At 39.8% G+C, this 72089-nt stretch overlaps 2 protein-coding genes across 2 annotated transcripts; both read right to left on the bottom strand.

Moving 5' to 3' along the window:
• Positions 1 to 42767: 42767 nt before the first annotated feature.
• On the bottom strand, positions 42768 to 62814 carry LOC145938737 (uncharacterized). Its single transcript, XM_083042489.1, has 9 exons — positions 62375 to 62814; positions 61985 to 62273; positions 56987 to 57101; positions 56302 to 56484; positions 56198 to 56207; positions 55852 to 55964; positions 51932 to 52114; positions 50247 to 50305; positions 42768 to 42806 (listed from the first exon to the last, which is right to left on the bottom strand). Exons 1-9 carry the CDS (start codon positions 62812 to 62814, stop codon positions 42768 to 42770), a joined length of 1431 nt encoding a protein of 476 aa, XP_082898615.1.
• Positions 62815 to 70834: 8020 nt separating this feature from the next.
• On the bottom strand, positions 70835 to 71975 carry LOC145938736 (uncharacterized). The gene is made up of 2 exons (XM_083042488.1): positions 71789 to 71975; positions 70835 to 71673 (listed from the first exon to the last, which is right to left on the bottom strand). Exons 1-2 carry the CDS (start codon positions 71973 to 71975, stop codon positions 70835 to 70837), a joined length of 1026 nt encoding a protein of 341 aa, XP_082898614.1.
• Positions 71976 to 72089: the final 114 nt, after the last annotated feature.

The raw sequence follows: 72089 nt of genomic DNA, 5'->3' as shown, positions 1-72089 counted from the left end.
TTTTGAAAAGCTTTGATTTCGACTGTTTTGTTGCGTTTTTGACAGAATTGAGTTGTTCTTCTCCTTTTTCAATATCAGATTGTACTTTAATATTCGGGTTTAGTTTGAAAGGTTCAATGTTGAAAGTATAATCCTTGGTGTTGTTGTCGGTGATTATTTCCCAATTTTCAGGGGTACTACAAATAGGATGACATTTGTAGTACGTGACGTCAGTATCAAGATTATTTTGCTCGACTAACCAAGATTTTAATTTGTACGCGTTGTGTAATGCACAATGAAAGTTGACGAAATTTCGAAATCCGTGATGATTACAATGTCGTCCGTATTCTGCCTCTAGCAATAGATTTTTGAATGCCGGCGATTCACCTTCCAAATTATTTATATTTCTAGAGTGTAGATTCTGTAGATATCGTGTTTTTTCGTTTCCTCTGACATAAATGCAACGTACGTGTCTTGTAATTTCGCGCATATGTGATGCAAAATATTTTAGATCAACGTCGCCGTTGAACCATTCGATGCCGTGATAATTTCTTGTGAGCCAATTATTTTCTCGTCTTACTCTTTCGGGTAATTCACCAAACGGATGCGGTGGCAATATTAGCCAATGACTAATGATTGCAGCGTTAATCGCAACAACGGCTACTTCCTTAGGAATGAACTCACCGTTAATATCACGAAAGCCTTGTATGTCGACGACTATATCCATAATGCGGAGGTGCTTTTTTTGCGAACCGACGACGTTCGTGTCTCGAATATAACTGAATTCTTTTTCATTACATGTTTCTTTTTCATTACATGTTTTTACAATGTACATACGTCAGTGATGATGATAATATTTTGAATGATGAGGAAAATACGTAAAAAATTTTTAACAGAGTATTATTTTGAGTGACGTAAAATCTAACCGGAAAAATCAACGATAACTTGACGTGACGAGTCAATTTCTATCACGTTATCAAATTCTGCGTAGACAATACAATTAATGGTTTCGGTGAGAGCTTTTTCGAATCGTACTTCTAAGCGTAAACTTCCGTGTCTCACGAGATTCCAATGTCCGGCGCAATTAGCTGACAAATCAGGCGTAAGATCAAAAGCGAAAAGTGTATATCCCTTGGAATAATCATCTCTACTTATGGAATTTCCTTCGTTTAAAAAATGGATACCCGTTCCCGAAAAAAGAGTTTGATAAGCTTCGACGTAAAGAGATTATTCCGACGTGAAAATTGGCTGTAACGGCCTACTAGGAATTTGAGTGCCGTCGACGTACAGCGAGAAGAAATTTATTCCGTAATTTTTGAAGTTAAACGGATTTAATTTTCTATCACCATTAAACGCTCTATTATTTACGAAACCGACAATTATACGTTTCGGTAGTTGCCCGAGTATTACGTTATCTAAAGATTCACCCACAACACCACTGTGAATCGTGAATGATTTGACTTCGACTCTCGTGAGCGGATACTTGGCTGTAACTTCACTCAGCATTCTAGCGTGTGCTAGTAATACTCCGGCGCTAATTTTTGTCCTTCTTATGAGCAAACTGGCATCGAGAATATGAATTTTTGAGGAGCCATTACTTTCCATAAGACAAAACGAATCTTTCGAGCGAACGAGTCTCAATCGTACTTCCACACCATTAATCAAGAATTTGTCTTGATTGAAAACATCGCAATGAAGATGTCCCATAAGATCTAGCGTTCGTCCGCCACGGATGTATTGTGCGCGTCTCACGAGAGCGGGATTGCCTGTTTTCGATTCCAACAATTCGTCCATACGATCGGGTGTATCCGCGTCCCATAAGCATGAAGTTAGATGGGAAGTTTTTGCGGGTGAAGAATAATTTAACAATGCTTCGATGTACGCGCGGTACGCGTAAGCGTTGTTTGGAGGTGACACGAGCTTTTGATTGAAGTATACGTCGATCTGATTGAAAATCGAATGAAGTAAATGATTTACGGGGCCTACGTTGCTTTCGCTGCTGGTGCTGCTGCTGCTTGTTCCTGCAGTTCCTCTCGTTGAAACGTCGAACGGGTCTACGCGTATACGAAGACTCAACATTGTGTGTGTGAGATCTAGATATTCTTCTCCGTGACCGGGGATGACGAATTCTATCGGTGAGTCGTCCGAGAGAGAGGTCACGGGCTTGTAATAAATCCATTGCGAACTTTCGATACTAGTTTGCGTAGGCGGTAAAGAAAAGAGATCGAATTCACTCTTTAAACACTCGCTCGAGTGTGTGTGAAGAAAAGACATACTTATTTTCTAGAATTTTTTGTTGTTGCTGAGTTTAGAATAATAATGTTTAAGAAAATATATCGGAGACGGTGCGTTTCTTGCCAATTTTCTGTCGTTTCGCTGATGTCTTGAGTCTTTTCACTGCTGTGTGTTTTTTCTTCTTTTTCTTGTTCTTCGTTAATTTTGTTCTTTTTTTACTGTCTTGATTTTCGACGAACTTTTCGTACTCGTACGTCGTCGTTTACGTCCTGTTGTTGTCGCTGATTTAACGATGTGTGCGTCAAGCCCCCCAAATGGAAACTGAGCTACATGCATTTTTGCATCCGATTTATATCCTGAACCTTTCATCAGACTACCTATTTTTTCTTTAGCTTTTCTTTTGAGATTGTCGCGTGATTCTTCAAAACGATGTTTTACCGCTACTTTAAACGGAGTATTATTTTCAACATCTTCGATTATATTAACACCGGCACGTAAAGCTTCTTTTCCTACCGCCCGTACACCCTTACTTAGATAAGGCAGCACGCGTCTGAATAATCCTCCGAGAAAACTTTCGATACCATGACCACATTGATAGGCTGATTCGACAAAAATTCGCGGAATTCCGCCGCCGCGACTACCCCCGTTCTGTAATTGCTCGTAATATTCCGAATAGTGCTCCATTAATAGGAATGAATTTGCTTTTTTCTCTTTTTATTTTTTTTCTATCGTAGCTGTTGAGTATTCTTATAATATTTAATCGACTCGCCTAAAGTGTAATGTCACCGTCAACGTTCCAAATTCAAATGGTATACTCTTTCCAAGTTGATCTCTTATATCTATTTCGATCGTGCGAAAACACGTTTGTTGCAATGCAATGTAATACATGTGCGAGAAATGCCTTACTTGACTGGATGCAAACGCGTAATTATTTCGTGCATCGAGTGCGACTACGCGAAGAAGTGGAGCTTGTACATCGCCTATAATATAAGGTTCGTAAATGTCACAATAGACAAAGAGCTTGTCGGGAATGACACACAACAAACTAGCTGGTTTATTGGATATGATCGGATAATTGCGCGAGAGCTTGTAAAATTGTAACGAATAAATTTCTTCATCATGAACCCATGAAGGCAGCATAAGGTCTATGATAACTGAACCACTTATGAGTTTATCGAGATTCTCTTTACTGTGTATACCTTTACTGATTTCATTATAAAATCTTGCCGGCAAAGAAGTTGCTATAGCAGAATCACTTTTCTGTTGATCAAGTTCCCTACTGGTATATCAAATCCGAGTATGCTGTGAATTTTTTCGGAAAAATTTACATAATGAACCATAGAACATTTCTTTTTTTCACAGGAAAGTTTCATGAAAGTTTTACCACCTTTGCTAGCATCGAATTGCCAAATTATATGCGATTCAACAGATTTGGCTGCGAAATTTAAGGCATCTATAATATCTTGCATATTCGAGTAAACTCCCGTCGGTAGTTGTGATTTCTCAGCCTTAATTACTGCTTCCTTCTCACTAATATCAATAAACCTGATTATTCCTTCCTCGTCTGATCGTATATGTAAAAAACTATATGGAAACTGAATCTCAGCGAGCGCTACTTCCCATCATCCATGTAACTCTATACGTTGAGGTAATTCAGTGGTAAAACACGTGGTTTTATTTTCCGGAAAGTAACTCATACTACTATTGCTCGGAAGAATCATGTAAAATTGCTCCTCCTTCATTTTGACTCAAAGATCTTAAACTCGATGCAGAAATCCAAGAATTGAATTTTGAAGGATAACCTTGCCAGCTAACTAACAATTGTTTATTGTTTCCGCGTCCCTTGCTTTTTATCACGTGGTCGATGATAAATTCTTCTCCTTGTAAGTCTTTATTGACCGGTGTTAATTCTTGTTCGTAAAAAATTCCGTCTATAATTTCGCCCTCTAAATCACTTAATTCGTATACGCAGGGTTTCCTCCATTCGATAACACGGTGAATTCGAAATATTTCTTCGCTTCACTTTGCCTCGTATCCTTTCTCAAAGGCTACTTTTGCTCTACTGACGCGTACGAGATCACCAGCATTATATTTAACTTTTTGTTTGCGTCCGCGATACTTTTTCTTCTTGTTGACGTCGTCGTCGATGTCATCACCGACAATTAATATTTTCACGCGCGATACGAGCATTTTCCCGCGTAACGACTGCAGGTTGCATTTTAATAGAAGAATGACGAGTATGATTGTAAGCATGAACGATATCTTGTAAAATATCAATGTAACGTCTCGTATTTTTATGTGTAAAATAACGCCACATCCGCTCCTTGAGTGTTCTATTAAATCGTTCTACAACAGCTGCTTTAATATCGGGATTGCGGGCTACACGAAAACGTATGCCTTTTTCTTTAAAGAATTTTTGTACAGAACTAGCTATAAATTCTTTACCTTTATCCGTCTGCAGGTATACAGGAATTCGTTTATTGTTTCTCAAAAGCACACGTTGAAAGGCTTTTGTCACGCAGATAGCTGTTTTGTCACGTAAGGGTTCTACCCAAACAAATTTACTAAGCACGCCAATAATTGTTAGCAGATAGGAATAACCATTATAACTCTTGAGATTACGAATATCGATTAAATCAGCCTCCCATAAATCGTCGATATTTGTCACGTTATAATGTAAACGCGGAAATTTTCGTCGTACTGGACGATGTAGCGTGTACGTATCTTGCGATTTAAGCCATTCAATGACGTCGTTACGCGTAAAATGTGGTTTAGCAGCTCTAGATAAATTCTCCGTCGCGGAATAGCTTGCGTAGTGCGAGGGATCGTAATACAATTTTTCGAGTTCCATTATTCGAGTTTGCTCCAATGAAATAAATCTTTCTTCCTTTTTGTCCGTGAATCCTCGTTACTTATTAATGTTTTACCGTCATCGCTATCGTCAGTGACGGATAAAAACACCGTGTCTTCTTCAGTTTCGTCTAACTTTCGTCTGTATGACTTTGAATGTGAGAGCGGAGTTTTCGGAGTTGAGCTCCCGTATGGCAACGTATTTTTAATACGCTGAGATTTACGTGCAAACGTAGTCAATAAATCGCGATTTCCTATGAGATTGGAAGGCGTATTTATGTCGCGATGTAATCTCGCAAACTGAATTCTCCCGGTTGCTTTCACCGTTTTTCTCTCGCGTACAGCGTCGTTTATAAGTTCGGTAATATTCGTCCCCGTTACAACTTCATTGTCTATAGTGACGAGACCGCGTTTATCCCAGCTAATCTTAGATGGCGGAATTTTAAGCAAATATTTTAATAGTGCGTGTGCTTTGACGCGATAAGTTTTAGGTACATTGTTGAGTATTTCTTTAAGCATTTCCGCTGTTTGAGCACGTTTCTTTCCAAAACTACTTTCGCTAATGTTTCCTTCATTGCTAATTGAAGTTCCCATTTCCGGGAGATCTTCGTTTAATAACGTCATATCGAGGTCTTCGTTCTGCTCGCCATCTCCGACATCGACGTTGCCTCGCGTACCATTGCGCGAATCGTTGCGAGATCGTTTCGCTTCCCGAACAAAGTGAAGATAACGTCGAAGTGTTTCCTTATACAATTTCCATTTTTCGCCTTCGTCGGTAGGAGTCGCGAGATTGAGAATACGCCACATCTCCGCGTCGAGACGCGATAAAGGAGTTCCCGGAGTTCGTACAGAGTTATTATTATTTCCATCTGATATCTCCATATTTTTTCCTTCGATTCGATAGATGTTATTTCCGGTTGCTGGTGATGCTGCATTCGTTGCATTTTTTCGAGATTTTCCGTAGAAATCAAAACCATTTTTTTTGCCTTCTCCATTATTTGATGTGTAATAGTTGTTTCTCACATTTGTTATTTCTTTTATAATTAGTATTTTTTGGAAAAAATATATAAAGTTGTATTTTTCTTTTTCACTCTCCGATAATCCGTGATAATATAGCACCGAGTATAGGTCCGATAAGATAGGGTAAAAATCCACCCCGTTGTATCAATAACTTTCTTTTAGCCTTCAAATTATCGCGTTTTACTGCGATACGCCGTAGGATTGCTTTATGTTTGGCTAAACGTTTCTTTTCGCTACTAGCAAGTGGAACGTTACCTTTGAGCGTGTTAAAAACGCACTCTTGAATACACTTTATGAGTTTATTGTCGGCGTTACGTAAGAATGTTGCTCTCTGATTTTTATTCAAATAACACAAAGCTTTTAAAAGACAAGCGTTTCTCTCACCAATGGAACGTCTAGCGATCTTTATTGCGCTGTCGGAAAAATTCTTCGACGTCGTCGAAGTCACTTTGATATTCTTACCACGTGTCACCATTATGACAAAATTGAGAGACTGACGAAATGCGAGCACAAATACCATTTTTATATTCCCCCTCCTCTACTACTCGATCTACGTGGTATGTAGACATAATGCAATTCGTCAACGGGAAAGATGCACGTGCGAAATCGATATTCGTCAGGAGTCGATTGTTTTAGATCAAGCAATAAATAGCCGTGAGGTCGCATAGTAGCATCGTAGTATGCTTCTTCTAGAAATTTCGGATCGTCGGGATATACTTGACGTGAGAGATGTCGAATTTGAGCCCTATCACGTGGATTTTTGAAAACTACTATGTAATTTGCGTTGAGAGATATGTCACGTTGTCCGCGACCTTGATGGAAAAGATTTTGCGAAATAAGTACAACACTGAGATTCTTATGATGACTTCCTTTGGTAAACAGATCTACGATAGCATCGCACGAAGACGATTCCCTCATAAGATCGTCAATTATCATCAATTTTGGAGATAGCGGATCATTTGAATAATCTTCCGGACGTGGTAATCCTTCGTGAAATTCGATTATATTTTTCTTCGTTTTTAGCAAAATATTATATTCAATCTTACGTGCTTCATTTTTTTCTACTTCTTTACTTTCACTAGTGTCACATTGCAGCCGATGATACGCATCCTGCCATTCGGCGTAATAAAATAAAATTCTTTCGAATCGAACATCGGACATGTCGGATAAATGTCTAAGAAAAGTTTTCACGAAAATTGTTTTCCCGCAACCCGTAGGTCCGCAGACGATCGACGTCCACGGATGTTTCCAGCGTACGTCCATTTCACGTAATGATTAATTTAGATGCTACTCACAAGTTGATAAATGAAAAAGTCATCGCATAACATGTTTAGTAACAATTATGTACGCGTGCGTATGTGTGAGTGAATGTGAGTAAAAACGTATATATGTATATATATATACATATATATGTATATACGCGTGTTGCATATCTTTTTTAAAAATATAAAGTGCTGACTGGACTTGGTCATAAGCTTATTCCGCGTTCCGGGGGGAGGCACACCCGCGGCGACCGCATGCTCGCGCTAGCGTTTTTCTACACGCGTACGAGCAAAGAGTACCGCGTCAGCTGGTTGACGCGGTACTCTTTGCTCGTACGCGTGTAGAAAAACGCTAGCGCGAGCATGCGGTCGCCGCGGGTGTGCCTCCCCCCGGAACGCGGAATAAGCTTATGACCAAGTCCAGTCAGCACTTTATATTTTTGACGCGGACGCTAGTAAGCGTTTCTGCGGAGGTAAACTGACACTAGCGTTTTCCCGAACACCGCTGCTGATAAGCTTACGTTCGCGGTGTTCGCTGAGCTACTCAATTTGTATCAAAAATGATAAGTTCCTGTACCGTTCGTGAATAAAAGTATAATTTACGTCACAATGTTTTACATTTTCAGTAAATCCGGGAGGAGAGAGTAAAGGGAGGGTAAAAGTAAATAGTCAGATTTAGGAAAGAAACAATTTTATGTAATATTGTTAATATAATTTTTGTCTATTTTACAAAATTAAGATTTGCGGTTTAGCAAAATTATACGGACAATTTCATTAAATCGAAGCGAAAGTATTTCTACAAATACAATGTTAAAGTATACATCTAAAAACGTTAAGTTATTTATTTGCAATTGTACACTACGTTCAATTTCCTGATAATTACCTTTGACGGTAAGTTTTATAATTTCGTAATCTATGTAAGACGTAGAAAGTTTTAATTCTATTTCGGTGATTAAATATTTCACAGTTTCATTAACAGTGTCGACTATAGAAACTAACTGCGATAAATGCACATCTACACATTTTAAAATTTTTTCCAGTCCGAGAAAAGTAGCTTTCTGCATCACAATTGCTACACTGTACGTTTTTTGTTTCTTCAACACAGGCTGCGACTCTTCTATTCCGTCATTCTCCGCAGAATGTCTGGCGTTTTCCTTGTACGTTAGCAGTATTGCCCTTGCTCCATAAGCGCTGGTAAAGTTGATAGAAATATTGTTGATAGTAATGGAACTTGGTCTTGTTTTTTGATTTTCATACAAGTACAGTCTCATTTCCTCCATATTGTTTTGAAATTGTCGCCAAGTATTGGTATCGAAGCAAATTCCGTCAGCACAATTTCCGGTTAATTTAACAATCAGAACAAAACATCTCTCGCTCACCGATTGTAATCCCACATGAATCTTCTTAGTGTAGGAAGAATTAAGTCCATACGTTGTTGATAGCAATAAATATTGATGTTCGTTTCTCCCATCGTTGTTGGCAATGACGCCGTTGTCGTTGTTAATATTCTTGTTAATATTGGACACAGTTTCCGTGGAATCAATTACTTTCTTCGAAGCTGCCATTGTTATCACTTTTCGTGTAAAATTCAGCGGAGAATAGTCACAACAGCAAGTCGAAATAGGGAATTTTCAAGAAGTTTTTTAACACAGCCGAAGCTAGGACTTTGAGAGAACGTCGACGACAGAATGAAATCCTAAGCTCCGTGCGCTCTTATATTGCTGCGGATTTCAGAAAGGAGGGAGAAAAATTTATTTACAAAACTAAATAACAGAAAAATTATAATTTTTTATGTTTAAATTTGTACGTTAAGGAGTGTAAGTGTGAGTGAGAGTGTGTATGCATGAAAGAGAGCGGGAAAGGTTCTAGAATCTTCAAGCAATTAAATTTGTTGCATGAAAAGAAATTTTTCAAACAATGAATCGAAAGTAATAATTTATAAAAATTTGTCAAGGGTAATAAATATTTGTACAAAGAAATAAGATAAGTTTAAAGCTGTAATTACGACAATATTGAATTGTAAAAATATAAAAGTAATTTTTGTATAAATGTGAATTTATTTGATAAATGTTTATTTTTTTATGACTTTTAAAATTTTTCTTTGAAAATAAAAGAAACACCTGGAGCAAAAAATTTATAAAAATTTAGTCATGGGTAATAAATATTTGTACAAAGAAATAAGACAACGTTAAAGCTGACGTTACGACAATATTGAAATGTAAAAAGTAAAAGTAATTTTTGTATATGAGAATTTTCTTGATAATTTACTTTTTTTGTGACTTTAAAAATTTTTCTTTGTAAATAAAAGAAATCCCTGTAGCAAAAAAAAAGAAATATAATATTGGGCAGTTATTTACGTTGTCTCGGTTTTAGGAAATATTTTTAATAGTGAAACTAACAAAGTTTTTCAAATAACAATTATTTTAAAAAGAAATAAACCAATAACAATAACAATAAACGCAAAAAAGAAACCAATATATAAAAAATTAAACAATTTACAAAAAATTAACGTGAAATGTTGACGCAGTGATAGTGTAAGAGGGAAAGTGTGAAATTGTGTGTTTCTAATTTTCAATTTCAAAATAATATTGAACAGTAATAAATTTTAAAGTATATAATATTGAACAATTAATAAAAGTAGATAATATTGAACAATTTATCCTGTGATAAATCTTCAACTAGAAAATATTTTCAATAGTACAACAAATAAAAAGTTTCTAAAAGAAATGAGATACACAGGAATGAAAAAATATTGAGAAACATTGACCTTTTTCTTCTAAAATATATGTTATACAGATGGAAAAATAATTTGTTAACGAAAATTTCTCCCTATTTCGTGGAGTAGGGAAAGAGTATAAGTTCTACGAAGCGAAAGAGAAAATGTTTTTCTGAGTTCGTCGTCGCGTTGAGCAACTTGTTTTTGACACGTTGTGACTCGTTTCAATTTTGGCAAAAATCAAAGTTAATTTTTGCTCAAAGTGTCGGGGATTAAAGCTACAGTGGCAAAGTGTGTGAATTTAACAGCAAATTTGATACCGGGGTTTAACAGCGAGCAATATTTATCCGAATTGTCGGATGAGTCAGCGGAGACAAATTACGCGATTTTTCAACGTTTCGCGTGTACTAGTACAAATACTGTACTAGCAATTTTATATAGATTGTTACATTTTAACGGAGATGAAAGATTATTACGTTTCGCGGGTGAAGTGATGGGAATGCGCGAAGCATTTGATCACGAGGAAGAAGATGTAGGAGGACATATTAGCTTCTTGCTATTGAATTATCGAAGATGTTTAGCAGGTAATTGAAATGTGTTTTTTAAAAAATACAATAAAACTACTCTCAGAACTTGTTAATTTTTCTAAATTTTTAAATCAATAATTTGTAGATAACAATATCCCCGCGAATGTTGCGCGTATAGTCCCTGCAATGGGCCGAAGACGTCGGGCAGAAGAAGAGCTCGAGGCACCACCTGCACGTAAGTTTGTATAAATACAATATTAATTTTAAAAAAATTTTACAATTTTATTACCAAGATAACATGATAAATTTTAGGGAGAGTACGATTAAACGAAAATACACGTGAGTCGATTCCGGTTATTACGCTATCATCAGGTAAGCTTCAATTTTAAGAAAATAACGCAAAAAGTGAAAATGTAAAAATTTTACGAAATATATATAATTATATCATTTTTAGATAGCGATATTGATGATGACGATAATAACGCAAGTATAGTCACCGTGAGCACAGCCGATCCTGAAATATTTTCACCCAGTAAGTTAATATTTTAAAATAAATTTAAACATTTCACATGAGGAAGTAAAATGTAAAAATTTATAAAAATATTAATATCTTCTTTATGATTTTATTAGCTTTCCCAATGATTGGTGGACTTATAAATAGAATACAAGAAGAAGAAGAAGAGCAGGAAGAAGAAGAGCAGGAAGAAGAAGAACAGGAAGAAGAAGATCAGGAAGAAGACGTGCAGGAAGAAGAAGTGCCAGAAGAAGAAGTGCAGGAAGAAGAAGTGCCAGAAGAAGAAGTGCAGGAAGAAGAAATGCAGGAAGAAGAAGAAGAGCAAGAAGAAGAGCAGGAAGAAGAAGAACAACATCACGTTACGTTGGATAATGATGACGACTACAGGGTGTATGTAGTGAATGAAGGTAACAATATTATCTTATTTCTCGTCATTTTATGCGCGAATTTAATATTTTAAAATTTTTAATTTTTAATTTTTAAATAAATGTAAATTGTTTAATTTTATTAGAAATCCGTTACACACCTTACTTTTCTCCGGAAGGCTAGAAACGAATTGAAAATTAAAAGGTGAGGAATACTCACGAGTAATACTAGACGTAGCAGACTTATGAAATATGACTTATTAAATTTGAGCATAAAAATAAGAATAATATAAAATATAAATTTCATTTTTAATTTAATTTTTTTTTTGCTTTTTTTTTTTCGTTTCATCAGTGCAGAGTGGTGGTGGCAGTCGAACATCTCATGCACAAGTGTCGCAGCTTCCTGATAACGAGGAAAGTGATGAGAGAGAGGAGAACGAGGAGGAAACCGACGTGGAAAATCATCTTAACACCACATCGGAGACTGAAGAAGCTGAAGAAGAGATGGAGAATCGACTCGTCAACACATCGGAGGCTCAAGAAGGCGAAGAAGAGCAGCTGGAGAATCAACAACAACAACAGGTCGGAGATTTCCATTATATAAATTTATTGTCGGAGAATACGCGACGTTTTAGAAATTTTAGTGTAATCGGAAGAGAAGCGAGTTTTGCGATACGTCCGTTATCTGAAGACGATGATATATATCGAGCGCTAGAAATCGCGTTCCGTGAAATTCACGCGTACGCTATACGAACGTGCGAACCTGCCCATTACGTAGGAATATCGTTCGATTCACCGAATTTGACGCATGGTCCTGCGGGTTTATCGTTTCGTCCGGTGCGTGACTTGACGAGCGAGGATATTTGGCGACTCGTACGTTCGGTAGCGCAGAGTGCAGGGGGACTCGATATCGCGCAACAATTCAATATACGCGTTTTTAATGTTACGGTTCCTTCGGGTCGCGGACGTGTAAAATTAACGCACGAAGATGTCGCGAAGCGCTCAATATTAACAATAAAAAATTCCGATAATTTGTGTTTCCCTCGTTCCATCGTGACAGCGCGTATTTACTGCGAACGTGGTAATTTACGCACTGGTAAATTTCATGAAAAATGGAATGCGGTAAGATATCTACATTCCTCGTTACAAAGAGAACTAGCGAAAGAATTAACGAAGAATGCTGGTGTCAAGATACCGGAAGAGGGATGCGGAATTCGAGAAATTGAGCGTTTTCAACAATATCTGATTACTGATAATATAGCGATCGTCGTATATAATTTTGCTACTTTCGGACGCGGAGAAAAACCGATGTACGACGGAACCGAAATACTCGCTTCTCTCGGACGCGAATCTTCCTTCCGATTAAATATTATGTATTATGAGCGTTTGAGACATTATAATCCTATTTTAAATTTAACAGCCGCCTCTGGTTGCAATAATTATTGTGTAGCATGTAATATAAAATATTGGAATAGAAACAATCACCGCTGCTCACATAAATGTCCGCAATGTTTCGCTATGCCCGCGTGTACTCAGTCCGACGTAGAAATTAAAAAGTGCGACGCATGTAATCGAACGTTTTTCGGAGAGACGTGCTTTGAGCGTCATCGTAATGAAAAATCGTATGATACTAAATCGAGTATTTGTAGTGTTATACGATTTTGCGTTGAGTGTGGATGTGTTGTTAAATTAAATTCGAAACACGAATGCGGTACTTTTTATTGTAAATTATGCCGTATCCAACAGCCTCGAAATCATTTATGTTATGTGTTACCTCTTCGCCGAGTCAATATTACCTCTTCTGTTCCTTCCTCGTCAACGTCATCGTTGCAGTCGACGTCGACAATGGGGAAGGAGACAACGGAGGAAATAATTAACATGGAGGAAGAAGCAGCGAACGAATTAGATAGCGAGGAATTTGAGAATGTACGTGTAAACGAACGCGAAAAGGGACGCGTTGCGTTCGTGTTTTACGATTTCGAGACGAGACAAGACGAAACACTCGAAGGCACGACAAGTGTAAAGAAACACGTTCCGACATTATGCGTCGCTCAACAAATTTGCGAATCATGTGCGGGAAAAAATAATATGTCCACGCGGTGTCGTTGGTGCGGTATGCGAGAGTTCGTTTTTCATCATGATCCGGTGAAACAATTTGTCGATTTTGCAACACGACCGACAAAATGTTTCAAGCGGATCATTTGTATTGCTCATAATGCGAAAGCATTCGATGCGCAATTTATTTTAGAACACATTGTAGTAAAGCGTAACGGATTAGAACCTAAAGTAATTTTAAACGGGACAAAAATAGTAGTTTTAACTGTAGGACATACGAAATTTATCGATAGTGTTAATTATGCCAATGCGATTATCCGAGTTACCAAAGGCTTTCGGGCTGAAGGATACAGCTGATAAAGGCATTTTTCCGCATTTATTTAACACTATTGAAAATCAATCGTACATCGGACCGTTACCCAACACAAGTTATTATTCGCCGGAGATAATGAAAACGGAAGAGCGTGAGCGTTTTTTTTCATGGTATAACGAGATAAAAGAAAAAAATTTCGTGTTCGATTTTCAACGAGAAATTATACGTTATTGTCGTACAGATGTCGATATTCTTCGACGGGCGTGCTTAGCATTTCGGAAAATTTTCTTAGATCGCGGTAATGTGTGTCCGTTTGAGGAATGCACGACTATTGCCTCGACGTGCATGACAGTTTTTCGAAAAAACTTCTTGCGCGAAAAGGAAATAGGCGTTATTCCTCACGGAGGCTATGGAAAAGCTAGTAATTATTCACGTAAAGCGCTGCAATGGCTGGTTTGGATGGAACGCGAACTCGGACGTCATATAATTCACGCGGGACGTGCACGCTCGATGGTACGCCCGTCGATGGATATTACGAAACGCATGTTGCAGGGAAGACACAGCGTTACGTGTTACAATTTCACGGCTGTTTTTGGCACGGATGTCCCTCTTGCTTTCCGCTGAATCGCGATAGAAAACTCTCGTCGGTAATAGAACGTGGAGATACATTAGTTTCACGATATGAACGAACTCTCGCTATCTCATGGCGACTTAGACAACGCGGCTACACTGTGGTGGAAAAATGGGAGTGCACGTTCGATAGGGAAATGCGCGACAAACGTGAAATGTATGAATATCTCGAGAATCATCAACTAATAGAAGCTTCGCCACTCAATCCTCGTGAATCCTTCTTCGGAGGTCGAACGGGCAATATCGCGACTCGGTACGAGGTTACGGGTACAGAGAAAATACGTTACGTAGACGTATGTTCTTTGTACCCTTATGTATTAAAGACGGGTGCTTTTCCGATCGGGCATCCAGACATTTATGTAGGCGAAGAATGTTCTGTTTTAATCGGGAAACCACCGAATTATAATTTTGACAAGGTCGAAGGTCTCGTACGTTGTAGAGTATTCCCACCATGTAATTTGTTTCATCCAGTACTCCCATATTTTACATAGAATTACGTAAGGCAATCGAAAAAGGTTATCTTGTGTCAGCAGTAAGCGAAATCTGGCAATATAAAGTTAATCAATTTGACCCCACAACACGACAGGGTGGATTATTCACAGAGTATATTAATACTTTCCTACAACTCAAACAAGAAGCCACTGGATGGCCACGCGAATGTGAAGAAAGCGATGACGCTAAAGAACGATACTTACGTGAGTATGAAAAGACCGAAGGTATCGTTCTTGATAAGCGAAACATCGCGCGGAATCCAGGGTTGCGTTCGGTTGCGAAATTGTGTTTAAATTCTTTTTGGGGTAAATTTGGGCAGCGGTCTAATTTACCTACTACCGAAGTTGTCAGAACACAACAACGTCTTGTGACATTGTTGACTAGTGCTGAACACGAAATAACCGATATATTGCCTGTAAACGATGATGTAATATATGTGGCAAATGCGACAAGAAGCAATCGTACCTTCTCCGTTAACTAATGTTGTGATTGCAGCATACACAACGGCACAAACACGTTTAAAATTATATAGTTATTTAGAAAAATTAGATAGACGGGTTCTTTATTATGATACAGATTCTTGTATTTATATTAGCAGCGGTGATCCAAATGAGTACGAACCGCGTACGGGAAATTTTCTTGGTGACATGACGGACGAACTCGAATCTTATGGTCAGGGAAGTTATATCGAAGCATTCGTGTCAGGTGGACCAAAATTTTACTCTTACATTGTTCGTACATCAGAAGACCGTACTCATGAAATATGTAAAGTTAAGAGTATAACCCTTAATCACGAAACTGCAAAGTGTATAAATTTTATTAGTATTAAAAATTTATTATTAGCGTCAGAGAGATTGCAACCAAACGAAGACAAAGAAAATAAAGAAGAAACAGCTGAAACTTCGATAAACCTATGTTTTAATGCAACTTCGTCGCACTGCGTTTCACGAAGTTATAACACGATGTGAAACGAAAGTTTGTAGCCCCGTATTGTTAAAACGTAGGTTTATCAATAGTCGTTGTTCACTACCATACGGTTATATGTCGCGGAATTAATTTTTCTTTTTTCTCGTCTCTCGATCATCTCAATTAAAACGAATTCACGTATTCTCCGACACGATAGAAAATAGTTTTTTTGTAAAACATTCTTAATATAAATGTAAATAAAATTTGCTTAAGAAAACAAAACCTTGTAAAAAAATTTTGTAATATTAAATGTATAATAAAATATTATAGTAATAATTAATTGTTATTAGCAAAATGTGTGTAATAACGTGAATAATAAATGTAAAATATTTTGTAAAATATAAGAATTTTAAATATATAACTATTTTACTTTCCTCTCTTACTATTCAACGTTCACAGATTTCGCTTTAAAAGAATTTCTTTCTTTTAGCCAAATTATTTGTAATAATCGAGTTATGTAAAAAATTAATTTGAATATTAAATTAATGTGAACTTTTTTCTCATTAAAATTATTTAGTATTTTCTTCCCATCATTTCCCTTTTTCCTTTTTACTGCGAAACACTCACGTTTTCTCTAAAAATTAAAGTAACATCATAATCAGTGCGATAATGTCTTTTCTTTATTCGATTCAGTCGTCCTAATGTTCGACTTTTCTCTCATTGTCACTAAAATTAATATTGTTACCTGGCACGCGAGCGGGGCCCGTCTCCCTAAACTTTAACCTGTGGTGGGACCGTGGTCGGGACCCCCGCTGGGTTAATGACCTGCGACGAGACGGCACCCCCCGCTGGGTTAATGACCTGAGACGAGACGGCCCCCCGCTGGTTTAGTGACGTCACCGGCGCCAGAGGGTGAGTGGTGGGGGTTTGTTTTGACGCACCATAGTGCATTACTTACTACTATCGTTGCTTAAAAAACAGAAATATTTCGAAACTTGTTATTACTGTTAATCGTAAAAATACATAATGTATAAAATAATTGTTTTCATAACAATTATTTTAGAATTTGATTTATAACATAATTTAATTTTTGCTTTTAATTAAATGTTTGTTTCTTTTTAAAAATTTGATGTTAAATTTTACATTTGTTTAAAATTTTTTAAGCATACATATATCACTAAGAATATAAAGGCTCGACATATATCACTAAGAATATAAAGGCTCGATATATATCAAATATAAATCGGTAATAGATAGGCTATTCGAGTTGTACGCGGATGTCGATGCGTCGATTCCAACGAAAATTAATTTTTCGTTGGAATTAACTAATTGTGCACGGGGCACACATTTTGCTTGGTACACCGCCAAGACTTTATTACGGAACAATCTCAATTCGAGATTTTTAATTCCAAAGATCCCCTCTAACCCCCCTACAGAATTATAGGCGAGAAAAATATAGATCCGAAAGTCGCTGAATCAAGAATCGTTATTTACAAATAGTTATTTATCAAGGCAGAGAAAAATATAGAGTCGAAGGGTCTGAATAGCTGAAATTTGTGGCGTTCGCAATCTGTAGCGCGTGCTTTAGTAAGGCCTCGTCGTGCCGAAGACCGTACCGGATCGTCTTCTTTATTTTTAATTTTCCTTCCGCCCGTTTCGGCGGCGGTTTGACGCGACGGGGCGGCGTCTTCTGCTCGCACTCCTCGTCCTCGTCCTCGTCGTCGGACGACTCCTGCGGCGTCCACTTGTCGTCCTCGTCATCGTCGTCGTTTTTCCTCGTCTTCTTCGTCGCCGCCGTCCTTTTACTCGGTGGTGCTGGTGGTGGCGGCGGCGGAGGCGGCGGCGTTATGTCCCTGGACGTGCCAGGGACAGGCTCCAATTGCTGCTTGTTCGGGCGACGAAGACGACGAGGATGGGCGACGACGACGAAGACGGGTGACGACGGTAGTGGTGGCGGCGACGGTGACGGTCGCGTTGGTGGTGGTGGCGGCGTAATGTCCCTGGACGTGCCAGGGGCCTCCCTGGACGTGCCAGGAGCCTCCTCCTCGTCAACCTCCATTTCCACCACAGCGACAGGAGGAGGACGAGGACGAAGACGATGAGGACGGGCGGCTGCAACGACGGCTGGTGACGACGACGACGACGGCGAAGACGTGTGTAATGGCTGCGGCTGTGGCGGCGAGGGCGACGGCGACGGTATCTGCGACACTCGGACGGCGGTGGCGGCGGGGAGGGCGAGGGCGAGGGCGAGGGCGAAGGCGAGGGTGACGGCGACGACCAGTCCACAATCGCCGAGGAGGAGACACTACTCCTCCTCCTCCTCTTGCTCGCTTTAGCTCCTCCTCTGCCCTTTCTGCCCGCCTTCCTTTTCGCCGTCGCTTTATGAGCCAATCTCGCCTGCCGCATCAACTCGCGCGCGTTTTTAACCGTCGGCGGACGTCGGTCGTCGTGTTTAACGAGGACCCATGAATGTTGCTTGGCCGTACCGCTTATCCAGTGGTACGGAAAGACGTCGAACTGTCTAACCGCACCACTGAAGCGGCGGTACAGGTCCTCGTTGTCGTCGACCGACGGCCGACGTAGGCTGGAGCGCGCGACACGGGCGACGGTCGTGCCGGGCTCCAGCGACAATGCGCGCGCGATAGTGTCCGCAGCCATTACGCGGACGATGTCGACGTGGCGGCAATCGTACCACGTGTGCCTACTGTACATGTATAGGAAACGTCCCATCGAGAACGGTGGTGCGTCTCTACACGGCTCGTCGTTGGCCGGCGCCGCGTTGTCGAACGTGGTAGCGAACGACTCGACGAGCTCGCACCAGTTGATGGGGCGTTTCTTCATGTACTTGGCAGATAAAAATCCGTACGTGTAGGCCCACATGGCCGCGCACACGACGAGATATCTCTCGGCGTTCTCGGGCGTATTGTACGCCGAGGGCATCCAACGTTGGATTTGGCCAATGTGCGTCACCGCGTCCAAAAGGTCTTTTTGAACGCGGGAGGTGTATCCGGGCACCATCGGCTCGTCCAACGTGGTCGGTGCAGATGTCTCTGCAATCTCGTCGTGTCCACGTAATAATACGATGCCGCCGCGGATGGAGGATGCCTCGCTGCCGTTGGCGAAGATGATCCGCATCAGGCCGTAGTTGTAAGTGCGGTGGCGGCCGTGCGCGAAATATAATACGTGCATTTCTGCCCGCACCGCGCGCGCTACTAGGTACCGCGGAATCCACGCGTGCGCGGGCGGGCAGAAAGGCTCACGCTGGCGGAGTTCGCCAGCTTCGCCACCGCACGTCGACCTGACGCTTCGTCGAACGAGCCTCAGATCGGCGCCCACGGTCTCGTCGAAATGACGAGGCCACGCGCCGAAGCGCGTTATGAGGCGTCGTTCGACGAGCTGGCGCGTCGTAATGGTGGGCACGCCTTCGGCAAAAATGTCGAGAATATCGATCGCGCTCGAGATGTTGGCGCAGAGGTGCGGTATCACTCGAGCGCGATCCAGCGTGACCACCTCTTCGACGCGCAGCGCGTGCCCGTGGCGGACGAAATTCGCACAGTAGGCGGCGAGGTCGCGCGAGTATTGACGCGTCGCCTCCGCCACATCCTCCATCCTCTTATCGCCGCGATTGGCCGCGTAGCCACCGGCTATCAGATAATTGGCCAGATAGCCGGAATCGGCGGGTCTGGCCATTTTTGCCGACGAATTGTACGCCTGGGCGAACGTCACAAGGTGTTGGGCGCCCGGCGCCGAGGCATGTCGGCAAAAATACCCGTAATCGGCCAGAAAACCCGCTCGATAGCGATCGACCTTGTCGTCTAGCCGGATGCAGCCCCGATACATTCCGGCTAGCGAGTGATGATCGCGGGCTACGCGGCCCGATAGTTTTATCAGCAACGCGTCGTCGTCCGAGTCCCGCGTTGCCGCCGTCGTCGTCGTCGTCGTCGTGGAAGCTCCTGGTTCTGGCGCTGGTGCGGCGGTACAGCGCATCGTGTCGGCGCGATGAATTTGGATCACGTCGACGTGATCGTGGTCCACTCGCGCGATCCGAGCGAGAAGGGTCTTTGCGTGACCCTTGTCGAGCCGTAAGCCGTGCTGCGCCACGTAAAAGCGCAGATAGGCGATCCCGCACGCCTCGCGCAAGTCGGTCGCCTCGATGACCGACATGAGGTGGCGCGCAAAGTTTGCGAAATCCCGCTGAAAGATGTTATAGTCGCGGTCCATCTCGTAGCGCGCGAAACTTACGCCGCCGCGTGCGGTCTCGCTATCTTCGTGGCAGAGTTTAGCCGCGCGCAGCACGATTTTCCGCATAAAAGCGGCGCTGGATACCTGCAGCCGGCTCGGCTCTCGCTCGGTCGCTCGCACCGGCACGTTCCGTAGAAATTCGCACTGGTCGTTGTACTGGAATAGTACGAGGACCAGGCGACCGTCCACCGTCGCCAAACGGTACTCGGGCTACCAGGGCTTCTTTTCTCACGCGTTGGGGTCGCACGTCTTTGCCGCTCCTTCGGTCGTCGTCGCCGTTGCGGAGTACAATCCGCGCGCCCCGACGAACAGCGGCCTCTTGGCCAGGTAGCGCGTCAACTTCACGTTGGCGCAACACGCGATCTTGAACGGTCGGGTGTACAGCGTACACCCCTGTTCGCACACAATGGGCTCCAGGGACGTGCAGCAGACCATGACCGAGTCTACGTCCTCGGTAACCTGCACGCCCTGTAGCAAATTGTCCAACGGCCTTGGACAGAGGGCCGCGATGGATCGCGCGCCGGCCATTTCGGCAACCTCCTCCTCCTCCTCCTCCTCCACTCCGCGTCTGCCGACGGAGTTGTCGTCGTCGCCGTCGTGCTCCATCTCGCGCGGTGATGGTTGAGTAAAATCTGAAATATTAAGGAATGACGAGAGATTAATAAACGATAAAACAACAATAAAACGATAAAACAATAACTTTGTATATAATAAAGATAGAAAGGTTTATAAAGAACGAAAATTAAGTTTGAAATATCTGTTCTTAAAGAACCTATTCGTTTTAATGTTGCGAGATTAATATACTGAAAATGGCGGATGACAAAACATGGCCTGAGTCATGTATCGTAACTCTATGGTATAAAAAGCATACGATAGTACAGAGTTTCCTCTTTAGAATGCTAAAAAGCTTAAAATGCTAAAATGATTTTAGAGGAGACTCTGTACCATCGTATGCTTTCTATCCCATAGAAAATGCGCCATTTTCAATATATTTATCTCGCAACATAAAAACGAATAAGTTCTTAAAGTAGAGATTCCAAAGTTCATTTACATTTTTTATAAACCTTTCAGTTTGAATTATTTAAGTTATTGTCATTTAAAATTTTATAATTTCAAGTGTACCGCTTTTTTTTCGAGTGAGTGTAGAATGAAGGAAACGTGGAAAGGGAAAAAAATACATAAACAAAAGAAAACACTTACCCGTGACTACGGACTCTGGTGGTAGACGGAGGTCCACGGTTGTCGCTCCGGGCTCCTCGCGAAGCGCAAAGCGAATATCAGACGAACTGGAAAATTAAGTAGGGCGCAAGAGGTTAAAACAAGGCGAAGCGAACGTGTGTTTGTTTTCACACACACAGAGAGAGAGAGAGAGAGAGAGAGAGAGAGAGAGAGAGAGAGAGAGAGAGAGAGAGAGAGAGAGAGAGCTACTCGCGATACTTACCACAAGCGATCCGAAGATGGGCCGGATTCGTGATCGAAAAAGAGACGAGCGGAACAGGGAACGTGGCGGTGATACCTAAAAAGAAAAAAAAATTAAAAACGAACACATACACACACACACATACACACAGCTGTGGCGAACAGTTTGGAGAGGAAAGTGTAATCGTTGTAGTGGAGCGGGTAAAAAAACTGGTAAGTAAACCAAATAGTATCGACGATGTGCGTTACGGGCTCGGGGAGCAGTCCTCCCCCTAATGGCGCCGTACCGCCGGGCGTTTGAAGTCGGGGTCGCCTTCCCCTACCGACGACGGACCCTTGCCGGCATGGCGAGTCCTAAGGGATTCGTCGGCCTCCCCCTGAAATCCCCTCCGCCCGGTGGTTCACCCTTCCAGGACCGCGAGGGCCCATTCGGGTGTTCCTTTGGGTTTCGGGGAACGTTGTAAAACAGCACAGATTAGAAAATAAAATTACCTCGTTCCTCCGAGTCCACTGGTACCGCACGCGTGGTTAGCGCGGACGGCCTCTTCCTCTCTTCTCTCTACGCAACGTTGGCGCGTTGAGAGAAGAGAGGAAGAAACCGTCCGCGCGAACCACGCGTGCGGTACGGGTCCTCGAGGTGAACGAGGTAACGTAGTTGGGTGTAACGCGCGAAGATAATTATGTGAACCCCTCGCTCACCCTCTCCAATCTCTGTCTCGCGATACAATGCGGGTTTGCCGGTGGTTTCCAGGGAACCACCTGGAGCACCGGAGAACAGAAATCCCTCCCGCCTCGCACCACAGATAAGACCTAACGATGATGAGAACAAGATTGAGAGTTAAATCGAATATAAGAATAGAGATAGACGACAATTAATTACACGACTGAGAAACTCTACTCACCTCGACAACGGGGTCCTCTGTTTGACGGACGCCTCAAGGATGCGTGTCCGTGTGCCGAGAAAAAAAATCCAAGAAAACAGACGTCTGAACGAAACGCGCGAGATGATTATAAAATGTCGAAGGAACAATATATTGTTGGGGGGGAGGAGCACACGAAAAACTTACCAACAGCGGCCTTGGTCGCTGCCGAAAAAACGTCTTTAAAAAGACGGATGTATAAATCCGAGATGTATTTCGAGGATAATCTGAAAAGAAAAAAGGTATTGTAGTCGATAGGATGTCGATAGGAGAGATATATATATATATTTTATTCGAACTCTTAACTCTTTTCTAATTCTCGTATAAGCTCTTTATTATTCTTACTCTTGTAAATTCTCAGAGAGAGAGACGCGCTCGACCGAGCGGTCGCCGTTTATAAACACTCGGCTAAAACGCTTATCCTTTCAAATCAAGCCAATCACGGCATGGCACGTTTCGTCAGAAGTATACAATAAAATCGAGGCAACGGACAGATAAGCATACACGAAAACGACAATGACCTGACACGAAAATAACAACATAATACATATAGGGTGATCTCCCGGGCATCCCGCTACATCGGAGATCGCTAACAGCTCGGCCATTCTGACATTAGGCCGTCCCGGCCTAACGTGGTCATGAATGTCGCGAATTAAATAACGGGAATTTGTCGCATCTCAGATGAGCGCATATCCAAGAAACTCATTTTAATTACAATTTTACATATGGACGCATTTGATCGGGCGCTACCACACCATTATACGGTCGCTGCGTCAATTGAAACCCGTTAACGTCGCTTATCACGTATCGATCGTAATCGAGCACCTTTTTTATTACATACGGCCCCTTAAACCTTGGTACAAGCTTTTTATTTATGCCTACCGTAGTTTCTACGTTCTTAATTTCTACATAGTCGCCGGGCTTATACTGACGCGCGGTTTTTCGGCGCAGGTTGTATCGCGCGGCGCTCTGCTGTTGGGATTCGTTAATCCTTTTTTCGGCCTTCTGTCGCAGCCGTCCAAGGTCACGATCCGCATCTACGTCAATTCGAACAAGGTCGCGTAATGAATCGTTTGTTTTCCCTCTCTGCTCCAAACCGAACAATAGGCGGACCGGAGTTTCGCCGGTCGCGCGTGAGACGGTATTATTTATAGCATACTCTACTTCTTTTAAACCAGAATCCCATTTAGAGGGTGTTTCGCATAATTTGGCTAACATCGGTGTTATTACGCGATTAAAACGTTCCACCTGTCCGTTAGCTCTCGGAGTCCCGACAGCAATCAACGTATGCTCGATCGTTACGGATTTCAGGAATTCCTTAAACGCATCAGATGTGAAACAAGTACCCCTATCAGAAATTAAACGCTTAGGTCGGCTATATGAGCGAAAATAATCGCACAGATGCTTGACAACCTCGTCCGTCGCCGTCGACTTACACGGATAAAGCCTGACGAATTTCGTAAACACGTCGATGATAACAAACAAATGCCGGTATCCTCTCCCAGTTTTTTCCAACGGGCCCAAGTGATCGACGTGAATTATTGCGAAAGGCGAGCTCTCTTTCGGAATACTGTGTAAATATCCCTCGGCCTTGCCGCTCGGCGGTGAGAACTCGATACAACGCAAGCAATTTGAAATGTATTCTTTCACTTTTTCTCGCATACGCGGAAACCAATAAATTTTAATTATGCTGTCGATGACTTTGTCAATACCCACGTGACCGAGGTCATCGTGGCACGTCCTGATAACATTACTTTCCATCGCTCGAGGTACATAAAATAATAGTTTTTTATTTTTATCCTTCCGGTAAACCAGGCCGTCGCGTAGTTCATAATATTTTATTTCGCCCTTTTCGAGCTCGTCGCGAATTTTTACGATCTCGTCGTCGCGGTCCTGGCAAATGGACAACGTGCGCTCAAACGTGTTTCCCTCCAGCACCAATACTGTGGCACCGACTAAGCGCATCCACGTGACTCATACGTCCGCCCGGGCGATGAACGATCTCGCAATCATAATTCTGTAGAAAAAGAGCCCACCGCGAAATCCTGGGATTTACATCGTTTTTATTCAATGTGAGTCGGAAATTATCGCAATCGGTTATGACCCTGAACTTTCGTCCCGCGAGATAAATATGGAACCGCTTAATAGCATATACGACCGCGAGACACTCCAACTCAAAACTATGATACTTTGACTCCGCGGGTGTTGTTCTCTGACTCCAGAACGAGATCGGGCGCCACGTTCCGTCGCCCTGTTTCTGGAGCAGGATTCCGCCGAAGCCGCTAATGCTCTCGTCACAGTGCAATTCCGTCTCCGCATGCGGCGAATAGATCGCCAGTACCGGCCCACTAGACAAGCGATCCCTGAGCGCCTCGACCACCGCGCTCTCCGGAGCCCCGAACGTAAAAGTCGCCTTTTTTTTATTAGATCGTACAATGGTTTAGCCAATAGCGAAAATCCAGGAATAAATCGACGGAAGTAGCTCGCCAGTCCAATAAACCGCTGGACCTCCTTCGCGTTACGCGGAATCGGGTAACTCAAAACTGACTCGATGTTCTCGTCGCTCGGGCGGATACCGTGCTGATTAATGCAATAACCCAAGTATTTTATTTCCGTTCGCGCAAAGCAACACTTGTCGAGGCGAAACCGCAGAAGATAGCGACCAGACAGCTCAAAGACCTCCCGCAAAATCGCGATATGCTCGCCCATGCTCTCCGTCGCGACCAGGATATCGTCCAGGTAAAGTATTATTTTATTTTCTCGGACCAGCGGCGCGTACACCATATGAATGAAACGCTGGAATACGCGCGGCGCGTTGATCAATCCGAAGGGCATCCGTAAATATTCATACTGTCCCAGCGGTGTCACAAATGACGTGTACTTTACCGACACTGCATGCACCTTGACGTGGTGAAATCCGTCCCTCAAATCCAAGACCGAAAAATATTTTTTATCTCTTAACCGATCAATATTATCGTCGATTAGCTCTGTTGGGAAATTATCCCGCACCGTGATTTTATTCAGCTCGCGATAGTCGACGCACAACCGGAGACTTCCGTCTTTCTTTTTTGTAAGTACAATCGGGCTCACGTATGGGGAGTCGCTGGGTCGTATAGTCCCCTCGCTCAGGAGCTTGTCTAAGATGTTACGCAGAGCCTCCTTGTCCGCAAATGACAGCCTACGCGGACGCGAATATATCGGCTGTTCGCATTTCAATGTAATGCTCATCTCGAAGTCAGGCGCGTGTTTTCCCGCCTGCAATCCCCCGACATAATATGATTCATATGCTTCGCGAATTTTGTTTGTATTTTCTTCGCCGATGGCTGCGTTAATTTGGAGCTCGTCCCGCACGTCAACCGGATCGCCGATACTCTCGATGGCCATGATCTCATCGATCGCGCTCGTCTCCCCGGCCGCTACTACCTCTATATCTTTCCCGAGCGTAACTCGAATCGAGGGGCTGGTCAAAAAATCCCTACCCAAGAGGACATTGCAGGACATCGCGTCATCCGGGACAGTATGAAATTTTATTTCCAAGCAGATGTCCCGGATCTTTACTCTGCTTGGGAAAATGCTATTGATACGAAGCAGCGAGCAGTTGATTCCATGAAACTGTCCCACTCCCTCCTCAACGGGCAAGCATAATTCAGTCGGGACTCTACTACTTTTGATAAGACTAATTGGGGACCCTGTGTCAATCAGCGCGCCGTCGATGCGATCATAGCCCGCGCGCTCGTCCATCGCCGAAATATTCACATCTAAAATGTAAGGTCCCGGGTGTACAACAGACCGCGATACATCCGTCAAGGCTATCTCCGCCGACGGCCCCGCTCCCGTCGGGCGCCCGCGCTTGGGACACCCCGCCGCTAAATGTCCCGCCGCCCCGCAAAGGTAACACGCGCGCTCCGTCGGCGGCTGCCCGCATCGCGCCGCAACATGCCCTACCTCGCCGCATCGATAGCATCGTACTCGCCTTGGTCCCGGCAATCCAGTTCCCCCGTCGGCAGCCGGCTCCGCACCGACTCCTCGGCTCTCCGTCCGTCCCGGCCCCGCCAACGACGCCCCAGATCCTCCGCCGACGGCAGGTCTCGCACCACCTCCTCTCCATCCCGCTCCTCCGGTTCCTCCGGACGGTCCCGTTCTTCTGTCCCCTCGCTCGATCACGATGCTCTCGAAGGCCTCCAGCAATTCCACCCCCGACCGGAACCTCATGAGACGTGCCTGGTTCCGCAGCTGCACGTTTGCTATGCCCTCGACGAAGTGGTCGAGAAGTTCATCCTGCGCCACCGGGACACGATTGGCAAGAATCACTTTCTCGTGATAATAATTGCAGAAGGCAATTATGGAAATTTGAGGCATTAGGAAATTTGAGGCTCGTCCCCCCTCCAAACACGAGCCTCAAATTTCCTCCGGAGCGTCAGTCTAGCTCGGCGCAAATCGAACATTTGCCCCATTTCTCTCAAAAGATCTTCTATTCTTAGCGTTAGATGTTCGGTTTTTGAGTAAAACCACGCTAATGCGTCATTCAAACGGGAGCCAATCAGAATTCTGGTCGCGTTCTCGTCAAGTCGGTAGGTGTCACGTAGAAGCTCGAGCTGGCCTCTCCACCTCCAAAATGTATTCTCGCTCGCGTCGAATTCCGGCAACAACTCTTTAACGCCTCTAACAATCGCACCACCAGGCACCTCCGTCGATGCGACCGACGCGTCGCGAGACAGTTCTCTCTCTCTCTCTCAACAATATCCCTCTCTCTCTCTCCCACAATTCTCTCTCTTTACGCAGAAGAATTAATTCCGCGCGTTCCAACTCTTCAAGCCGAGCGGGCGAAGCGCCTCCTCGCTCTCGCGTCGCGGCGGCCTGCTCCACCTCGTCCTCTACCTCTACAGCATCCGTACTCCACGCGCCGGGGTCCGATGCACCAGCCGAGCGCAACGCCTCCCGTTGCTTACTCAGCTCCATCCACACGCCCGAATCGCTGTCCTCCTCTAACCGCTGGATTAGCTCAGCCTTCGAGCCTCCGGTCGGCAGCCCCTTCGTCCGCAGAGCCTCCTTCAATTCCACTACAGTGAAATCACTGCCCTGCACACTCATGCTGCACTTTCTTCCGAGAGATCGAGGCACGAATTCTCAATCCCACTTCTGATTTTGTAGTCGATAGGATATCGATAGGAGAGATATATATATATATTTTATTCCAACTCTTAACTCTTTTCTAATTCTTGTATAAGCTCTTTATTATTCTTACTCTTGTAAATTCTCAGAGAGAGAGACGCGCTCGACCGAGCGGTCGCCGTTTATAAACACTCGGCTAAAACGCTTATCCTTTCAAATCAAGCCAATCACGGCATGGCACGTTTCGTCAGAAGTATACAATAAAATCGAGGCAACGGACAGATAAGCATAGTAACTCTGCGTTGATACCACTGCTTAAAATAACAACATAATACATATAGGGTGATCTCCCAGGCATCCCGCTACATCGGAGATCGCTAACAGTATATAATATTAGAGTCTCGTATTATAATTATAACACGAAGAGAGAGAGAGAGAGAGAGAGAGAGAGAGAGAGAGAGAGAGAGAGAGAGAGAGAGAGAGAGAGAGAGAGAGAGAGAGAGAGAGAGAGAGAGAGAGAGAGAGAGAGAGAGAGAGAGAGAGAGAGAGAGAGAGAGAGAGAGAGAGAGAGAGAGAGAGAGAGAGAGAGAGAGAGAGAGAGAGAGAGAGAGAGAGAGAGAGAGAGAGAGAGAGAGAGAGAGAGAGAGAGAGAGAGAGAGAGAGAGAGAGAGAGAGAGAGAGAGAGAGAGAGAGAGAGAGAGAGAGAGAGAGAGAGAGAGAGAGAGAGAGAGAGAGAGAGAGAGAGAGAGAGAGAGAGAGAGAGAGAGAGAGAGCGAGCGAGCGAGCGAATCAACTAACCTCAGACGCCTGCGAAGGCTTGCCGAAAGCGTCTTGAAAAAGACGGATTTAGCGCTCTCAAAAACACAGAGATAGAATAACTGGAAAATCGCTAGGAATCTGTAAAAAAAAAAATTAATATTATTAGACATGCGGGACGGAAAAGTGTCGAGTGAAAAAAAGAAAAATTTTTTAGATTATATTACATTGGTTTTACTGAAACGAGGGACGAAAGTTTAAAGCTGGGAACACAATGCTAAGCGATAGCGATAGGAATAGCGATAGCGATAGAATAATATCTAACCTCTGTTCCTATTGGTAAATATTTTTTATTCCACCATAAGAACAGAGAATAGATATTTTTCTATCGTTATCGCTATTCCTATCGCTATCGCTTAGCATTGTGCAAGGGGCTTTACGATTGCAAGGAGCCAATGGTACCTTTAATCACGCGAAACCCGATCGCTGTGCCACTGATACTTTCCGAGTTATTAATTTAAAAATTTTTTTCGCGTTTGTGTTGTAGGCTTCCGAATATATATATACTATCTGTATGATTTTGGAGCTATGACGAAAGGGCACAGACATTTGAAAAATAACGAAAGAGCGTAAGAGTGGGAATTAGCTTAGGTATGCGAGACCGCGAGAGCCGAGGCAGGCAGTCTGAGTCGAGCGACGATCGTAACGTGATAATCGATCGCAATAAAAGAGATATAATTTGCGCACTATAAAATCGGCCTATTTGTATTATCTATATTCTTATATTTTGGAAACTATTCAGTTACGTTGTGACCGGACTTGTAACACATACAGAACGCATGCGGGACTCACCAATCTCCAGGCTGAGACGCTTTCGCCAAATGTCTTCGGTCGCCAGGTATTTTAACCAATGAAATACCAAGGTTAGCGGATGCTGAATACGACGACGGATGATACGAGCCGGATTCTACCGTTCACGCCCGATTTCCTTCTTCCTGTCTACTAACCCCTTCTGTTTTTGATTTCAGGACATCACTGGACTTCAATGGACACGGACCCTTCGTCGGACTGGAACCAGGATACCACATCACCAGGATTCTCCTCAGAATGAACAGCTAGCAGTTCTTTTCAGGATTAGGTAAATATCACAGGGTAAGTTAATACACTGTGTTTTTTTTTTCATCACTGACACGTCAATATTTATTTGTTTCAGGTTTAGAGAAACCGTCGTTACAAATATTTACGAGATGCTTTGTTTCGCGTACAATTTATTGCTTCGCGCACACTCGCAGTTAATTATTCCGCACGTTCTTTCGCGTCACGTATTTTCTTCGCGCGATACAATCAGTCAACGCGTTATGCCGTGTTTTTTATACGCTGTACGAAATTGTCGAGCAGTAGCTTCCGAACGCTTGATTATTCGCGACGGTGTTTATCTTGTTCGCCCGATGTGAGACTCGGCCGTTGATGGTGGTTCGCGACGTACGCGATATTTATACCACGTATATGACTTGGCCAAAGACTCTTGTGAGCCAGTGCCCCCGAACGCATTTCAAGACGCGACGGAGTTTCTGATGCAAGAGCTCTCGAGTCCTCGGAACGTCGGTTCTTATATCCCAACACCCCACCAAGTCTCCCTCGGCCAATCAGCGCTCGTAGCTGTAGCGCACCAATCGCGCGTCGGGCCTCTCGTAATGGTCCGCGCTCCGGACCCTGGTTCTTGCGGGTCTCTCGTAATGGTCCGCGCTCCGGACTCTGGTCCTCGCGTTTTCACTTCGCTTGTTTTCAATTATATTATAATATTTACATTTTACTTACTACTAAATAATTAAAATATATACATAACCTTAAAATTAATCTTATTCTCTAAATTAACAATCAAATAATAATTATCGCGGTTGTTCTTGATTGACTCATTTTCGGTCTGTCGAAATATGACTTCTCGTTCGCGTCGCCTGTCGCGAACACTCCTGACAGTCTCGAGATTATCATGAGATCCGAAAACGCGTTCTGACTATTTCCGCCAGTCTTAGGTCTTTGCTTTTCAACTCTCTTAAGAAATTCAATGATTCCTATTTCTGCCATGCACCTCCTTCTTACCGTTCTCCTCGATCCATGACTCGATTTCATTCGCAAGGAAAGTTAGTGATTGGAATGCGTTCAGACTGTCACTGGAAGTGTTCGGTCAATGCCCCGTGTCGATCCGTCAATCCCGATCGTTGACCGCTTGTCAATCAGTTGCTACGCGATTTCGCTTTTTGTATTTTTATGTTTTATAATAGTGTTTCTAGTTTCGTTTGGCAAAATGAATGAAACTCAATTATTATTATTATTTTAGTTAACAAAATAAAATATTTCGACTTATGTCTCTCAAATAAATTTTCTATATTTATCTTAAATTCAACGCTACTTTTGCGTTATGTTTAACCTGAAATAATAAATGTAATTCTAACATAAAAATACTCCTAAGTTAACTAAAACTTTTCTTTCATGGAAAATTCATCTCTCGCTATTTTCGCATGTCTCTAAATATATAAAATAAAATTTAATCAGCCAAACTAGATTCAACGCTTTTTTGATTTTCTATTTTTACATTATACGATAAGTCTTTATTTTCTATCTTAATACTAGTGAATACATTTTTTTATATTGCAGATACCATCTGGTTGCTCCGCTCATCCTCTGGAAACTCCTGGGACTGAATCATCTGCTGAAACTGACGAATTCGGACCGCGATCAGTGGTCGGTCGCATACCCCCTTCTTCGGACTCGTCGAATGCCTTGGAAGTCGACGGGGCCGAATTTTCTGGTTCGGGTACGTCCGTTTCATCGTTATGATTTTTGAATTTGTCGCCGATTTTTCCAGACTTTCCCGTTCTCCAATGACCTCTGCGATTCTGGCTTTTGAATCTGCATATTTTGTCATCTTCCTCGTCGGATGGCTCCTCCGTGTATTGAGTCGCTTTGCGCTTTCTCTTAGTTAATAGTTTTTCGGCTCTGTCAGTATCCAGAGAATCTAATATTATTCTTAATTCTCTTGGCACTGTTTCGATCTTTTTTATTTTTAATTTTTTAGCCGTTTCGTCTGTTCTTGGTGTGGATGCTTGTCTCGAGGTGTTCGAGTTTTCATCCTCGCTCGTCTCTTGTCTCTCGTGCTCGTTTCCTTGGACGTCTTCGTGTTCGTTATCGCTATCGTGATCTTGTGTAGTCTTGGATGTTGTTGACATTTCTCGATCGGTAGCGGTATCTTGCGGCTGCCTCAGATCTGTTACGATTCTTTTGCCCTCTATTTCTGTTTTCGAGTCTTCCATTTCGCATGTAATTAATTTTGTCGCCCATGGTGCGTTGCATCTTCGATAGACTGTTGGTCCTTGAATATCACTTATTATTTGGATATTTCTTTGCCTCGTCTCTCCTTCGCTCAGAGTAGTTCTTACCGTACTGTTAGTCGTTACGGATATAGTCGCTCCATCGTTTTCATTGATAAATATAAATTTATCTACTGTCGTGTATGCGTCTTGTGCCATACGATCGACCTGATGGATTAGATCTGTCAGTGTTTCGTTGCCGTCACTGTCCTCGTCCAATATCGGTGCTGCCTCGAGAATCTCTATCATTCTCTCTAGTTTTTGTATGCGGTCTCTTTCGCATTTCGCTCTGAAAAGCACGTTTTCGAGTTTTCACTAACTCGTTCACTCTTTCGCGTAACTGTCGTTCGCGTTCAGTTAGTTGTCGAATCGTTTGTTCCATTGCGTCAAGTTCTCTCGTCGCTTGTCGAATCCAGACTGTGTCCTCCACGTACTCCTCCTCCGTCTTTATAGTTCGAGCGTTATCCCCACTCTTGTCGCTAGTGTCGGCGGTGGCTTTCTCGTGTGTCGAACTGTCCGCATTGATTCTTCTCGCCTCTCCCGATATTACGTTAACGATTATTGGTGTTTTATTTATTTCAGCGAGTTTTTCTTCGCTTCTTGTTAATTCGTAAGGATCATGTATGTATCTGTATTTTTTACATCCAGTTTTCCTTACAACATTAGTTTTTTACCGATTTTATTAATTCATTTTCTTTTCTTCTTTCAGGTTCCCCTCCAGGATTTCTTCGTGCTGTTGCTGAATGTTTTCTGTCCTCTTCCGAGTTGTATCTTGCCACGTCTGATGTCGATCTGATTTCTGTAGCTGTTTGATCGAATTTTTGGATTGAATTACGTTCCTCGGCTTTGATTGGTTGTAATTCAATTTGATTTTTATTACTCTTCCTTTTATTTTCAGGTGGTGTTTTCTCCAGCGTTATCTCCCTTGGGTGTATTTTCGCATTAGGTAAGTAATTGATTTGGCTTTCGATGTCATCGACGCCCCTTTCTAAACAAGATTTCCTTGCTTCGCTATGTTGTATCTTGGGTAGCTGTATAAGTCTTTCGATCGGTATCAATGTTATTACATTAATATCTCTGACTTCCTCGTTGTCGATTGTCTTTAGCATCGGATCTCTGTGTGGTCTTAATTGTCTAGTGTTATATGTACCGATTACATTTCCGTCCAGACTTTCGATCAGATATGCGTTTTTTCTGATCACTTGCCTGATTTTGTACGGTCCCTGATAGACTAAATGAATCTTCTTGGTCGTTCTCCGGCTCGCGTCTGATCTTCGGTGAAGTTTCACCCAGACTCGGTCTCCCGGTTCGAACTCCTTCGCAGCTTCGTGTTTATCCATCTGAATTTTTCTCGCTCGCGCTTTCGCTTCGAGATGTCGTTTGACTCGTTCTCTCTGTTCAGCTTGATTCGCGTCTCGCGCTGTTCGGATTGAATCCTCGGATCGATCTCCAGGCTTGCTTGCAGCTGTGGATATAGGTCCATCGGTGCTTCACCCGTGCTGAAATGGCTTGTGTTGTTTATTGTATTTTGAAATCTCTCTATGATTTCGTCCCATTGTGTGTGCCTGTCGTGATAGTAGGCTCTTATCACGCGACCTAATTCTCGCATCACCCTTTCCACTGGGTTAGATTGTGGATTATACGGCGATGTACGTCTCACCTGAAAACCAGCTTGCTCCGCATATTGCGTCCACCGGTCCGTCAAGAATTGACCGCCGTTATCGGTGACTATTATTTCGGGTAAATTTATTTCGCGTAAAAATTTATTTTCTAATTTGTCGATTATCGTCTCTATTTTTTGGTTCGTCATAGGATAGCATTTGACTAGCTTTGAAAACTGATCCATGGTGACCAATATATATCTGTTTTGCCTTCGCGTTCTTGGCAATGGGCCAAATATGTCCATTGAAACAACTTTGTCTTTATCGTCCGGTAACTCGTAGTATTCCGGTCCTCATGTAGGTCTCGTGTAATATTTGGTCGCCAAACACGTTCCGCATGACGCCACTACATCGCGTACTAGTCGGTCGATGTTGCCGATTCGAAATGCAATAAAAACTTATGAATCGAGTCTATTAATTCCCATGCTATTCTCTCCGGTATCGGTATTCGTTCTCGCGTTCCGTCTCCGGTTCGGATTAGCTCGTCCCTGATTTTATATCTCGCGTCGCGTGTCTCTATCGCCCTTTGCAGTTCGACGTCGTCGCGTTGCGAATTTCTAATCAGTTCTATCCATTTCGCAGAGACGTGTTGTTCTCGCGCTAATAATGGATATATTTTAAATTCGCTTTGTGTCGCTGTTTTATTATCGTTTTCCGCGAATTGTCTTGACAACGTATCTGCCGTTTGATTTTCTTTACCGGGGATATGGTTGATGTGTAGATCGAATTCCATTAGGAATGACATCCACCTGGCGATACGCTCGCTGGCGTTCGCGCACGAACTTACGAACTGTATGGCCTTGTGGTCTGTATTAATTTTTACGCTTCTCCCCCTTAGCATTACGTGTCATTTTTTTAAAGCGAACACCAGAGCTAAACACTCTAACTCTGTTATGGTGTAATTTTTTTCCGCGGGTTTTAAGCTTCTACTCGCGTATGCTATAGTGAGTTTTTTCTCCGGTTGTTTCTCGCTAAATTGGTATAGTCTCGCGCCTAAACCTGTCTTGGATGCGTCTACGTCTATGCCGAAATTTTTATTGGGTTTTATCAAGTATAGCGTCGGCGCTTCGTCGAATGCTACCTTTATGTCATTAAACGCTCCCTGTTCCCTATCGGTCCACGTGAATTTCGCATCTTTTTTCAGCAGATTTTCTAGCGGCTTGGTTAATCTTGCAAGATTTTTGATAAATCTGCGGTCCCAATTTACAAGACCTAAAAATGATTGAATTCCTCTTTTATTCGTTGGTTTGGGAAAGTTTTTTACCGCACATCTTGTGTCGTCATTGATGCTTGCGTTTATCTCGTCGAATGTGTGTCCGAGAAATTTTATTTCCCTTCGCAAGAATTCGCATTTTTCTTTATTTATTTTGAACCCTACTTTTTCTAATTTTGTTAACACGATATCTATGTGTCGTAGGTGTTCTTCGAGTGAATTAGACGCTATCAATATGTCGTCCAAGTATACTATAACGTAATCTAACGCGCTCTCGTCCAACGCTCGATTCATCGCTCTCGTGAACGATGCTCCCGCCGTTTTCAGACCGAAAGGCATTCTTTTGAATACGTATGTTTGATTTTGAAATAGGAATCCCGTGTATTTTCTGCTCTCTCTTTTCAGAGGTATTTGCCAGAAAGCTTGGGTAATATCTAGGGTTGTAAAAAATTTTCTATTCCCCATCCTATTAAATATTTCGTCGATCGTTGGAGGTTGTGCATGATTTCCGACCATTTTTCGGTTTAGCTCGCGCGCGTCTAGACACAAACGTATGTCTCCTGTTTTCTTTACTACGGTGACTAGAGGACTTATGTAGGGTATTGCCGCCTTCGTAACTATTCCCTGTCTCTCCCACTAGTTTATCGACTCTTTAATTTTATCGCGATGCATTTCCGGTATAGGATAAGTCTTTCGCTTAAACGGTTTATCGTCCGTTAGCTCGATTTCATGCTCGTAGTGATTTACCTTTCCTATTTTATTTTCGAATGCACGCTTATGTTTTTCGAGTACCTCGCTTAGCGTTACGCCCCCTTCTACTTTAGACTTCTCGATTGCCGATATATTGATTTTTCTCGCGGTTTCGGTGTCGAATTCTAACGAGAACTCTCCTTGTTTCCAACCGATATTCGCGTTATATCTCCTCAGCATATCTCGTCCTATTACCATGGGATACGCTAGTCTTTCGACTACAAAGAATTCGCTTACGAGTTTATTTTTATTTATCTTAACAGGTATTTGAATTTTGCACGCGACTGTGCACTCCTGTTCTCCGAATGCTCCCCTAAGTTTGCATTTTCGAATCGGAATTTTGCCTATATTTATGTTTGCTTCTTTTAATCGATTTAGAGTACTTTGCGTCATAACCGAGACTTCCGCTCCCGTGTCGATTAATGTTTCGATCACTACGTCGTTTACCGCGACTTTTATTATCGGATTGTCCGTCGGTATTTGTATTTCGCTCTCTTCCTCATTTTCGATATCTTGAATTATTTTTCGCGTTCGCATAATAGTAATTTGTTTATTTTCGATGTCAGCGCTGTCGTCGCTGATTTCCGCGTCGCTTTCGCTATTTTCCACGTCATCGTTACTATTTTCCGCGTCGCTGTTACTTAGTTTCGTGTCGCTATTATTTTTGACCACGTTGACTTTACCTTTGAGTGTCGGTGATTTTTCCCGTTCACCCCTATCGCGTTTACCCCTTTTTTCCCGGTTCCTTTTATCTCGCCTGTCTTTTTTCCCGCGTTTAACCTCGCATTTGATCTGGCTTTTGTCGGATTTTTTTCCCGTTCTTCGCTATCGCTTTCGTTTTCAGGGCTATTTACGATCGGTTTCGTCTTGTACGCGTTTTTGCGACTTTCTTCTAAGTTATCGTGCCACGGTAACGCTTTCGGTTTCGCGCCGCTATATCTTTGAAACTTGTTCGAGTTCCAGTTTCTAGTTTTCGCGCTCTCCGCGTTTTGCACTTTTTTGCTTGTGATATTATTTTTCGCGGATTGTTTATCTCGCGTTTTTAATTCGTTATCTTTTTCGCGTTCATCGTGAATCTCTTCTAACAGGAATGTTAAGTCTGCGATGTTTTTTATAGTCGCTAATTTGATTTCTCTCGCGGTTTCTTTATCGAAATGTCTTTTAATGCATCTTATTACCTCCGCGTCCCCCATTGGCGGTTCTAGTCTTCGCTCTTCGCGCTAGGTCCAATGCGTAATCGGCCATACCGAGATTTTTTACTGGTTTGTACCTGCCGGTGTATAACCTCTCTCTGAATTTAGTCTGTTGGTTTTCGCCCCAATAATATCTAACGAATTCGTTTCTCGCGTCTTGGATATTGTCGAAATCTTGAATTTCGAACCAGATTGAAGCTTGATCACGCATACATCTCCCGAAAAAATGCAGCTGATCGATTTCGTCGACATCTTCGAATCTCGCTACGTTATCAAATTTTTTGAGGAATCTCATTGGATTGAGTTCGTCATTTCTTCCCGTGAATCTTAATTCATCGAATGGGTTTTTTATCCAACCACCCCGCGGTAGTCTTAAACCCTCGCGTTTAAGTATGTTGCGTTTGTTTCGATACGGATTATAAGTCTCGTCGCTCGTTGTCGTTTCCGACGATTGACTTCTCGGTTTCGCGATTGATATGTCGCGCAATGCGTTCATCATTTTCTCGATTTTGTTCTCGATCTTGTCGAGCCTATCATCGCGCTTATCGTATTCGTTTCGCGTATCTACTGTCTCGCTAGCCTCGTTGGCTTTATCGCTTTTTTCTTTTATTTCGCGAATTTTTCCGGATCTCAGTGGTAACCCTGGGGTATGTTCCACCTTCCTGTAGTTCAAAGGTCTGTTCTCGTCGTTGCTCATTTTGAATGTTTTTTGAACGATTTTAATTTTATTGTTCGCGAGATTTCGGTTTTCTCTTTCGATCCTATGCTTGTGGGATTTGTCGCTTTTTGTCCGCGCCTTTCTTTTTCTTTTACTTCGCGTAATTAACCCTTACTGCTATTCCTTTTCGCCTTTCTTCGCAATATTTTTTATAAAACTACTTAATTTCGTCTTTATTGCACTTGGGATACTTGAAATGCTCTTTTCGGATCTCGCGGTATTTCTTTTTGAAAGATTTTTAATTCGGAATCTATATTCGCGTGTACCCTTTTCGCATAGATCTACTAGATTAACTTTACTTTCCCTATTTAGTATTTTGACCTTTATTTTATTTCGATGATTATTCTTTCTAATAAAATCGAAATTTGTATTTAAATTGTATCTCTCGGTTATTCTTTAATTTCTTTTGTCGCTTGTTCGTCTTCGTTGATCTTGCCCGAGCGTTCGCGTATGTAATACTATCCCTATTTGGGTTACACCGCCTGTGACTTTCGCCGTTAATGGCGAAGTTTTGCTTCTTCAAAGGACTATTGTTTCAACGGACAATTCGGCTACGTGCCTTATTTCTTACGCGACTTTACTTTATTCAATCGCTATTATGACGATTTTTCAGTAATTATTAACCGATTCGATTTTTGAAAATATTATTTCTCTTAGTTTTTAAGCACTTTTTCGCGGTACGAATTTCCGCGATTTTCACGATCATCAGCTTCTTTCTGTGTACCATGTATTAGCTTCTATTTCGTTTCGGAAGTTTACAGTTACTTAATCGCAGTGAGAATTACCGCGACTGTCACGGTCGCCAGCTTCGTCTGGTGTACCGTGTGACAGGTTATCCGATTTTTGCATGTGCTTTATCGCGGTGAGAATTGCCGCGACTGTCACGGTCGCCAGCTTTGTCTGGTGTACCGTGTGACAGTTTATTCGTTTTTTGCAGGCACTTAATCGCGGTGAGAGTTCCGCGACTATTACGGTCGTCAGCTTTTGCTGGTGTGCCGCGTGATCGTTTTTTCCGAATTTTATGCAGGCACTTAATCGCGGTTAGAATTACCGCGACTGTCACGGTCGCCAGCTTTTGCTGGTGTGCCGCGTGACCGTCTTTTCCGAGTTTTGCAGGCACTTAATCGCGGTTAGATTTACCGCGACTGTCACGGTCGCCAGCTTTTGCTGGTGTGCCGCGTGACCGTCTTTTCCGAGTTTTGCAGGCACTTAATCGCGGTTAGAATTACCGCGACTGTCACGGTCGCCAGCTTTTTGTGGTTATACGCGATTCACGTCTCACGGTTACATTTTTGTTTCGCCAAATTTCAAGACTCGCGCATAGCACTGGTGCCGGGACGACATATTAACGCCTCCATTTTACTATGACTGGACTTGTAACACATACAGAACGCATGCGGGACTCACCAATCTCCAGGCTGAGACGCTTTCGCCAAATGTCTTCGGTCGCCAGGTATTTTAACCAATGAAATACCAAGGTTAGCGGATGCTGAATACGACGACGGATGATACGAGCCGGATTCTACCGTTCACGCCCGATTTCCTTCTTCCTGTCTACTAACCCCTTCTGTTTTTGATTTCAGGACATCACTGGACTTCAATGGACACGGACCCTTCGTCGGACTGGAACCAGGATACCACATCACCAGGATTCTCCTCAGAATGAACAGCTAGCAGTTCTTTTCAGGATTAGGTAAATATCACAGGGTAAGTTAATACACTGTGTTTTTTTTTTCATCACTGACACGTCAATATTTATTTGTTTCAGGTTTAGAGAAACCGTCGTTACAAATATTTACGAGATGCTTTGTTTCGCGTACAATTTATTGCTTCGCGCACACTCGCAGTTAATTATTCCGCACGTTCTTTCGCGTCACGTATTTTCTTCGCGCGATACAATCAGTCAACGCGTTATGCCGTGTTTTTTATACGCTGTACGAAATTGTCGAGCAGTAGCTTCCGAACGCTTGATTATTCGCGACGGTGTTTATCTTGTTCGCCCGATGTGAGACTCGGCCGTTGATGGTGGTTCGCGACGTACGCGATATTTATACCACGTATATGACTTGGCCAAAGACTCTTGTGAGCCAGTGCCCCCGAACGCATTTCAAGACGCGACGGAGTTTCTGATGCAAGAGCTCTCGAGTCCTCGGAACGTCGGTTCTTATACCCCAACGCCCCACCAAGTCTCCCTCGGCCAATCAGCGCTCGTAGCTGTAGCGCACCAATCGCGCGTCGGGCCTCTCGTAATGATCCGCGCTCCGGACCCTGGTTCTTGCGGATCTCTCGTAATGGTCCGCGCTCCGGACTCTGGTCCTCGCGTTTTCACTTCGCTTGTTTTCAATTATATTATAATATTTACATTTTACTTACTACTAAATAATTAAAATATATACATAACCTTAAAATTAATCTTATTCTCTAAATTAACAATCAAATAATAATTATCGCGGTTCTTGATTGACTCATTTTCGGTCTGTCGAAATATGACTTCTCGTTCGCGTCGCCTGTCGCGAACACTCCTGACAATCTCGAGATTATCATGAGATCCGAAAACGCGTTCTGACTATTTCCGCCAGTCTTAGGTCTTTGCTTTTCAACTCTCTTAAGAAATCCAATGATTCCTATTTCTGCCATGCACCTCCTTCTTACCGTTCTCCTCGATCCATGACTCGATTTCATTCGCAAGGAAAGTTAGTGATTGGAATGCGTTCAGACTGTCACTGGAAGTGTTCGGTCAATGCCCCGTGTCGATCCGTCAATCCCGATCGTTGACCGCTTGTCAATCAGTTGCTACGCGATTTCGCTTTTTGTATTTTTATGTTTTATAATAGTGTTTCTAGTTTCGTTTGGCAAAATGAATGAAACTCAATTATTATTATTATTTTAGTTAACAAAATAAAATATTTCGACTTATGTCTCTCAAATAAATTTTCTATATTTATCTTAAATTCAACGCTACTTTTGCGTTATGTTTAACCTGAAATAATAAATGTAATTCTAACATAAAAATACTCCTAAGTTAACTTTTCTTTCATGGAAAATTCATCTCTCGCTATTTTCGCATGTCTCTAAATATATAAAATAAAATTTAATCAGCCAAACTAGAATCAACGCTTGTTTTGATTTTCTATTTTTACATTATACGATAAGTCTTTATTTTCTATCTTAATACTAGTGAATACATTTTTTATATTGCAGGTACCATCTGGTTGCTCCGCTCATCCTCTGGAAGCTCCTGGGACTGGATCATCTGCTGAAACTGACGAATTCGGACCGCGATCAGTGGTCGGTCGCAACGTTTGTATATTAAAAGAAGTTATAGTAATTTGTGTGCTCCAATAAAGTGATAAAATCTTTTAACCGTTCATTGTAAGCAATTCTGAATTATTCATATCCTACAGCCGTTAAAATATCAGAAGTGGGATAGGAGCGCATGCTCGACTCGAATGTGTTGGCGCGTGTATATCAGAGAACAATAATTAAAAGTGAACCGTGTTAATTGGGTATAATTTCATTATCGGAGTAATTTTCCGTTGGATAAGAAATTCGCTCGATCGATTGTTCGAGAAGGAATTCGAACGTTCAGGACGTATTCACGTGATCGGCGACGATGTTTTGGTGAAAACAGGTCAGGGTCTGTTGATAGTTTTTATGGATCGAGAGACTGTTGAGGGATACTCGATAAATCAGTTGCGATCGTTGGCTTCAAATTTAAATTTGTCAGTGGCTGGCTCGCGAGCAACACTTCTGGTGAGAGTTTTGGACTTTTTGGATAGAGGTGGTCCAGTGTCTAGCAGAGGAATGAATGAACCGAGGCAAGGTGCCGGCGAAGGAGCGGCGGTGGGAAACCTTTTGCCACCGGAAATAATAGCCTCTAGCGGACCTGGTGTTTCGCGACCGACAACTGGAGCAGTCGCAGCGATGAATCTGGAGGAGATCGTGAGAGCCGTGGTAGGAGTGTTGGATGCGAGGGAGCGTAATCCGAGGAGGGAGAGACGTTCGCCTTTTCTTGAAGTAGGATCCGGCTCAAGTAATTCGGGTAATCCAGATGCAAATAATTGGTCCCAAATTAAATTTGCGACCAAGTTGATTCCACATTTTTCCGGTAAGGAGGAGGAAAATATATCGAAGTGGTTGGATCGTATTTCGAGTGTCGCTCGTCTGTATAATCTAAGAGACGACGTAATATTACTGGCTGCAGTGTCGCAATTAAAAGTTAGAGCTCTTGAGTGGTATAATCGCCAGGATTTGGAAGCGATGTCCAACTGGGAGGATTTTAAATATTATATCGAAAAACATTTTCAAGTCAAGGAATCGTATATCGCGACATTGGCAAGAATCGGACAGAGGACCTGGAGGTCACACTCAGAGAAGTTTATCGACTATGCTGAGGAGAAATTGACCTTGATGCATACGCTCTCGTTGATGGAAAAAGAAAAAATTGATTTGTTAGCTGACGGCGTTAAGGATCCGGTGCTAAGAAAACTGGTATTAAGTACATGGATATCGAGTATACCCGACTTTCTAGAACATGTTAGAAGGATAACGGAAGATACAACGGTTCCGAAAAACAAAGAATCGAATCATAATAGATATGGAGGTCGAGGGAATTTCACAAACCGAAATCAAAACACGCGATCTGCTACCTCTGAAAAGACTTGTTATAATTGTAAGCAGCCCGGTCACATATCGAAGGACTGTACACAGCGGAAAATAACATGCTTCACATGTGGACAAGAAGGACATATTAGCGCGGCCTGCCCGAGGAAGACGGCGAGGAGTGCGAGTCACGTGATTGTGCAAGAGGAGGCTACTGCGGAAGGGGATGGTGTATCTTCAGGAAGCTTGAATGTTAATACATTGAACTTTGCGTCAAAAGATGAAACGTGAGTGCGAATTCAATCAATAAGCAATCCTAATGTAAGTCTCAAAACGCTAATAGACACAGGAAGTCCGGTGAGTCTCATTCGTAATTCAATATATAAAAAATATTTTCCTAACAAAGAAAGTTTTAAAATCGTAAATAACATCAATTTAAAGGGCGTAAATAATACGGCAATTTCAGTTTTTGGCAAAATATATGATCAAATTTCAATACCCGACATTGCAAATTCTTGGTTTGACGTAGAATTATTTATTGTTAATGATAACACCATGCAATACGATTTATTGTTGGGTCGTCAATTTTTTATCAACGCGGATATCAAATTAATGTATCACCAAGGAGGATTTAACTTTGAGAGAGAAAAGAATTCGGATGACTTTGTTCACGCGATATTGTCCATAGATGTAGAAAAATTTGATCAATATGATCAAATCGAAAATAATTTAGATAAAGATGTTCCCTTGGTTGCGAAAAAGAATTTGGTAGAATTATTTAAATCCGTGAATGCAATGGAAAATGAAATAAAGCAAGACAATTATAGTATAAAATTAAATATAAAGGACGACTCGCTATTTCGCTTCGCTCCTCGAAGATTATCGTTTACCGAAAAGAACGAACTCGATGCGATTATCAATGATCTATTAGAACGAGAGATTATTAAACCTAGCATTTCTCCGTATTGCTCTCGAGCAATTCTGATACCTAAAAGAAATGGTCAAAAAAGATTATGTATTGACTTGAGACTGTTAAATCAACGGGTATATCCGCAAAAATACCCTTTTCCTATTATTGAGGACCATTTGGACAAACTGTATGGCAAGAAATTTTTCACTAAGTTAGATCTAAAAGATAGCTTCCACCAGATAAAAATTAATCCCGATTTTACTAAATATTTCGCGTTTGCAACCCCTAGTGGTCAATACGAATATTTACGTCTACCATTCGGCTTCTCGGAATCACCCGCAGAGTTTCAGAAGCGAATATTGCATATTTTCAATGATTTGATACGAGAAAATAAAATATTAATATACATTGATGATTTGCTGATTGCATCAGTTAATGTCGAGGAAGGTCTTGAAATATTGGAGAAGGTGTTAATTCGGTTAAAAGAATATGGACTCGAATTAAATTTATCGAAATGTTCTTTTCTTAAAAAGGAGATAGAATATCTGGGATATTTAGTGTCTGTAAGCGGCATTACCTTATGTAAGCGACATGTGCAAGCAATTTTAGAATTTCCGCAACCTCGAAATGTAAAGGAATTACAAGGATTTATTGGTTTGTGTAATTATTTTCGTCGTTTTATTCATAATTTTGCAGTAAAAACCGGACCACTTCAAGCTCTACTTAAAAAAGACATGCCGTTTAATTTTGATAGTAAATGTACGGAGTCTTTTACACGATTAAAACAAGAATTATCGTCTCCTCCGGTTTTATGTATATATAATCCGTCCGCAAAAACGGAGCTCCATTCGGATGCAAGTAGCCTAGGTTTCGGTGCAATTTTATTGCAGAAGCAGGCTGACGGTCGTTTCGGGCCAATCGCGTACTTTAGTAAAGCAACATCTGATGTAGAAAAAAGATATCACAGTTTCGAGCTCGAGCCATTAGCCATCGTTAAAGCTATCGAGCGTTTTCATGTTTATTTACAAGGTATCAATTTCACAATAATTACGGATTGCAATTCACTCGTGTTGGCTATGAAAAAAATAAATATAAATCCGCGTATCGCTCGATGGGGCCTGTTTTTGCAGAATTATCATTTCGAACTGAAACATCGCGCGTCAAATAAAATAATACATGTTGATTGTTTAAGTCGAAATGTATTGATGGTAAATTTCGTTTCCGTGGAAGACGAGCTTATGTATAAGTAATTGGCAGACACGAAATTAAAAGAAATAGCCGCGGAGCTCGAAATCAAGGATAATAAATACTTTTCATTAATAGACGGATTAGTATTCAGAAATTATAAAGATAAACCTTTGTTCGTGATACCGGATATGATAAATAGTATTATCAAAGTTTACTATGACGATATGGGTCACGTTGGCTTAGAGAAGACAGTTCGTGGAATTCTCGGTCATTATTGGTTCCCCTGCCTTAAGTGGAAAGTGAGGTTATATATTGAAAATTGTATTAAATGCTTAAGTTGTACGATCGCGTCGGGAAAAAAGGAGGGTGAGATGGAGTTGGTGGAGAATTGTATCAAGCCCATGCAAATATTGCATGTAGATCATTTTGGGCCTCTTGAAAGAGAAAGAAAAGGATTTAAATATATTTTAGTAATTATAGATTCATTCACCAAATACGTATGGTTTTTTCCTTGCAAATCGACAACTTCCGAGGAAGTCATTAAACATTTTTCTTCACTTTTTCTTTCTTTCGGCCTTCCAATAAAAATAATAAGCGATAGAGGAATTGCTTTTTCATCAAAACTTTTCGCGGAATTTATGAATTCGAACGAGATAATACATACAATGACGGCAGTGTAGAGTAGAGTCCCTATAATAAGAGTCTGGACACCGTCGCTGTAGCTGCCATGTCTGGGTCGAAACCGGAAATTCACAGTTACAAAGCGCGAAACATTCAAATACTATAAATACAAATGCAAACCAAATTTTTTTTTATGGCTTAGTAATGATTTTTTTAGTATAAATATTTTGTAATAAACTTTTTTTGCAAAAAACAATTTTCAAAAAATAGAATTTATTGCAGTTGAAATAGAATAATTCAGTATGATTATAAGAAAAAATCTTATTCATGAAGATAAAATCATAAAGTTATACATAAGCACATCAAAAGCAAAATAAAAACAATTCAAAAATTATCGTTCTTTAATTCATCATTAGTATATACATACAAATTCTAGTTGCAATATATGCAAAATTTAATTGAAAAAAATATATATGTATGTGGTGCGAAGAGCTGCAAGACCTTGTTGTCTTTATATATGTGTAAAGATTGGATTTTACACTAATTAAGTGGACTCATTGATAATACCTGTAATTAAAATTTCGGTTAATAAAGCAAATTTTTAGTTACATATGTATATATATATATATATATATATATATAATTTATTTTTATTATATTATAATAAATGAAAAATAAAATTTATAAACGTTATACAATAAATGTGTAATAAATTTTAATTGACAATAATAAAATATATTATAAACAAAATTGAAACAACATCAAAACAAAATGTCCATATATTAAACAAAAAATAAAATAACATTTTTTAATCTATTATTGTCTTTTATCATTATTTAATCTATTATATTAATATAACTAATCTTTGGATTAATATTAACGATAAAGATATAATTTTATTTTACTGTAGTATGCATAGTCATACTTTTACTTGCAAATTCAGGCCTTTTTGAGGACTTAACTTTAGAAGATTTAATTTTAAGACGAAACGCATGGAATCGTAAAATCATTTTTGTTTTTAAATTGTGGCATGTCGGTAGAGAATAATCAATGTTATTGAACTGCTGTACGAAAAACTGTTTCAAACTAATGTGTTTTTGTACACGTGCATAATCATAATATCTCCTAAAAATAATTTCCATATTAAGAAAAAACTTAAAAGTACGTGGATTAACAAAGAATAAATTACATCCTTCACGGCGTTTTAATAGTGTTAATCGATTATAATAAAAGGAATAAGATGGTTGATTAGAACCTGTTTGTTGAATGCAGTTTTTACAAGTTCTTTGATTTCGTTTAATACTATTCATAATATACCCGGCAATATTATATAAACAATTTTTTTCAGTTTTGCACAAATTAATTTCTTTTTTAACCAAGTTAAGATAATTATTGTTAATATCGTTTATAGACGACTCATTCTCAATGATATGTATATTTCGATTTTGTCTAACAATGTTCAAGAATTCAGAAAAAAGCTCCCCATCATCTTCAAAATAGCTACTATTAGATACATTTTTCATATATTGAGCAACTAAAATCAATTTCAAATTGTTCTTGAATTGGAGAGCATTAGGAATAATATTTTTCATTCTAATAACAGAAAATAAATTCTCGATGCAATCTTGTGTGAATCTTCCTGAGAGTACAAACTGAAAACTCATTTTATTTAAAAGATACTTTGATAATTGAAGAAATGACGTGGTTGACATTAATACGGCAGTTTGTATTGGTTTCCATGTAGATGGTGTTCCAATTTCCATTAGATTAAAAAGATCAATAATTTCATTTAAAAACTCAATTGTTTCAGAATATTTTTGTGGTTTCAACATGGACAATGCTAATGCAGGATTACGATTAGACATAAGATCAAACCATCGTGTAATTTGTTCAACAAACCATGACGTTGTTATATAGTCTAATTGAGAAGTTTCTTGTGATAGATATTTGAGTCCAGAGCTTACATCATAACTCAGTACACTTGTCGAGTTTTTAACACGCATTTTAGCAAAATGTTGATTATTAAGATTTAAGTTTTCATCATTTAATTTTCGAGCAGGTTTTAATTCAATGTTTTTTTGAAAATTAGCTAAATCTATAATATGATTTATTAACACTTTATTAGATGATAATTGATGTTTGTTTACAATGCTATCTGAAAGTTTAAAAAGTCGGTTAGTAACTAAACTACATCTAATGTTTTTAAAAATATGAACTGCATCAGAAAAAAAATAAAGTCTGCGAGATTTATTACACGGATGTTCACAGAAGGTTTTAATAGTTGAGTATCGAGACACATTTACTCCAAATTGTTTCCACATACTTTGATTTGATCCTCCCATGTCTGATGTAACAGCGTGTACTCGCAAACCAATGCTTTCTGCTTTTTTAATAATATCTTCTATAATGGATTTAAAAACTTGACTATGTAACTTGACTCTAGTGTAGAGAACCTCAAGGAGAGAGAAGCGACAACTGGTCACGTGACCAGCTATTCGTGATTGGCTGGCATAATATGTACTATTTGGACATTGCGACGCCAATGCAGTATACGCAATGCACACCGAAAAATGTCAAATGTGTCACGTACTGTGAGGTTATAATACATATTATGCCAGCCAATCACGAATAGCTGATGACCAGTTGTCGCTTCTCTCTCCTTGAGGTTCTCTACGGCAGTGGCCTCGCCATGGGCCAATGGTCAGGTGGAACGCGTAAACCGTTTTCTTAAATCCACGTTGACGAAAATGATTGACAACGCCGACGAATGGAAAAAATATTTAGGTAAAGCCCAGTACGTGATAAATAATACTGTGCATAAGGCAATTAATACAACTCCGAGTAAATTATTGTTAGGGTTCGAACAGCGGAATACGAACGATGATGAATTACGACAGTTTATCGAAAGTTTGACGAATATCGACAAGGATTTTGTAGAGACACGAAATGAATTGAGAGATGCGGCAGATGTTGTAAATCGCGCGTTGAAAGAATATAACAAGTCTCAATTTGACAAGCGCCATAAGAAACCGACTAAATATTGTGAAGGTGACTTAGTATTAATAAGGGTCTTATAACATAAACCGGGCACGAATAAAAAGTTATTACCAAAATATAAGGGACCGTACCAGATTAAAAAAGTTTTAAATAAAAACCGGTATGTAGTAGTTGACGTCCCGGGTTACAGTCACTCGATAAGACCCTTAAATACTATCTTATCGGCAGACAAAATTAAAAAATGGATTAAGATATCGGACAATGATCCTGGTGGATCCGACGTTTAAATTTGTGTGAAAAAAAAAAAAGTTCATATTGGTGTTTTATTAAAATTTTGACGTACGCGAAAACTTGCAGCGAAAATTAGTTCGAGACGAACTAACGCCAGGACGGCCGAAGCTGTAGGCTTCCGAATATATATACTATCTGTATGATTTTGGAGCTATGACGAAAGGGCACAGACATTTGAAAAATAACGAAAGAGCGTAAGAGTGGGAATTAGCTTAGGTATGCGAGACCGCGAGAACCGAGGCAGGCAGTCTGAGTCGAGCGACGATCGTAACGTGATAATCGATCGCAATAAAAGAGATATAATTTGCGCACTATAAAATCGGCCTATTTGTATTATCCATATTCTTATATTTTGGAAACTATTCAGTTACGTTTGTATATTAAAAGAAGTTATAGTAATTTGTGTGCTCCAATAAAGTGATAAAATCTTTTAACCGTTCATTGTAAGCAATTCTGAATTATTCATATCCTACAGTGTTTAATTTCAATTATATCCATAGAAATAGAGGAATGAAAGCCGTATACGAACAACAGCAGTTGAAAAACATCATTATAACATTTCCAGAATTCAATATGTAACCTTAAAATGTAAAAAATGAAACTATCAATATTATATAATAAATAACTACTTCCACAGCATCTATACGCAATTCCATATCCGCTCTAATCGACACAATACCATAAACCAATAATATCATCTCGAGAACATTGTAACAAGATTTCTAAATTTAAATATTCTGCGGTTAAAAGTGAAAAATAAATATATAAATATAAGAACATAAAAAACAAGTTTCGTAGGATGTAGACAAGACTTTACATCTATTCTCATTCATACAAGGCTGTACGCGAATAATAAAAGGTCGAAAACATGAATATAATACTTTGAAATTTGAATATTCTGCGGTAAAAAGTGAAAAGTGAATCTATCTATATTGGAGCATAACAAACAAGTTTCGTAGGATGTAGACAAGACTTTACATCTATTCTCATTCATACAAGGCTGTACGCGAATAATAAAAGGTCCAAAACATGAATATAATACCTTGAAATTGAAATATTCTGCGGTAAAAAGTGAAAAGTGAATCTATCTGTAATGGAGCATAAAAAACAAGTTTCGTAGGATGTAGACAAGACTTTACATCTATTCTCATTCATACAAGGCTGTACGCGAATTATAAAAGGTCCAAAACATGAATATAATACCTTGAAATTGAAATATTCTGCGGTAAAAAGTGAAAAGTGAATCTATCTGTAATGGAGCATAAAAAACAAGTTTCGTAGGATGTGGACGCCACTCTACATCTATTCTAAACCATACAAGGCTGTACGCGAATAATAAAAGCTCTAAAACATTAATATAATACATTGAAATTTGAATATTCTGCGGTATAAAGTGAAAAGTTAACCTATCTATATTGGAGCATATAAAACTAGTTGCGAGTGATTAAGACGCGACTTTACGGCTGTACGCAAATAATAAAAGCTCGAAAACCACAATAATAATACTTTAAAATTTAAATATTCTCTTTCAAAAATTGACAAATGAATCTATAAATATTGGAGCATAGGTTTGAGGTTATATATAATTTACATATGATTGTATACAATTATATATATTTATATATGAGAAATATATATATTGAAAGAAATGAATTTGAATTCGGCGCTTTTCGCCATCTGAGAGAGAACCAAGGAGAGAACCATCCCCACCACGGCTCCGTTTGCCGCGTGGATGATCGTCGCGCTCGTGTGCTCCGATTTGCGATTTTGGGAGGACTCTCTCGCAGAGCTTGGCAAAAGGCAGTCGCGCTTTTTTGAGGTCCTAGACCACTTGTTCAACGTAGATTTGATAATCTACTTGTGCCTCCGGGCTTGTCTTAGAAGTTACCGTTCGATCGTATTATTCTGATGGTAATAGCATCAGTGCGCGAATGCGTTAAACATTATAAGAACTGTGAAATAGTATCGCGAACTTTCAATAAGCGTGAGCACTAATATTGAACTGTATGAAAATCTTTATCATACTCGAAACATATTGTAAGGCTATTCTCGGTCTGATTCCTTGGTTTGAACTAGAACGTTGTCGCAAATATTTGTATTGCTCTATTAATACTCCTTTTGTTTAATTAAATATTTCTTTATTTCTAACTGATCCGCTATTTCTTTGATTCGAACATTAATCTGATTTTCCTGACATCCTCGTGTTAATTCGAATAAGAATAAAAGTTCACACGAACTGTTGGTGATTGTTGATTGGAACATTTAAACAATCTAACTCTAAAGAAAAAATTAGTTTCTACAATATTTATATATAAATTAGATATTTTTATATATAATTATATATAGGATTATATTGTTAAAAATGAGCAATTTTTTTACGGGATATTATTATACAACTACTTGTGCGGGATCGATACGTACCTCGTTAGCTCTACTCCAATACAGAGCCGTATCGATTGAAGTAACAGCGGCTGAAGCACCTTTTGTAATAAAATTTGAAAAATTTTATATATGCTCTTAAAAAGTACCAAATAAATATTTTTAGATTTTAAATAAAATTTTATAAAATAATTAAAAAAAAAATATTAAAAAATTAATTATTTATATTTTATTATATAATTTTTGGCAGTTTCTAATTTATATAACATTAATATTTGACGTCGACCGTCAGGATGCTGCAGTGAGAATTTAGCATCTTATTCATGTTATTTTATATTAATTATTTTGAAATAGGAACGAAGTAAAGTCGACCCAACTAGCCAAAATTATATTTATTTAAAAAACACACAACGTTTCGACCATATGGATGTGGTCCTTATCAAGTGTAATACTGAAACAATACAGTTTTAAATCATAAGTGTGAGACGGTTTGATATGTCAAAAGTTAGAGATTTTTTACATACTTCATTAGTAGAGGTGCAGCCAAATTAACGATAACGTCAACTTTTCCATAATATAGTTACAACATATTTAAATAAACATAACATAAATTCAATTTTGTCAAACCATTTGAAAGAGAAAAAAAGAGAAAACGATCCTATCGTTATGATGATTCGTCAAAAACTAAATATATAAAGCCAAAGATTATACGACCTTTATAATTTTATCATAAATGTTATTGAGATTCTCAGTGTCTTTATGTAGGTTAATTGTATTGCTAACTTTTTTGATAAAAAACATCTCTGCGATTTCTCTCTTTCTAACATGCTTTTCGCTGTGCAATATAACGGGTGATGTCCAATCAAAATCGTGTCCATATGTTAGTCTATGTTTACTTATAACAGAATGATTTGTCGCATGTAATTTTATATTGTTACAGTGTTCTTTTACACGAGTGCGCATATGTCTCTTTGTTTGCCCGATATATGAGGCATTACAATTATTACAATTAAGTTTGTATACAACATTAGTTCTATCATTGTTGGGCAATGAATCTTTGCCTCGTTTTATTAATGTGTCCAATTTATTGGCTATTTTATAGACGACATTAGCGCCGGCATTTTTTAGCGAACGACCAATGCTCTCACTCACATCTTTAATGTCTTCTTCTTCTTCTTCTTCTTATAAATTACTGGCAACAGGATGACAAAATGATCCATCCATCAAGCCATAAACTGGTAGAAATATATAAATCCAATGCCACAGCGACCAGAATAAAAAGTCCTCACAAAAGTCCTAGTCCATCAGTCCATGACTTACAATCACAAAGGAGACACCAAGGACATTCAAGGAACAGGATCAAAGGTTCACAGCACAGTCCTTAAGGAAAGAGCAAATCAGATTGACAACTTTAGGTTTAGGATCCTTCAAAAGTAAAGAAATTTCATAAGGAGGAAAAAACTTAAGTCTTTTAAGGGAATCAATCAAGTCACGCCTCTGCAGGGAGAAAGCAGGACAGAACCAAAATAAATGATCCACGGACTGGGAAGGAGAACCACAATGACAAGCAGGACTAGAAACCAAATTACATCTAAAAAGACTCTCATTCAAAGCATAGTGATTAACTCTAATTCTCGTCAAAGATGTAACAAAATTCCTTTTAAGATTAATTTTATGAAACCAAGTTTTAATGCCAAAAGAATTATGCAAATTAAAGTAATTCTTACCTTTGAAATTGGCCTGCGCAAGGAGAGCTCTCTGGGATCCACTAATGAATCTATGAAAGGCCAATTCATAAAAATCCGAATGTGGCAAATATTCAGGTACAAGTTTACCCTGAGAAGTCGCTCTATTAGCAAGAAAGTCAGCTGTCTCGTTACCCAAAATTCCCGAATGAGCGGGAATCCAAACTATAGTACAAATAAATCCGTTCATCTTAATATTATACAGAGCTTGAAGAATAGACAAAATTACAAAATTAGAAGATTTAAATCTATTAGGAGAAGAAATCGCTTCCACAACACTACGAGAATCTGTAAATACAACCGAAATGTTGATAGACTTTTGTAAAATTAATTCAAGAGCATATAAAATAGCAAAAGCCTCGGCTGTATAAACAGACGAAAACGATAGTCTATATAAAATTTGTAAATTAATAGGAGAGTATAAAGCAAAACCCACAAAATCAGAAGTACTTTTCTTAGAAGCATCCGTATAAAATATAGTTGAATTATTAATTAAATCCTTATATAAATCCAAAAAAATAACTTGCGGAATTGAAGCACTCTTAATAGATTCCACAGCATTAGTTGAAGTAATTATTGTCGTAGGAGAATTTACAATTGCCCAATAATTAGTACGGAAGAGAGGAAAAATATCAAACGACACAATTTTTGATTTATAGCGAGAAAGACTATCAAATGCCTTAAACAAAAGAAAGTAAAAAGAAGGACAAACCTTACGAGAAAAACGAGAAAAATGACGTAACAAAAATAACTTATCGATTAATGGATGATCCTCCTGAGAAAACACTTTCAAAACATATTTAGAAGTCAAATAAAGCAACCTATGATACAGAGAACCCTCCCCCGACTCTGCCAGAATAACATTTGTAGGAGTAGTCCGTCGCAAACCCAAGCACAGACGCAAAGACTGAAAAACAACTAATTCAAGCTTCTTAAAGATCGAACCATTATTAAATGGATAAATAAAACATCCATAATATATAGTTCCCCTAATCAAAGCCTTATAAATTTGAAGCAAAGTACGAGGATCCGCCCCCCACCAAGTACCTCTCAGGACCCTAATAACATTATTGAGTTTCATACACTTATCAGAGACATAATTAACATGCTCTTCACCGCGCAAACGAGAATCCAATATGACACCCAAAAATCTATGAGAATGAACTGAATTGATTACACAATTATTTAGCTTAACAGAATAAGAAGTAGGAGAAATTCTTTTCCTAGAAAAAACCATAAATGCAGATTTAGTAATAGAAGTAGAAAGGCCTCTGGAATCCAAATAACTAATACACCGATTAGCCGATTTTTCCAAGGACTTTATCGCCTTATCCGAGGATTGAGAGCTGGAGAACAACACAATATCATCAGCGAATTGAAGAATCTCACAATCAGGAAGAATGCAATCCCTCAACCCAGCTAAATAGATATTGAAAAGAAGCGGAGCCAATATGGATCCCTGCGGGACCCCTTTATAGGTATGGCGTGCATCAATAATCCTACCATTAAATACTATCTGAAGTTTCCTAAAATGTACTATATTGTATATGAATTTACAAAGATGAGATGGAAGACCCAATGCTTCTAAATCAGACAAAAGAATATGGGGCAAAACATTGTCGAAAGCACTGGTTAAATCCAAAAACAAACAAGCAGTACAATGCCCTCTTACAAAGCTGATATTAATCTGAGAAATAAGAATGGCCAAATTATCAATGCACGACCTAAAATTACGAAATCCATATTGTGAATTAGGAAGAAACTTGTTGGACTCCAGCCACCAATTTAATCTCAAATAGACAAGCCTTTCAAGTAATTTAAGAACGGAGGAAGTGAGTGATATCGGCCTATATTTACCAGGAGATGCTTTGGGTATCATATATACGATAGACTCATGCCACACAAAAGGAAACTCTCCCTCAAAAAACAGACCATTCAAAATACTCAACAAAATAGATCTATATTTCAACGGAAGCTTGAGAAGAATCAAATGATCAATCTGATCAGGCCCCGGGGACTTCCTAGGTTTAAGAATACTAAAAATCCTATCAAATTCCTCCATTGTAAAAAATGAGTCAAACAAATCACAACGAACAACAGATGACGATACACGACAAACACTATAAGGCTCAGGAGCTACATAAGGAGGACACAAAGCATCTATTTGATTACATAACTTATCAGGAACAATAACATTAGAGGCAATCGAAGAAGCAGACAAACCAAGATAACGATGCTTAAATCTCTTCACCATATTCCAAACTGAGGTCATAGAAGTCCTAAAATTAAGAGATCCACAATAAGCCCTCCAAGATTCTCTCGCGCTTAGCCTTTCTGAAAACTTTTTTAGCCATAGCCTCCCGCCTCTTATACTCAAGATAGTTAGGATAATTCATAAGTCTACGATAATTCTTAAGAGCACGCTTCCTATGCTCCACCGCCTCAGAACACTCCCCATTCCACCAAGGTGAAGGAGGAGGGGCACGTCTAACCCCATTAACACGGAAATTTATAGCCCTCTCGGAAGGGAGACCCGACCGAATAACTTCCCTCAAATGATCAAAAAAGATATTATATTTTGAAGTAAAGGTGATCTGTGGATCCCCAAGTTTATCCTCTAGCTCAGAAAAAGAAACACATAACGAACGCATAAATTTCTTCCAATTCATTTTCTTATAATTATATTTATGTGAATAAAAACTTATAATATTACATGTGGAATTAATAGTAATGCCAATAGGCAAATGATCACTACCGTACGAATCCTCCAACAAATTCCAACAGCAAACCGGGTACAACGAGACAGAGACAAAAGCAAGATCTATAACAGAATTTAACTGATTAGGACGAGAAATAAACGTAGGTGAACCATCATTTAAGGGAATCATACAATTATGAAGCATAGCACGATGAAGAGAGCCACCCGATGAATCAGTGACGGAAGATCCCCACCCCGGATGATGAGCATTAAAGTCCCCCAAAATCAATAAGGATGAATAATCTTTACAAGAATACAAAAGCCCATCCCAGCCGTCGGAAGGAAAAGCCCCCGGATGTCTGTAAATTGGAAACTATAATCAAAGAACCCGTCGAAATAGGAATTTTAATTGCCAAAGATTCTAATTGATTTTCCAATGAAAAAATATTCTCAACTAAAGAAAAGGGAATATAATTTTTAATAGCTATCATCAAACCCCCCGATCTAGAAGAAGGTCCATCAACACGAACAATATTAAAATTCTTAAGATAAATGGTATGCCTATCATCCAACCATGTCTCACAAAAGGCCAAAACATCATAATCATCAAATAAGTCACCAATTGAGTCCCTCTTATTCAAAAATGAATGGCAATTCCATTGTAAAATCCTCAACTGTCCAATAGTCCTGTCCTGATTCATAATTAGAGTAAAGAAGAAGGCAAGGCCGACACAGCCAAACCATTATTCACATCCGTAGCCACAGCAAGCGAGGATCCATCAACAGAAATTCATCTTCTGCAGAATATTAGAGATTTGCAAAGTAAGCGAGTTATAATGAAATAAAATTTTCTTCAATATATTCCCATTATCAGTATCAGCTAAATTAGAATTAATATCTGAATTAACAATAGAACCGCTTAATAACCTAGTAATATTATTTTTACTCTTCTGGATATCTAAACCCTTACAAATTTCATTACGATTAGACAAACTATCTTTATCAAAATTATCATTAATATTAAAAGACTCTTCTGAAGAAAAAGAAACACTAGGCGGAGCTCTATTTTTGCTATTTTTCTTTCTCCAAGCCTTAACTCTTGGTATCCAAACCCCCCCCCCCCCCCCCGACAAAGCCGAAGACGACGAGGACGAAGAAGAAGGAATATACAATGCCTGAGCCGACGAAGGCGGAGAGGACATACCAGCAACTACTCCCGCATAAGAAGCATCACGAGAATTATCCAAACGCCTCCCATTCAAATGGGAACCATTAATAAGAGGAAACTCCTCCAAGGAATTAGAGGGCACCTCAGACCTAGAAAAACCCTTCACGATATCCCTCGCATCCGATAAAGTAATATTTCTATATGCTGATATCATACGAATTTCCCTCTGCAGAATTAATTCCGGACATTCACGAGAATTCGCCGGATGGCTTCCCTTACAGTTTACACACAAAGGTTCCGTGCGAGGACAAACAGTCCCCTCCTCATGTCTCTCATCACCACACGAAACACATCGAGATTTCCCCTTACATGTCGCACTCACATGTCCAAATCTAAAACAAGAATAACGTTGAGACACTCTAGAAACATATGGATAGATCGGATAAGAAACGTGAAAAAGTGTTATGTATTTAGGAAGACGCTGACCTTCAAAAGTTATTGCCATTGTCAACGTAGGAATAAATTGAGCTTTCTTGCCAACATCAATATTAGACTTATCATTATTATTCTTATCGCTATTATCCTTATTTACAAGTGAATTCCTTCTAAAAAATCTCTTAACAGCTACTATTTTAAAAGGACTTTCTGAGCCCTGTATAACATCTTCCTCTGACAAATCAAAAGGAACGTCCCTTATAATACCCTTACGAGAGATATAAAAAGGAGGAATAAAGGCAATAAGATCTTTATCCTTTAAATACTGATTTTCAATTAATTTATTAGCCGCCTCCCTATCCTTCAAAAAAACAGCAACCTTAGAAAATCCAATTCTTTTAACCTCCAAAATACTCTCTTTCATAAAATTAAAGATTACTTTTCCTACAGAAATTGGATGCAAAAGAGATCTAGGATTTGAAATCCTCTGAATGTGAACACTAAATGGTCCCTGATTATTGATCGAATATCGACTAGATAAAATCTCACTTGACAAAGATACTACGGAGCCAGTAACATGACTACTAGAAGAAGATTGCAATAAATCTAGCTTACCAACATCGTTCGACGCCGCCCTCTTAGATATAGAAGAAGTTTCAGTAGATTTTCCCGCAATCAAATTTCTTTTTAAGCCCCTCGACTTAATATGCCGAGATGATGTGAGAGCTCTCCTTACCAGCTTTATTCAAAGGTACAACACAGATTGGTCCTCCAGCTTCTTGAGAAAGAGAATTTAATGCATCTAAAACCTCTTGAGGTTCAGAGTCAATGTCCATGCATTCATTACGCATCTGAAAATTATCAGAATTAGTCATACAACTATTATCACAAGTCCTATTCATCATTAAAAAAAAAAAATAAAAAAAATAAAAACAAAATTTATAATAAAGGAAAGAAATCGTATAAAAGAGGTAAACAGATGGCAAAGAAAGAAATAGGAAAAGAAAAGAAAAGGAAAAGAATTCAGCACCGGCCCCAAAAATGCAAGTCACGACGAACACCGAAGCAAAATGGCCGACACTCTCACGAAATTTTAACACGTGGCAATATAATATCCTCTTTTATCGATATAATTTCAATTCACAACAAACAGCTAATTCAGCTCGCGACACTAAGAACAATAGACTCCATCAAAGGACGCGCAACTTCATCCATAAATATCGAGATTATAATAATCTCCGTCAAAAATACTAATTGATCATCTGTCCGTGGCACTCAGTTTACTTGCTCAAGACCGACTCCCGTTCGACCTTCAAGTGCGATCCACCAGTCGTCACGAATGAAATCATCTCAGCGATTCCACCTCGCTACCAGTGTTGCCAATTTCAGATCGCGCAACCATAGAATATATAATATATAATACTAGAGCGCGTGTCGATGTGCGCGGCGCGTTCGACTTCGACTTCGACCTTCAAATGGCGCTTGTCACGTGGTCGCGCGGCATCGGAATTCGGGGCGCGGAGTGGGGGCTGCGTGGTGGGGGTGCGCGCGCCCACGTGACTCATGGTCACGTGGGTGGGGCGCGAAGGGGGGGGGTGCGCGTGCCGACGCGGCGTGCGGCGTGGCGCGCGCATCCCCCCACCACGCAGCCACCACTCCGCGCCCCGAATTCCGATGCCGCGTGACAGCGCCACAGACGAAATGGTAATGTGAATCATCCAGTATTAGGTAACAAGGGATACAAATATAAATATATAATCGCACCATTATTCTCTGATAAAAAATCTGGAAAAGGTATACCGCGTGCTATGACCTCAAACAATAATAAGATTGATTACGTGCATTGGAATGAACCCAACGAGTTGGTAGATCGTCTGCGATTGCTCGAAGCTTCACGTCAAGCCGGCAACAACGCCCACGACAATGAAATATTGTCGATTATCGAGGAACTTTACGAAGCTGGCATTATTATAAAATAAGTTATACATCCACGATACGAGTCAGTCTGTCAATATTAGTGGTATCGAAATGTCGATTAATAAATTTGGATTATCACTTGGAACGTCGAATAATAATTCATATTATCAATGGAATGGATTACTAAGAAATTACGTGCGCGATAACACTCTGTATCTAACAGCCTCCGGCTATGACGCAAGGTCGCGCAAGATACGACGTGTAGCGCAACCGGAAGATGATAATGACGCAGCCAACAAACGATATGTCGAAGCGAGTGTCAAGCTTTTGAGAGATCAACAGAAAGAAATTGAGAAAAAAATAATAAGGCTTGAAAGGAATATGCAGGCGCTATTATTAACGCTGGATAAAATGGCTGTAACGCAGACTACATCAAAACATACATAAAGAACTGTACGTGAAAATTATATCACATTATTACAAATATGCCTGGATCAAACACCTCTGAAAAGCAGCTACTCGTGGAGGAATTGCACGCTCCAGCGAGAAGAAATTTTCCGCGTAGACGCGTCATAGTACGTGGATACGACGACTTGTGGCAAGCTGACGTGGTCGAGATGCGTCCTTATGCAAGAGTCAACAAAGGATACAATTACATACTCACCGTCATCGATGTGTTGAGCAAGTATGCATGGGCCGTGCCGCTCAAGAATAAGAGCGGACGCGAAACAGCTGACGCTATCGCCGAGATAATTCGAGATGGCAAGAGATGTCCGAGAAACATACAAACCGATAGAGGAAAAGAATTTTACAATGCAAATGTGCAGAAACTCGTAAAAAAACACAACATCAATCATTACTCGACGTATTCTGTTATGAAAGCCTCAGTGGTGGAACGATTTAATCGTACTTTAAAGAACAATATGTGGAAAATGTTTACACTTAATGGCAATTACAAGTGGATCGACGCGCTGTCGCGACTCGTTGCAGAATACAATGCGCGAAAACATCGCACTATCGGCATGAAACCTATTGATGTTACTCCGGAGATTGCTGAAAAAGTTTTAAATACGATATACAGTAACGTAAAAATTGCTGCTCCGGCAAGATTCAAAGTAGGCTGTCAGGTACGCGTGAGTAAATTCAAGACCATCTTCGAAAAAGGCTTTACACCAAATTGGACTACCGAAATATTTAAAATTATCAAAGTGCAGAAAACTAATCCTGCGACATATATACTTGAAGATTCGCGCGGAAATTCCGTCGCCGGAGGATTCTACGAGTACGAGTTACATCATGTTGCAAATCCTGATGTATATCTCGTGGAAAAGATTTTGCGGAAAAAAGGCGATGATGTTTATGTGAAATGGTTGGGACTGGATAAATCTCACAACTCATGGATTCATAAAAATAATGTATTATAAACATTTATTTAAAATATCTGTACACTGTTTATTTTACAATATATTTATCTAATAATTTTATAAATACAAATATACATATAATATACATATTTATACAAAAAAATATATATATATATATTACAACAAATATTATTTACAAAGGTATTTTATAATGTCCCCATGGTAATGTATCAGTGGTTTCAGGTATGATATACCGCTTGTCATCGTGAGGACTTAGAGCAATTTTTGTCTCGCGAATGGTGTATACTTCATGCAATTTCGATCTTATACACGACTGACTACGTGTCATTACAATCTCTTCATTCAAACACCGCGTATAATCATCAAACGTTATCGTTCTCGCGACAACGTTACTCTTGACTCCTTTTACTTTTTTCGTATCTTTCTTGCCATCCACTCGCAAGGCATACATTTTTGCTCTAAGCCCTACAAATTCGGTCATAATCACACCGTTATTTTCATCTTTCATTAGACCAGGTACTTTTTTATTCACGAGCGGTATACCATACACATTGTCCGCAGCGTAATCGCTCGTATCAAATTTGCTTACGTCGCGCTTTATATTCTTATACACATCTTCACATTCGATGTGGTATATTAGGCTGTCTGTGTCGGTGTACATTACCCTGCATCTGTCGCGATATAGCGGTGACATGTACTCGTGATGAAATTCGTATAAACATGTTTTGGAGATGTCGAGTATGCACATGCCGACATAGATTGGTTTGTAAAATTTTACTTCGAGTTTACGTAATTCTACAGCGATTAGATTTTCTGAAAAGATGCTTCTACTGTGGAAATTTGGTTTCGCAATCATTGCCTCTGCACCGTATCTTCCTTCCCAATGTGTGATAAGTTTTACATCAACCCGATTACGCACATTTTCCATTTGCCGAATACTGCATTATTCATCATTTTATATAAATTTTTTTCAAAATCATTTTTCGCGTGTGTTCTAAATTGCGTATTAAGTTCGATATAATTTCGAAGCCATGGAGATTGCGCGAATTGTAATATGCGATGTATTTTTGCAACGCGAAGGCCGTGACGCGTACATTGCTGCAGGTTGCGGTAGTGTATCACATATCGCTTCTTGTTGTATAGCGTTGCGAGAAGCTTATCTTCCCCCTTGCCTGGCGGCTTGTCGCGTGTCGGGCAAAACGGTAGGTCAGTGTGCGTGTCGTGAAGATGTCGTGGATATTCTAAATCTACCTCGAGGATGTAGCCTGTGGGTGAATCGAGCGTGATAGATGATGTGTCGAAATTAGATACATCGTCGACCCATTGAAAATCAGCATAAGGCAATGGTTGACACATTGCCCATCCATACAAATTATTTACATCGAAATACATTAGATATGAAGATGGTTTCAATGGATCGTACGACTGCATATACTTGTTATTAGCGTGTGCATATCTGTTTGAACATTGACTCAGACCACCGCGTATACCCCGTTCGATAAACATTACCATATCAATGTCTGTGAGCAGTTCGAAATTTACACGTGTATGCTTTAACATGGCGTCCCACGTATACCCGGGGGAGAGTATAATAATACGCGGGGTCGAGTCCATAACTCTCGATACATTTATCCCGGAAATTTTCAAAAATGTCGGCTAATAACAAGACATCAGTTTTTAAATATAAGTCGCTATATTCGCCCAGCGTTCGAATGGAGAACCGCTCCCATACGTTTTCGGCGTGCGCGTAATCGTTCTCGGATACAGTGTCGCCGGTCAAGGAACTGTAAAATAATTCGCGCGGCGGTAAACACGTATCTTGCAACTTGTCGACACAGTCAATGTATTCATATGGAAAGACATCTTTCCGTGTTAATAATTCAAAATTTTCGGTGGATAAATTTTGAAATTTCAATTGTAAATTTTTGAGTTTATCTTTACTTAGAAATGATGCCAATTTATCGAGACTAGTATTGAGAAATTTATATGAATCGATAAAACGTAATTTAATATTTCTGGATTTGTCTTCTGCAATTTGAACATTTTTTGTAAATGATATATATTTTTCTTTAGTTATTGGAAGTAATTCGATTCCCCCTTCGAACGCTATAGCTATTTCCTTAATTATGAAATGTGAGTCGTAACCGGATAAATTTTGAAATACTATTGGAATGCAAAAAGAGTTTTTATAATTTAAGTTGCAATTTGAGTGTGCTGGACCTCGGTACCGCCCGGTCAGATGGCAATGATCGCGTACGCGTGTATCATCATCTTGCATGAATGGTTTCTCACATATGACAATGCGTTGCACTATAAAATTTTTCCCACTCGTCTGATGTTAAATTTACCATGGGGACGTTAGTTGCTAAAATATTCTTTACGCGTATCGCTAAATTTTATAGTTGTTCGGAAAACCACGAAACGCAATCTACACTACGACGAAAATAATACTCGGATAATGAATCGTCATATGAGCAATGTACATAATATGCTATACTAAATACTTGGTGATGTTGAAAGTTTTTTTCTTCTTCCGTCTTTGCTAGCACACATTCGAGATCTGCGTATACGATAAAAGGAAGTCGCTCTTTGCGATTAAAGTTGTTGAACGCGAGCCACTTGTCCTTATCGCTCGGTAACCGGATAGCGCAATCATTCATCTTTCCGCAGTCTACTGTATGTGACTGCAACTTGTCTTCCGAATGGAAGTAGTGTAAGCATCTGTAAAACAAATAATTAGTTTTTTTTCCACATATATAATTTATATATATATTACATTTTTATATATTTTATATATTGCGTTTTTAATTAAATATACGTACCGATCGCAGATATATTTTTGACCATTATGTTTGCTCAATTGCGAGCTCACGAGCCGGGAGAGATTCTTGATCCATGTGAAATGTCCAACGCTGTTGCTGTCTTCCACGTACAGCAAGTTGACGTGTCTGTCTTTCTTCTGCTCACTGAGACGTATCGAGACAATGTTCTTTTCTTCGATGCTGTACACATTTATCGAAATGTTGTTTGATAGTTCAAACTTTTTAATTTGATTCACAGTCACTGGAAACTCAATGTCCTGGAGATTCAGCACTGTCGTATAATGCGGATATGAAGATTCTAGTTGCACATTTCTATCGGCGGGGTACAGAGCAGCGACCACCGCCCACGCGAAACATGCATTGTCTTTTGATTGCACGTTCACCACCGCTCTTTTCATCATTATTTCTCGCGGTAATTTAATGTGGCATCCCGCACGCATTGGATTATACTTGTTTATATTTACAGTTAAATTTTTATTCGCGATAATGCCCAACCACTATCGCGTTCTTCAAACTCTTCTAGCGATGCTAGTGTGGGGTCGATAACGCGGCGTTTGTACCAATCATGTAAATCGGAGGTGCTAAAGATTTCAAAGTTTTTCGTATTGATACTTTTATTAGCACGCTTATCACCCGACACGAACTCGCCATTAAATATAGTGTTCACTTTCACACTAGTGTGTTTTTGCAACACTTTTTGCACGTGTCTGATCACAATGTCTTTGGCCTCCTCTAGAAATTGACGAGGTTCAATGTGATTATAGTTTATTACCGCACCAGTCAAGATGCGGCTCTCGAACGCCGTATCAATCTCTCGCCATTTGAGTCCGATGTCTCGCGAACTGCTTCCGGCACCTGCATGTACAAAACGTCTGCGTACCGAATTCTTCAGCGCTTCGAGACGCGCGATTTGGGAGACAAGCGATTGTCGAACTCCGATCGGTAATCGTGGTCGTTTTATTCGACTTTGTTCTTCCAGTGATTCAATGTATTCGTCACATTGCTGCTCCCACACAATGTATTCCTCCACCGAATTCACCCTTGCTGATTGCTCCATCAAACTTGCTTCCAATTGTGCCATATTTGAGATGCTCTTGCTGAGCCTCTGACAAAGATACTGACAGAGTATGCCTCCTTACCAGCATTTTTATTTGATCACTGACACTTGAAAAACTCGAGTATGTTGCATTTTGCACATTTAACCTTGACAATAATTCTAATATTTCATTAAGGATGATGTCATAGCAGCCGTGCATCGGCGCTTGAAAATTGCAATTTTGCACATTTTGAACACCTGGGGGATGACAGCAGCCGGTGCATTGGTGCTTAAAATTTGAATATGTTGCATTTTGCACATTTTGACCTTGACAATAATTCTAACATTTCATTTGAGGATGATGTCATAGCAGCCGCGCATCGGCGCTTGAAAATTTTGAATATGTTGCATTTTGCACATTTTGACCTTGACAATAATTCTAACATTTCATTTGTGGATGATGTCATAGCAGCCGCGCATCGGCGCTTTGATTGGTTGAAAATAATATCGGATCAGCAATAATCCCCACCCCATCACAATGGATATTATGGTTAAAATTTAAAAATAATTTAGTATTACATTGATCACTCGATTGAAAAGGTTCTTTTAAAATGTACTCCGCCAGCATGAATTATTACGTTCCAGTACAAGAGAGCAATGTTTTGTACAAGAAGAAATGTGACAAGTAAGTTTCAATATTATCTGTTAAATGAATTTTTCAATAAACAACTTTTTTTTTGTTGTTAAATAATTTTTGAAATATTGTTCTAATTATTTTTATAGCATTCATCGTGCGGCTCGTATACTTGGAAGAAGATACGTCTTAACCCCAACATCATACAAATATTTGGAAATAGGAATCAGCGTTGGAATAATATCCTATGTGGAATTGGCTCTCGGTGATAATCGAGGCAATCAAATAATATTACCCATTGAAACATGGAAATCTCTAATGCGGAAACGAGCAGACGTTGAGCAGCTAACTGAAACTCCGCTATGGATTAGTGATCTGACACTCGAAGCGGTTAACATGTATACTTCAAAAATTATAAAAATTACTTCATCTGATAATTCTTTGTACATGAAACCATCAACGTTACTACATTTATTCGATTTCGACAAATGTATTGATTATATGTATTCCTGGCTGTGTGAGAATACTCATAGTGTTAATGAAAAATTTAAACAATTTGTAAATATTTTACAATGTGATAATATCCGCGATGTGAGCACTGCCGCAAAGGCGATACGTGATAGTAATATGTTTAATAGCGAATCACTTATAGATTGTGAATTGATAACTTGTGCTATAAATGAAATTATTTATAATGCTTGCAACAAATAAATTATTTTACTGTTAAACTGTGTGTTTAATTATTTCTTTCCCGCCCCTGTTCTATATGTATATGAATAGTATGTATATGAATAGTATGATGTGCACATGCATTATCAGCAAAACTCTTCAAAAAATGATGAGTTAGATGATACTCCAGTTAGAACAGAGAGATGAAGAGAGATGTAGAATTAAAATCAAGAGGGGAGCAACATTATAATATATGTGTCGTGTCATAGAGTAGCAGACTTATACTTGCATGCTCGTGCTGTGCGGTTGCATGAAACTGTAAGATATATAATTCTGCAAGTGTTGTAAAGATGATAACTCTGGAGGAATACATTGAATTACTGGAACAACTTGTGTTGTGCAATGCTGCTGACCTGAAAGAATGGGATTTTTTCGGACTGCCTCCACATAAAATTGATAAAACGATTTACTGGATGTGGGAGCCAGATTGTGATGGTTGTATCGACTTGTTAGAAGGACAATGCCCGCAAGAACTAATGAGAATTTTCGGAATGCAAATCAACCCCAAGAAATTATTAATTGGAAATTTGCAGTCACGGACAACTCGAATCGCGCGACTTGAAGAAATAAGAAGATTGCTACGCAAACGTTTCTTAAGCATAGATACCAGTATTCCTGCGCTTTCGACACACACTTCGGTTAATTCAATTGTGTAGGCGATACATGGGCGTGAAATCGGTTTGAAAAAACCTCATACTGATGCTCTAAAAGATCAACTATGGGATATGAAACATTGGGATGATCCGAAAAAACGCTCTTTCCTATTCAAGTTGAACGTTAAAAGATTTTCCTATACTGAGCATAGAGAATCCTCTGAGGAGGAATAATTGTTGTATTTCTTTTCATTAAAAAATTATTAAAATAATAAATTGATTAATAAAATAAATAATAATATATTTAATAAAAATTTCTGTTATGTAGGAGTTCCGCCCTGCCGCCTCATAGCCACCGCCACCTCGCAGCCACCATCGCGCTGCAGTAAATTTTATATACTTTTTTACATTTTATATTATATTTTATATCTTATTTTATATTATATTTTATATTTTATATATTTTATATTTTAAATTTTTTAAATTTTTTAATTTACACACAAAATTGTATGATTGCACACACACATAGTTATAGTATAATAAAAATTATTTTAAATATTAAAAATATATAGTTTATTTTAGAATAGATCCTCTCCCCTTCCTCATCCTAAAAATATTAATTAAAAAAAAATATTATAAAAAAATATTTAAAAAATTCTCTCTTACGAACGCCTCTCTCTTTGCGTTCTCCTTCGCTGCATCAGCTCTCGCGCTCTCCTTCGCGTCATCTCGCTACCTCTCATCATCTCGCGCTATCTCTCTCGCTCTTGCGTCATCTCTCTCGCGTGCGCCTCGCACTCTCCTTCGCGTCATCTCGCTACCTAGCCATCTCGCACTATCTCTCTCGCTCTTGCATATACGCCTCGCTTGCATCATCTCTCTCGCGTGCGCCTCGCGCTCTCCTTCGCGTTCCTCTCTCCGCGCGGACCCCTTACCCAAAAAGCTTCATGCGGTCTTTCGCGGATTCCTCTCTCCCCGCGGACCCCTCGCGGACCCTAAAATCGCGGACGCTCCCCCTCCCCACGGACCCCTCGCGGACCCTGAAATCGCGGACGCTCCCCTCCCCGCGGACCCCTCGCGGACCCTAAAATCGCGGACGCTCCCCCTCCCCGCGGACCCCTCGCGGATCCTAAAATCGCGGACGCTCCCCCTCCCCGCGGACTCCTCGCGGTACATCGCGGACGCCTCCCGCGTGACGTCATTCCCCCTCCCCGCGTGACGTCATTCCCCCGCGCCCTGGGTTCCCCCCCCCCCTCACCCCCCATTGCCCCGTAGTTAGAACTCTCATTATATCACTACTGATTAAGTAACACACATACATATACGAACGTGTGTGTGTGTGTGTGTGTGTGTGTGTGTGTGTGTGCGCGCGTGTATATGTGTATTACTTACTTTTAAATATATATCTTTAAGTACATGGAAAATTGCTTTGCATACTTTTGGTATTATTAACGATATTGTTGATTCATGTATTCTTGATGCATACATTAATGATCGGAATGAATCACCAGTTGCAAGAAATCGCAATGTTAATCCTAATCTAAATATGTTAAATGTAAAAGTAAATTTATTGAATTATTGTGCATATTACATTAATTTATATATTTATCTATTTATATAATTTATTGCATCTATTATAATATGCAAAATTCATAAATTCTTATAAATAATACCTAGACTTTGCTGATATGCATTCACGCATGTTAGTATCTTGTCGTTTAATGAGAGGTTCAATCAACTTAAATAAATCATCAAATTGTTCTTTATTTAATCTTAAAAAATTTTGATATGCTATTGGATCCTCGATTAAAAGTTCGTTATGTAACAGGTTAAGCATACTTTGCTCTTTTCTGATATGCCATAATTTACACCAAATATTTTTTTTACGTTTACGAAGTTTACGTTTATTTCTACGAGCAAATACAGCTATAATTGTGGATATTATTGAAACTGATGATAACATTAAAGAATTCTCCATAATATACTTATATTTACATATATTTCTTTATAACCATGTCATATTTTTTAATAACCTAATCATGTCAAAGAAAAAAACAATCGAATATTTTATACATAATTTTAAATCAAATTATGGTTCGTGTAATACAAAAATTTTTTCTCATGAATAATTATATTCATAATTTGATACATAAAATTATAAATAGAATTCTGCCCCGAATTCTGTCGCGAATTATAGATCGTGTAAAGTGGGCTTTATGCGATACATGAGAATTTTTAATTTATATCTACTTTGGTCGAATTATGAATTTCGTGTATTTGGCACTTTTGGATAATATATAATGGCTCTACTTCATGATTTATACGAGATGCTGCAGTGAGAATTCAGCATCTTATTCATGTTATTAGATATCCATTATTTTAGATGTTGGGATATGTGAAATTTATGTATTTTCACCTATAATAGTCGAATCTTTAAATTAAGGGTTTTGACATTTAATTTAGGTATAAATAACTTGGATCTTATGAATTATATAAGCTTATATACTGAAGATTCAGTTTATTATTCTTTTCCATTGATAAATTTACAATATTGACTTATGCGATACATGATAATTTTGAATTTATACCTACTTTGGTCGAATGATGAATTTCGTGTATTTGGCACTTTTGGATAATATATAATGGCTCTACTTCGTGATTTATACGAGATGCTGCAGTGAGAATTCAGCATCTTATTCATGTTATTAGATATCCATCATTTTAGATGTTGGGATATGTGAAATTTATGTATTTTCACCTATAATGGTCGAATCTTGAAATTAAGAGTATAGACATTAAATTGATGTATAAATAACCAGCATCTTATTAATTATATAAGATTATATACTGTAGGCTCATATTATTATTATTTTCCATTGATAAATTTACAATATTGACTTATGCGATACATGATAAATTTGAATTTATACCCATTTTGGTCGAATTGTGAATTTCGTGTATTTGGCACTTGTGGATAATATATAATGGCTCTACTTCATGATTTATACGAGATGCTGCAGTGAAAATTCAGCATCTTATTCATGTTATTAGATATCCATTATTTTAGATGTTGGGATATGTGAAATTTCTGTATTTTCTCCTATAATAGTCGAATCTTGAAATAAAGTGTTTCGACATTAAATTGATGTATAAATAACTTGGATCTTATTAATTATACAATATTATATACTGAAGATTCAGTTTATTATTCTTTTCCATTGATGAATTTACAATATTGACTTATGCGATACATGATAAATTTGAATTTATACCCATTTTGGTCGAATTGTGAATTTCGTGTATTTGGCATTTGTTGATAGTATATAATGGCTCTACTTCATGATTTATACGAGATGCTGCAGTTAGAATTCATCATCTTATTAATGTTATTAGATATCCATTATTTTCCATGTTGGGATATGTGAAATTTCTGTATTTGAACCTATAATGGTCGAATCTTGAAATAAAGTGTTTAGACATAATATTGTGACATGTTGTACCGGTTGGTTGAATATAAGCATTTAATAGGACTGTATTTGATTGACAAGTATAATTTGAAATTATATTATAATCATAAATCCAGACGAAATGAGATATACATATAAAGATACATTTACAACAACTTTTCTACATATAAAATTCATAGAATGAAATCACATTGAGATATATACATACACAATAGATCTATACATCAGCGCATAATTCAGAATCACAAACAATAGTATATGGTTTCACATTATATAAAAACAAATTATAATATGGCACACATCCTTTTTGAACAAAATAGATAAACTCAAGTGTAAGTCGAACAATACAATTATGAATTAGAGACATTAAAACGCAAATCAAATAATATAATTATACAATAAAAACCTTAAAGCGCGAATACGATTTATTCTTGAAAATGCACTTTCAGTATTTTGAGAGGGCTTAATGCACCTTTTAAATAAGTAATAAATCGATCATAAAAACATAACATACATAAAGTAACGCTGAATATTTGAAATACAATAGTGGATGTGTGACCATTAAACATCATAAAAATAAAACATACAATGAAGACGTGTAGCGCAATTTATAAACCAAATAATAAAGAATGTTCAACTTGAATAAATGTTACAATAAAGAAATGTAGCGCAACCAATAAATCAAATTATAAAGGAATATATTAAGATGAAAAACAATTAAGATAAATAAATCAAGTATCAAAGTCAAGTAAGTTTACATATGAAAATAAGGAACAATTACGCTCCATTAAATAATAAAGAAACTGAAAATATTAAATGCGGAGCTCTTGAACAATGAATATTTAGATTAGAATTTAAAGTATGGGCTGCGGAACTACAATTAATTATTTCTAATATAAAAATAATAAGTGCGGAGACATAAAATAATTAAACATTAAAGTAAATAATAAGTACTCGTGATTTTGAATCACGGAGCACCGAGAGTTACCTGGAATTAACAGTGTTTAGAAACTTGACTGATTCAAGCCTGTATTATGAATGAAGTAATACTCGCACAATGATTCCTTGTTCAATGGATCATCCAATATGATTGTCGCATTAGCATGGTTTTGAACATCTGTCCTGGGAATGGTGCAGCATTTACAAACTTGAGAATGGCAAACTGCCTTGTATAATGGAGGGGTTTGAGAACGGCACAAGCTTCCTTTGCATGGGAGGGCCCTGAGCACGGCACAAGACCGCCTTTGTATAGGAGGGCCCTGAGAACGGCACAAGACCGCCTTTGTATAGGAGGGCCCTGAGAACGGCACAAGACCGCCTTTATACAGGAGGGCCCTGATAACGGCACAAGACCGCCTTGGTTTGGTAGGGCCCTGAGCACGGCACAAGCCGCCTTGGTTTGAGGGGACCCTGAGAACGGCACAAGACCGCCTTAGTTAGGGAGGGTCCCGAGAACGGCACGAGACCGCCTTGGTACTGGAGGGCCCTGAGAACGGCACGAGACCGCCTTGGTATTGGAGGGCCCTGAGAACGGCACGAGACCGCCTTAATGATCTGTTGCAACAGAATAAACGTTTTGATAACGGTACAAAACCATGTTATGTATTGAACAAACGGAAACGTATTGAGAACGGTCAAGGACCTCCTTTGTAGAATTCTACCTTTCGATCTGTTGATGTTCGAACACCACTAGTATAACCTGAGCTCTCTCTCTCTCTCTCTGTCTCTGGTCCTTTCAATGGGAGGAGTCGTTGGATATTATAGGAATGGAATATTCCTTTAGAACTACGTCCGGATCGAAGGACTCGACAAGAAGAAGAAGCAGAAGAAGTGCCGATCGCCCAAACACACCATGACGACGACAGACAAACGACGGAAGTTAGCGCCTCTACTGTTTCGTGTTTGGAAGGGGAACTCTCGCTGTGCCCAGTGACCGGTGCCACGCGCATGACTCGCCGCCCTGGTATTACGCGCGAGTTTTGAATCCTTGACTATTGAACATTACCGCCCGCCTTCGTTAACCGTGATTAACGAAGAATCCGGAACTTCTTGATTTATTGATAGTGGACAGAGTTTGACAATGGGTCTCTTTAAACTAGTAGTTTGAGTTCGTACGGTGACCACTCTGGTATGACCATCTTTGCCAGGATGAGTTTCAATAATTCGACCGAGAGGCCATTTTGATGGAGGGTACCTCTCGTCGATGACAAGTACCATTGCTCCTTTTGCTAGAGAAGGCGTAGCATTACTCCACTTTGAAGTATCATGAAATCTTTGAAGACATTCCTTAGACCAGCGTGACCAAAAGCTTTCCAACAGTTGACGTAATAGTTGCCACCGCGATAAGCGTGAAGGATTCACATTGTCAAGAGAAGGTTCTGGTAGGACCGTGGGTGAATGTCCCAGAAAAAAATGACCCGGAGTCAATGCAGCTAAATCGTCTGGATCATCAGACAGAGGACATAATGGCCTCGAGTTCAGAACTGCCTCTATTTGGGCTAATAAGGTTGTTATTTCTTCATACGTCAGCAGATTAATACCAACGACCCTTTTCAGATGAAATTTTACCGATTTAACGGCAGCTTCCCACTTGCCTCCAAAATGAGGAGCACCAGGCGGGTTGAATCTCCATTGGGTTCCGTCCTTTGTGAGTAAAGAAGCAAGTTGTTCTTGTTCTTTAGACGCGGTAGAAAATAGTTGCTGTAATTCAGTATCCGCTCCAATCAACGTCGTGCCACAGTCGCTAGTTAAGGTAACGCAAATGCCTCGTCGTGCGGTGAATCTTTTATATGCAGCTATAAATGCGTCGGCTGAATAATCGGTAACCAGTTCCAGGTGTACTGCAGAGGTAGAGAAACAAACGAAAACTGCTATGTATGCCTTGTATTGTTTAGCATTCTTTCCTTTCCAAGTTTTTATAGACAGTGGTCCAGCGTAGTCAACTCCGGTATGTACAAATGGGCGTGTGGTTGGAGTTACTCTTGTGGATGGAAGTTGTCCCATCAATTGCTGCGCTCTTTTTTGACGGTATCTCGTACAAATCACACAGCGTGAGATAAAACCTTTCACTGGCAAACGACCTCCTACTATCCAAAAAGAATTTCTGATGTAGGTTAACGTGAGTTGCGTGCCTCCATGGCATGTCTTGGTATGAGCGTCCGCTATGATTAGTTGAGTAAGAGTTGATTGTTTTGGTAGAATCAAAAGATGTTTGCTCTCTGGGGATAATAAAGAATTTTGAAGTCGACCTCCTGTA

Source organism: Prenolepis imparis, unplaced genomic scaffold (assembly GCF_030444845.1).
Source record: "Prenolepis imparis isolate NDT839.2.m4 unplaced genomic scaffold, iyPreImpa1.0 SCAF_7, whole genome shotgun sequence".
Lineage (NCBI taxonomy): Eukaryota > Metazoa > Arthropoda > Insecta > Hymenoptera > Formicidae > Prenolepis > Prenolepis imparis.
The sequence above is the reverse complement of the archived record's forward strand: the minus strand, read 5'-3'. Positions and strand labels throughout refer to the sequence as shown.

Bases quoted from the DNA above. Each gene is read 5' to 3' on its own strand.
- LOC145938737 (XM_083042489.1), bottom strand. From the start codon at position 62,814: ATGCGTGCGGGATGCCACATTAAATTACCGCGAGAAATAATGATGAAA. The intron at 62,274-62,374 runs GTACGTATATTT...TTTGTTTTACAG, and splicing joins CAAAAATATATCTGCGATCG to ATGCTTACACTACTTCCATT. The intron at 52,115-55,851 runs GTATGTCCTCTC...TTTGTACTATAG, and splicing joins TTATGCGGGAGTAGTTGCTG to TTTGGATTCCCGCTCATTCG.
- LOC145938736 (XM_083042488.1), bottom strand. From the start codon at position 71,975: ATGCCATGGAGGCACGCAACTCACGTTAACCTACATCAGAAATTCTTT. The intron at 71,674-71,788 runs GTACATACCGGA...CTACCTCTGCAG, and splicing joins CTCCAACCACACGCCCATTT to TACACCTGGAACTGGTTACC.